This window comes from Populus nigra, chromosome 16, assembly GCF_951802175.1.
Source record: "Populus nigra chromosome 16, ddPopNigr1.1, whole genome shotgun sequence".
In the NCBI taxonomy this organism is placed as follows: domain Eukaryota; kingdom Viridiplantae; phylum Streptophyta; class Magnoliopsida; order Malpighiales; family Salicaceae; genus Populus; species Populus nigra.
The window spans coordinates 13,826,537-13,897,135 of record NC_084867.1 but is presented as its reverse complement, the minus strand read 5'-3'; the positions used below and the strand labels follow the sequence as shown (position 1 = coordinate 13,897,135).

At 32.0% G+C, this 70,599-nt stretch overlaps 7 protein-coding genes across 12 annotated transcripts; 2 read left to right on the top strand and 5 right to left on the bottom strand.

Annotated features, from left to right (window-relative positions):
• Positions 1-6,652: 6,652 nt before the first annotated feature.
• On the top strand, positions 6,653-8,870 carry LOC133675592 (dihydrodipicolinate reductase-like protein CRR1, chloroplastic). Of its 2 annotated transcripts, XM_062097018.1 has the most exons (10): positions 6,694-6,899; positions 6,985-7,107; positions 7,211-7,285; positions 7,376-7,441; positions 7,532-7,627; positions 7,776-7,892; positions 7,965-8,057; positions 8,181-8,282; positions 8,361-8,447; positions 8,629-8,870. In XM_062097018.1, exons 1-10 carry the CDS (start codon positions 6,789-6,791, stop codon positions 8,659-8,661), a joined length of 903 nt encoding a protein of 300 aa, XP_061953002.1. In that variant the 5' UTR covers positions 6,694-6,788; the 3' UTR covers positions 8,662-8,870. The 2 variants fall into 2 exon arrangements, with proteins under 2 accessions (XP_061953001.1, XP_061953002.1); XM_062097017.1 differs by having other exon boundaries at positions 6,653-6,899; positions 7,776-8,057.
• A 1,330-nt stretch (positions 8,871-10,200) lies between these two features.
• LOC133675457 (uncharacterized) lies at positions 10,201-13,344 on the bottom strand. The gene is made up of 4 exons (XM_062096829.1): positions 13,186-13,344; positions 11,969-12,216; positions 10,814-11,027; positions 10,201-10,643 (listed from the first exon to the last, which is right to left on the bottom strand). Exons 1-4 carry the CDS (start codon positions 13,321-13,323, stop codon positions 10,521-10,523), a joined length of 723 nt encoding a protein of 240 aa, XP_061952813.1. The 5' UTR covers positions 13,324-13,344; the 3' UTR covers positions 10,201-10,520.
• Positions 13,345-28,376: 15,032 nt separating this feature from the next.
• LOC133675425 (uncharacterized) lies at positions 28,377-31,638 on the bottom strand. The gene is made up of 4 exons (XM_062096794.1): positions 31,211-31,638; positions 31,042-31,127; positions 29,731-30,876; positions 28,377-29,606 (listed from the first exon to the last, which is right to left on the bottom strand). Exons 1-4 carry the CDS (start codon positions 31,455-31,457, stop codon positions 28,887-28,889), a joined length of 2,199 nt encoding a protein of 732 aa, XP_061952778.1. The 5' UTR covers positions 31,458-31,638; the 3' UTR covers positions 28,377-28,886.
• A 7,144-nt stretch (positions 31,639-38,782) lies between these two features.
• LOC133675439 (uncharacterized) lies at positions 38,783-42,608 on the bottom strand. Its single transcript, XM_062096808.1, has 7 exons — positions 42,316-42,608; positions 42,184-42,215; positions 41,601-41,698; positions 41,415-41,497; positions 40,065-40,142; positions 39,878-39,979; positions 38,783-39,307 (listed from the first exon to the last, which is right to left on the bottom strand). The coding sequence occupies exons 1-7, from the start codon at positions 42,409-42,411 to the stop codon at positions 39,014-39,016; spliced, it is 783 nt and encodes a 260-aa protein (XP_061952792.1). The 5' UTR covers positions 42,412-42,608; the 3' UTR covers positions 38,783-39,013.
• A 1,234-nt stretch (positions 42,609-43,842) lies between these two features.
• LOC133675060 (probable fructokinase-7) lies at positions 43,843-47,353 on the bottom strand. Of its 4 annotated transcripts, none has more exons than XM_062096334.1 (7): positions 47,016-47,352; positions 46,351-46,559; positions 45,853-46,065; positions 45,540-45,737; positions 45,249-45,389; positions 44,459-44,575; positions 43,843-44,160 (listed from the first exon to the last, which is right to left on the bottom strand). In XM_062096334.1, the coding sequence occupies exons 2-7, from the start codon at positions 46,531-46,533 to the stop codon at positions 44,026-44,028; spliced, it is 987 nt and encodes a 328-aa protein (XP_061952318.1). In that variant the 5' UTR covers positions 46,534-46,559; positions 47,016-47,352; the 3' UTR covers positions 43,843-44,025. The 4 variants fall into 4 exon arrangements, with proteins under 4 accessions (XP_061952318.1, XP_061952317.1, XP_061952316.1 ...); XM_062096333.1 differs by having other exon boundaries at positions 47,136-47,352; XM_062096332.1 differs by having other exon boundaries at positions 46,351-47,352.
• A 6,828-nt stretch (positions 47,354-54,181) lies between these two features.
• On the bottom strand, positions 54,182-58,523 carry LOC133675380 (MADS-box transcription factor 6-like). Its single transcript, XM_062096726.1, has 6 exons — positions 58,339-58,523; positions 56,227-56,305; positions 55,916-55,977; positions 55,426-55,525; positions 54,741-54,782; positions 54,182-54,256 (listed from the first exon to the last, which is right to left on the bottom strand). The coding sequence occupies exons 1-6, from the start codon at positions 58,521-58,523 to the stop codon at positions 54,182-54,184; spliced, it is 543 nt and encodes a 180-aa protein (XP_061952710.1).
• A 3,398-nt stretch (positions 58,524-61,921) lies between these two features.
• Positions 61,922-69,923, top strand: LOC133676277 (phosphoglucomutase, chloroplastic-like). 2 transcript variants are annotated; one of them, XR_009835562.1, is made up of 22 exons: positions 61,922-62,402; positions 62,508-62,573; positions 62,760-62,804; positions 62,917-63,009; positions 63,098-63,150; positions 63,645-63,696; positions 63,804-63,872; positions 64,240-64,308; positions 65,097-65,219; positions 65,295-65,347; positions 65,740-65,818; positions 65,899-65,963; positions 66,046-66,113; positions 67,520-67,638; positions 67,717-67,791; positions 67,911-68,026; positions 68,678-68,819; positions 68,954-69,035; positions 69,121-69,167; positions 69,275-69,302; positions 69,441-69,546; positions 69,636-69,923. XR_009835562.1 is itself a non-coding variant. In XM_062097929.1 (22 exons), the coding sequence occupies exons 1-22, from the start codon at positions 62,163-62,165 to the stop codon at positions 69,701-69,703; spliced, it is 1,908 nt and encodes a 635-aa protein (XP_061953913.1). In that variant the 5' UTR covers positions 61,924-62,162; the 3' UTR covers positions 69,704-69,923. The 2 variants fall into 2 exon arrangements, 1 of the variants encoding a protein (XP_061953913.1); XM_062097929.1 differs by having other exon boundaries at positions 61,924-62,402; positions 69,275-69,352.
• The last annotated feature ends 676 nt before the right edge of the window (positions 69,924-70,599 follow it).

Genomic DNA, 70,599 nt, shown 5'->3' with positions numbered 1-70,599 from the left:
TGACCAGCAATAATGGGATTATAAAATGTCTTATGTGCTATCTTTTCAATAACAAAAGCCTCTTTAATTAGTATGAAGGTGTAATGATTAAATTAGTGAGATTAATTAACATCATTGTGTAAGTTTAGGGTTTCGAACAATTGGGTTATACGGCATGCTTGATTAGGGACAGGATGCCGACCAATTGACATATAAAAATAGGGTTATTGGGAAATGCTTTTGCTTGCTTCTGGTTTCATGGAATTTTCTGTGGGACTATATGGTCAAAATTAAGCAGCATGTGATAATGTAAAGGGGACACTTTTCTGTACTTTACACTACAAAAAATAAAAATGGTGACAAAATGTGGTTAGAAATATTACGTTCTGGCCAAATAATTTCAGCCAGTACTTCCCCTTTTCATTTAGGCAGCAAGACTTCCAGCCCCTTGTATTGGAATCTCCAACAGAGGAGTTACGAGGAACAATCAAAGCATATCCGATATTCTTTCTTCAATGCACCAAATTGGACTCATCATATTTAAATGAGAATTTTGTTCGATTAATTAAAATTATTCTTTTACCAAATAATGTTATTTCAACTCTTTAAAACTCACATGGGTGATGTTAGTCTCTTAAAAATATTTTTCTAAAATGGGATTCTAAAATCTTGGTCGTTGGATTGGTTATGAAATTCATCTGTAAAATATATTTATTAGGATGGTGATTTTGATAACCTATTTTGTGTATAATATCTAGTCTAATTACTGTTGTAAATAAAATTTTAACCAAAGAAAAAATCATAAAACATGAGAAAATATAATATATGATGAGTCAAGTTTTTATTATGATTTTTATTTTAAATATCATTTTAAATTAAATGAGTTTGGCAAATATATCTAATCTAAAACACTTGAACTTGACAGTCAACCAAATCCAGGGCACGTGAACTTGGCATTTAGCCAAGTCCAAAACAATGTAGATTTAAAAAATATGTCAGATCCAAAGTACATGAACATGACAGTCACAAAGTTTAAAGTGTTTAAACTTGACAGTCAGCCAAGTCCACAGTAATACGAGTCTGATAAAAATGTTAAACCCAAGATGCCTAAATTTAACGGATAACCAAGTCTAAAGTGTGTAGATTTGATAGTCAATCAGATCTAAAGTAACGTGGATCTGACAAACATGTCAGAACTAAGATATTTGGACTTGGTAGTTAGCCAAGTTCAAGATACGTGGACTTGACAGTCAGTCAAATTCAAAGTAGCGTGGATTTGACAAATATATCAAATTCAAGATACCTGGACTTGGTAATTAGTCAAGTCCAACGTACATGAACTTGACAGTCAATTAAGTCCAAGGTACTTGGACTTGGCAGTCAGCCAAGTTTAGAACAACATGAGTCTAGCAAACATGTTAAACCTGAAGTACCTCGACTTGACGAACAGTCAAGTCCAACACGCCTAGACTTGGTGACCAGGCAAGTCCAAAGTAACATTGTCTGACATGTTTACCATACTCAAAGTGTCTAGACTTGGCGGATAACCAAGTTCAAAGTAACATGGATCTAGTAAATATGACAGACTTAAGGTGCCTAGACTTGGCAGACAGCCGAGTTCAAAGTGCATGACTTTGCAGTTTGCCAAATTCAAAGTAATGTGGATCTGATACACATGTCAAACTCAATGTGCCTGGATTTGGTGGACAGTCAAATCCAATGTGCGACATTACCAATTCTAAGATTTTATACATGATTCTAAATGATTATCTATAATATAAATGTTAAAGACATGATAAACCGTCATATCTCTCCATTTAGAATAATTGTACACATTAAGGTAATGATTTCTCTGTGCTTATAAGTGTGTATAATGTCTCTTAAGGGACTCTCATACTTGTTGTCTCATTAATGATATGTAAGAGTTTTTTTGCCTCCTATTAATGTCGTCGAGAGTAGAGGAATTTCCGGCTTTTTTTTTCATGGAAACGACAAGGTTCAGAGGATATAAATATCATTCGGACCATCCAGATAAAAGATACACAAACTCTCCTCTTTCTAAAACAAATATACAAAGACTTCATAACATTAACAAATTTAAAACTCAAGAACAAATATCTTTGTCTTTGGAATTTAAGGCTCTTTGAAGTTATTTATTGCTTTAAGTCATTTAACATCTTTCTCATAAAGATACTGATTTTATTATTGGAGGGTCTTTAAATTCACTCAATTGAGACTGTTTTTTACATGTATTCAAGACTTTTATAGTTAACTTGGAGTTCTTTGGATTATAAAGAAATTCAAATACTTTAACATATTGATTAACCAATGTTCCAAATATCAAATAACTTTTTATTTATATATTTTGAATTTTGGAATATTATCAATATAACAAGCTAATGCCTTTCTCAATGACATGTAGAACACATCAAGGAGCATAATATGTCATGTTGTGTTCAAGGAGCATAATATGTCATGTTATATATGATATGAGAGGATTTAAATCCATTTTAGATATTTAATTTATGATGATAAACACCATCCCTCACTCAAAATCAATTAGTAGCAGCTTTTCTTGTTGATGATCTTGATAAAAAAAAAATTTCTGATTCTTTTTCTTCATGCATTTCCTTTTTTTATCTATTTGTCTTTAATTTTATTGGATTTTTCATGTTTAATTCCTTATGGAAATTGTCATCGATATAAGCTTAAATACGACAAATCTTCCTTGCTCTCTCTCCGTTTTGTTTTCGGATTAATCTAGCTTAAATACGATAAATCTTCCTTGCTCTTTCTCTCTCGATCTGTTTTGTTTTTGGATTAATTCTAAACATTTGACACGTGAAGGAGTTGATATGTATTAAAATTATAAATAACTTAAAATATTTAAAAATTATTATCATATTTAACAAGTATTGATAGCATACATAAATCAAATGTTAAACATTCGGGGGTAACATTCTCTTGAAGTGGCTGGTTAACGTTGTTGCCATTTGTATAATAAGTTATTTGATCTCGAGGACTTTTAATGAACTGGCTAGATTCTTTGATTTTCTCCTTAAAACGACTGTTAAATACTAATTGGAAGAAATCAATTTACCATCACAATAGATAGTTTATACACACAAGGGGACAAATTATGTGTTAACATGCAAATTAACCTCATTTTTACGCAATCAATTAGCTATAGGTAGTTTATTCAAAAATTGAAATGATAAATAGGTGATATTTCGAGTTGTTTAAACTATAAATTTAATTTTAATTTCAACGAATACAAATTAAAAAGCTTTTTTTCTTATAAATTCAGATTGAAATACTTGTGACAAGAAAGGTATTTTTTTTTTTTTTGTACTTGCGTGTTGCTTATCTCTAATTAGTAATTACATTTCTTTCACAATTCATTTTATTTATAAAAGGAAAAATTAAATATTTTAATTTTTTTATACTTTTGGAATATTTTCAGATTAGGTTTCGCACACCATAACTAAATCATTCTTCAAATTATCAATTTTTTACTCTTTCTAAATAAACAACTAAAATATCAATTCATAATTGTTTCCCACAATCTTTTTAACTTTTCCATTTTTCGATCTTCTCTATCTACTAGAACATCATCCAATCCTTACTTAAAATACAAGATTTTGCCTTTTTTTATAGCTTGGGAAGGACATTGAAAATTGTAGCAACACCATATATATATATATATGCTTGTTTTTTGTTTCTTACTTGTTTCATACATGTAGAATCACATGCACACACCATCTCTAACAAGCAACATACAAAGCATTGTCTTGGAAGTCAAAAAATCTGCCTACTTTGAAAATGGCTTCCCATTTGTCCACAGACATATATGTTCTGGTCCAGTCAGTGGATGCTGGGTCTACTTACATTGCCAAATTTTCAAAGTTTTTACGATCTCTTCTTGATTCTTCCATCTTGCAATGCCAATATCATTTTCACACTACCATTTGATTATGAATGGACTAAATATATTAGTCAAAAAACCTCCATCAGAGGGTGGTAAGAGGTCCTTGTATTAGTTAGATGATTCATTAGCCAAATTTTAATTAATTTGGAAAACGAAAATCCAACCACCAATTTAAGAACGAAAGAAAGGGATGGCGAAATAAGGAGATATATATATAGTAAGAAATTTGAAGAAACTGATAGGTGAACTGACAGCCGAACCTCAAAACTCATGTAAAATATTGTACCATGAAATGTTATTGGCGACTTAATTTCTGATTAATTAAGCAATCTCCTGCATAGCTAGTTGCAATGCAAATGATTTAGATAGTTACTTGAATGCATATACAAGACAATTCTACTGGTTCGTCTTTCATTTCAATTATTTTAAAGCAATTCAAAGAAAACTTATTTAACTTGGGATAATAATATCAAGAGATTTCAAATTTTATGCTATGGGTAAGTAGTGCCCTCTAGCTAGTTACTCAATGTGTTTTTTTAATTAATATGGATGTCAAGATCAGTTTGCACGTACCTTGATTAATCTCACGGGCTCTGAAATTAACGACCATGTAAGCCTCTAGTGACTATTATATTAGCAACTACAGGGCTTGAATTTGAGACCACAAGAGGAACAAATATCTTGATCTCAAACTTTTATCACTGGACTACCTACTATATAGTTGTTTTTATTAATTATTATTATTATTATTATTATTATTATTATTATTATTACAAATATTAATTTAATGTTTTTTTTTCAAAAAAAATATTTTAAAAAGTTGATTACACTGCAAAAACAATTACACCCTTAAACACATCTAAGACAACATTTTTGGTTCATCTTTCAATTATCTTATATATAACAACATATATATGAGACGATCTCAATGTAATGAAATTGATTTAAGAGTAAGGTTATTATAAGGTTGGGCTAATGTCATCAAGGTAACTCAAAATTAAACTTAATCTTGTGTATATATTAAAAAAAAAAAAAGGAAAATTGATCCAATAATATCTTGAATGATTAACGTTCAACGTGTTTGCCTTGGTTTACCATTTAATCTTCAATGGTCAATGGAAATCCCCGTTGCCAACCTGTCATGGTTAAGAAATACTTTAAAAGACATGATGAAAATATTCTTCCCCGCGGACAAGGATTTGTCTTTTTTATTAGTCCCTCTTTTGTTTTTTTGTGTTTTTATAGACCCAAATTAATGAATAATTAAAACATATTTATTAAAAAAAACAAGACTCAAAGATGAACTAAAATGAAAAGGACAACAAAAAGATATGATTTTTCTAAAGTTGAAGCTAAACATACACTTTGATCTCTAACTTTTTAAATTACAAACTTGTGTCCCTAACAATTTATGAAATTCAATTTTGATTTCAAACTTCAATTTTTTTTATTTTTTGGTTCTTGATTTAAGAGAGGAGAGAGAAAATAATCAGATTACGATAATAAAAAAAAAGTCTCAAGTAAAATCGATTTCATCCACAAAAACTAGTGGTTTTAGTGTTAATGAAATCTTTTTTATGAGAAAATTTTATACAAGGTGATCCCTCTCCCCTCTTAAACTTATCTAAAATGATAAATCTAAATTTGAAAAGAATTTTTGTTTTTGGTTGATTGTGAGTTTTGAAACTAATTTTTTAGTTGTTAGAGGCTAAGGTGTTTAGAGTTTTTTTTTTCAAGTTAAAATATGGTTGAAAATAAGCTTTTTTTGGTTTGAAACAAACCAGCCTGATTTTCTAGCAACCTCTGGTCGCTGAAATCTCGATGGTGCAAGTAACTCATTGCCTACTATTTTTTTCAAAGCATCAAGGAGAGTCAACTCATTATCTACTATTAGAAATCAAATTTTAAATGATAATATAAAAAATACTAATCCTTAAAAAATTAAATTTTATAAATTAAAAAAGCATATAATATATTTAGCTCAAAATCAATTTGATACCTCATTTTAGAATAAAACCTTTCTTTGTTAGAAATTACTATTATCAAAATCAAGTTATTATATATTGAAAATGATTATATACAACGTTATATATAGTGTTATATTCTAAAAATAATAAAATAATAAAATTATGGTGGTATCAAGTCGTGTCGGATATGGCGTCATCATTGGAGGTGGGATCAGTTCCTCTACTTTCTACTCTAAATAGTTGGATTTGATGTCAGTGGGTTATCATTAGCTCTATCTGATCACCATACACGTGGCCCCCCATCTCATCACCATACCAATATATTCAACGAGCCTTTGGATCTGCAGACTTCTTCTTGGTCTTTTGACGCGATGAATTGATGAAACAAGCCATGTTCCAAGCTGGATGAACAGCTATGCCTCGTTTGGCTCCATCATTGACATTTGAAGCAAGTCAAGCCCACTAATAACGAAGCCAGTCTTGGCATCACTACTACTAGCCATTTATTTATTCTCCTTTAGAACAATTTATTAGCAGTCGAGTATCATTCTTTCATAATGATGTCATTGCATTCAATAATTGAAGCATCATTCTTTGAGCACCACTTGGTAAAACTATTTGCAGATTGTGATCATTTTAAAAAAAAAAAACTCAAGATTAATGTTGTAGAATTGTCACCACTTTGTCGTTGATATTGAAGGGAAACGAAATGCCAAATAGCTTTGCCTCTCATGAGCCCTGTAGCAGCATATGCTGACATGCAAAAGTCACCATCATAGAATACCGTCCAAACAAGCCCTATCAAATGACACAAACATTATCCAAGGAAAAAAAGTGTGGCGCGCGAATAGGCTTATCAACATGGAGCATTGAACAAAATCAGCTGAGACAGAGGACTAGAGCTTGGAATCACCATGGCAGCCCTAAGCTGCCATTTTCATTTCACAGTTCATAAAGTTTCTAAGAATGTGATAACCAGGCCGTTTATCTCCTGCTCAATGCAACCTTCTCAGAGTAATATTAAGGTAACATTTAATCACCCTCCTATTGAACTCAAGTGGAAAAACAAGTACAATACTTTCTCTCTGTCTCTCTGGTGGGTAATTCTAGGTAGTTATAAATGGAGCAGCAAAGGAAATAGGAAGGGCAGCAGTAATTGCAGTAACTAAGGCAAGAGGAATGGAGGTGGCAGGTGCTGTAGATTCCCATTTTGTTGGAGAAGATATTGGAAAGGTTTCCAACTCTTTTTCTCCTTTTGAATCATGATTGTATGTCCCTTGCTCTATAATTTACCTTATGTTCAACCATTAATCCTTTCTTTTCTTGGCCAAAGTAGCTTTGTGACATGGAAGAGCCTCTTGAAATACCAATAATAAATGATCTTACTATGGTATTAGGTTCCATATCTCAGGTAATTCTATGATTAAACTAATTAACTAGCCTCCTCTTCCAACCAAAAAAAGTTCATCGATTGAGCAATTTCTGATATCTTGGCATGCAGTCAAAAGAAACAGGTGTAGTAGTGGATTTTACTGATCCTTCCACAGTTTATGACAATGTGAAGCAGGTTCTTTCCATCTTGAAATTTATTTTTACATCTTCATCATCAATTACTACTAATCATAGGCTTTTTTTCCAATTTGGTGATTCTCATTAGGCAACAGCATTTGGCATGAGAAGTGTGGTGTATGTTCCTCGGATTAAACTCGACTCGGTTGGAGCATTATCTGCATTCTGTGACAAAGCCAGCATGGTGAGCACAGGGTGAGCTAGATACATACAATTACAGTTCAGATTTGGTGATTCCTAGGATTTACAGAAGCTTCGGCAATCCATCTTAGAGCAGCATGTTTTCTGAAATTTTTTGTTGAGATTATTTCATACAGAGAAAATGACTGCAGGGTTGTCTGATTGCACCAACTCTGTCCATTGGTTCTATACTCCTTCAGCAAGCTGCCATTACGGCTTCCTTTCATTACAACAACGCAGAAATTGTTGAATCAAAAGCAAATCCAATAGTAAGTGATAGGAAAAATGTTAAGAAGAGTAATTCAATCAAGCAATGTTTTTTTAATGTCTTTGGTTCACAGGATTTTCCGTCAATGGATGCTATTCAGATTTCAAAGAACCTATCTAACCTGGGTCAGATTTACAACAGAGAAGATATATCTACTGATGTTGTGGTAAGGTTTTCTTTCTTGCTTAATAACCATGATGGAGATCAATCAAGAAGGTTTAAAAACTTTAAAACTTTATAGTTTGAAGAATTGATGAGATGACACATTTTATAATTTTCATCCTGCAAGGCAAGAGGCCAAGTTATAGGAGAGGATGGTGTTAGGGTACATAGCATGGTCCTACCAGGGCTACCCTCTAGTACAACTGTTTACTTCTCTGGCCCAGGAGAGGTATGTTTTCTGCTTCACTATTCCCATTTTCTGTAACCTGTAAAGGACCAATCCAACAATTGTTGCTGATGGCCTCAGGTTTACTCTATCAAACATGATATCACTGATGTGCAATCCCTCATGCCTGGCCTGCTCTTGGCTATCAGAAAGGTCATCCGACTTAAGGTAAACCGATTCCAAAAGTATTCATCCCTTTCTTTCGAGAAATTATGACACAAACTTGATCCGCATAGACTACAACAATTTGGCTGAATGGCTCTGCAAACGCCATTGTTATAACTTTGTTTTTTTGCTTCACTCCTTTTCAAAGTTCAGCCATTAATACATGTCTTTGTTATCATGGCAGAATCTAGTGTATGGGTTGGAGAAATTTTTGTGAGCAGCCAAACATCCTTCTCAGGCTTCTGCATGGAACCTAATATTTTTACAGTTTAGACAAAAAAAAAAAAAACCGTGTCATCCTGTGGACAAATGTTACAGAAAGGGAGGGAGAAGAAGATTTTGTTACTTGTTACTTTGTGATGAGCATATCCAATTATTTTCATTCACTTTGAAATTTATGTGATTCAGTAGACTAATTTCATGAGATTTCATGGTTTTGAGCTTCTGATTTTTGAGATATAACATGAGGGAGGCTTGTTTAAGGTTCCATATAACTAGTTCAATCAAAGGTAGGGATGCCTAGAAAATTTGATGGGTTTCATGCTTGATCTCTATTTGGTTGCTGAGTAATTCCAGAACAAACTGAACAGTTTAAGCTTCAATTAGATTAACAAAAATAAGATTTGCCCTTAAACGAACAACGGCTTTTACAGCATTTCATGTGATCATATCCAGTTGGGGTCGGTTGAATTTGCCTTTAAACTGCAACTTCACACTGTAACTAGAGGATTCATGAAAATTTTACTTCTACGAAGCTAATTTATGTTCTTGCAAGAACCAAAATTTCATGTTAATAATCTAATTCACTAGGGGTGATTGGCCACCTCCGAATTACGAAGATGTAATCGCCAGGAAAGTTAAAGGGAAATTCGCTCACTGTTTTTAACCTCAACGGAAAATCCTCCTCCCCGTTGGTCCATTCTGGAGATGCTGCAAACTATACTGCTGGGATTGATCCTGAACTTGCAGCCTGGTGCTTTCCTGGAACTGTAGGCTCTTACATAACCGAAAGAGTAGTGGTCATGTGCGCTTGTTCCTACCACAATTGGCTTCGTGGAAGGGTCAGTGGGAGTTATAATGCCCGTGTCCATTGACGTATCTGTACCCTTTCCCTATTCTCTTTCTCTAATCAGCCCCGAGGACTACTCTCAGCTACTGTACCACATGAGATCCACACGGTACCTTGAAATGTTAAAGTACTAAACTGGTTTGCATCAGGAACTCTATGGATATCTCTGAATAAAGCTTGCATATTTATTGTGATAAATTAATCTGTTTGGATACAAGTTTCCTAAGCTATGAAATGTGTTGCATGGTGATGGTATTCTCACTCATTTTCTTGTTTAAAGGAATTATTCAAGAGAAATTTTAGCTATCATGTTCTGCAGAAGAAAAGGGAAAACATAATTCCTTTATAACAGATCATATATGGGATATTGAGATTGGCGCAACTGGCTAAGTGACCTTCATCCATAAGTTTGAGCTTAAAAGAACCTCACTTCCCTTGATTTGCAGAGGAAATCCAGCAAATATGCTGTTAACGTCTATCACTGTAGTTCAGGCAATGCTTCAAATTTCCGGTTTTAGCAAGGCAACCATCAATCTGTCAATAACTAAGCTGGGGCCATTTTTGATGCATGGACAAAATATTCAAATCACATTCCAGCATCAACAAATCGGCAACAGAATGCCTTGCAGAAAAAAGGCGAGCAACAGACCAAACTGCATTTTACGACACCATTGTTAACCAGTAGCATAAAGAAAGAACAATGGAATCCAGATCTCTTAGATAAATGATCTTGGCATTACAAGAGGTACACCAAGGCTGGCTCATTTTGCATGTTGAGTTGCCTCCACAATACAAAAATTGGGTTCGTCTGAGAAGGATAACAAATTACAACAAGATATGCCAAAATTTAAAATATAATCCCAAGATGAACCCAAGAATAATCGAAAATTACAAGGAGAAGTTGGGATTCCATTTTAACACATAGAAAAATATAAGAAAGCATAACTGGAGGAACCTAAAGTGAAAAGCTTACAGAGCTTGCTTGATATAAAAATGATCATACAGCTTCAAGCAAAACATACATCTGAACGAAAAATGTATTTCACACCCTTAGTAACGTTCCGAGCTTCATGCAGCATACACTTGTCCCCATGAATATGTAGGAGAGCCATCCCTTCAACAGGAGCCACCTACAGAGTTCAGATGGGTATCACAAGATGCACAATGGATTAGATAGAACTTAAACTCATCCATAAGGGTAAGAAAAACAAAAAAGATTGTTGAACAAGGAGGAAATACAAATGAAAGGAAGGGAAAAAATAAAAAACAGATTTTGAAATGTAAAATAGAAGGGATTTACATCTGCCACGACACTATTCCTTGGTCCATAGAAGACAGTCTCTCCTCCAACTAGAGGCTCTGAGGAAGAATCCTTCTGGCTGTTCGGATCAGTTTTAGTTTTGGCTTTAGGTGCACCGCTTAAATATATTAAAAGAGTATAATGAGTGCGCTTCCCATCACCCAGATTAACACTTTCATCAATATGTCGTCCAAAGCGCTGACCAGCCTTGTACCTGAAAAGGTCAATAACCCGTTGAATTCCAATTAAGCATGAAATCCTAAACTATACAGGACGCACAAAGACTTGGTCTTTACTTCTTATAATAAAGCAAATGACAGTACAGTAAAAGAATGCAGGTGATACAGATGTTTCTATGCTAAAACTCAACTGAACAGCAACTCAACTCCACTAATCTTTAATTCTAAACTAGCCGGATCTTCCCTAAGCCAGCCAGATCTTCCTAAGATAATTAAGTTATTACAGTTTTATGGATTGCTTGCAACTCATTGACAAGTCTCACACCTAGAGTAATACTTCCATATACAAATTCATAGCTCGAAGATGTTTTATAAAATAGCTAGTTATGCACAATTAGTTAAATTCACTAAAAGAACTGGATTTTTTTATGGTGCTTTCCTATTCAAATGAACAGTAAAGAGCCTTAATATATTTTCTTAATCGTTTGATAATAAATCCATGCCTTAGGTTTGTCGATTGGCAAGCGTGGAGGCCAGAGGTCTCAGGTTTGAGAGTTGATACGCAATTATTTTCACAAGTGTGACAGATGATCTGTCATCTGTCACATTTTTTTTTCAAAAAAATATGGGGCTTAATAAAAAAAAATAATAAAAGGCCAGGCACAAGGGCTTGGCCTCAGGCCTGCACGTGGCTGACCTTCTAAGGGTGGCTAGGCGCTAGGCCTAGCCCTGCTATTTCTTCTTTTTTTTCGTTCTTTTTTTCACTTTTTTCCTGTTTTTTTCTTTGGTTTTTTTTTACATAATTTACAATGTTCACTTGCTCTACAGTTTTGACATAGTTTTAAATACTACTAGAAATTTTCATATTAATTTTAATATTTTTTTTTCAATTATTATGTATCTGATCTAATAATAATAATAATAATAATCTGCATAAAAATTGAGAAAAAATGCTGGGCAATAAAATTCAACAAACCTATAGAATCTGATATTTGGATTCAAGCCGACAGCAACCTTCCCCCGAATTTTAACGTCAGAAAACAATTTGCTTAGTCCTGACTCCCATACCACATTTGCAAGAACAGGATCATTGACAGAAAGTCTATCATTATCTCTATAAGCTTCACCATGTGTTGGACCCAGACTCCCTTGGTGAGCAAAACCAATAGATTCTGCAGCTTTAACAAATGCTTTTGATTCAGCAGAAGAGAAGAAATCTTGCACCTGAACATATCACACGAATTAAAACTATTTCAATCATAAAATTGAAAAAGAAAAGCAGTAAAAGAAAAAACCGCTTCTACAAGCATTTGCATATGGTCAGCCTAGCTGAAATGGGAATCAGTCTTTCTTGTTTTGTTGTTATATAGTACTACCCTTCATGTCTAACTAAAGATGAAGAAAAAAGAGTATTACAACATAAGTCAAGGTCACACGTCCCACTATCAGAAATTCAAAAATTTCCTCACTTCAGACGGCTGAACATAGAGTTGTTATTTTTAGGACACACTGCATGTCTTTAGTCCGGCCATTTTCTTCAGCCAGAGACTGCATTTGCTTATGGTTTTTTCCTCTTTTTAAGAACATTTCATTACATAACACATTCGCATGACAGACTCTTACCTCATAATCCCAATTCACATCAAACTTGATCATCTAGATACCCCATATAAATTACTTTTGATTGCATAACACCCTGCAAACGAATGGGAAACCTTCCCTCTCTAGGAAACTATGGATACATTATAAAATTCTTTGACCTCAGCTTATGAAACTAACATCATATCTAAGCTCTAAAACATTCCATAAAAACAGGTCCAGACTACTATTATTATTAACCACATAACCATTCAACAATCTTTAATCCCACACAACTCATCTCACAAAATGAAGAAAAGTTCTCAATTCTCAAACCAGATTACTGTTTAAACAATTCAACACTGTCAAAACTCAAAGATTTAAACTTTATCTAAGCCCCCTCATACCCAATCTATTTCAATTTCACCCCTTTATACTCAATTCCCCACAACAACTACAAGAACCCATGTCAAAAATATACTCAAGGACATAACTTTGAACAAGAACTCATTCAAACACTTCAAAAACCAAAGCGGGCATGATTGTAAATTTGCAATTGCTAAATCTTGACCGTAAATATGAGAAATTTGTCCAGATGAAAAAGCGAAGACTTACAGTAAATAGATCGGTGTCTTTGAGACGAGTAATTTGGAGATTCTTTTTGGGTTTAATGAGAGGCCACTTTTCTGCTGCTTTTCTATCTCCCATCTTTCTCCTCTTCGCAATTCTGCCTGCCTTTTCTGCTTCAGCCATTGATGGCCAGCTCTTAACTCGTGATACTTTGGGCTAATTATATAGTTTTCAGGCTAAAATTAATAAAAATGGGCCTCTATTAGGTCAGCTCACTTTGAACATACAATCAACAAGCCCACAATAATTCTATTTCTTTTGCTTTTTTTGACAACTTCTCTGAATAATTCAATTTCTTTTAGTCCCTGGCTAGCATATTGCACTCCACTGCGGGGAAGATAAAAAAAATTAAATGTCAAAAAGATTAGGCAGTGGAAGATTTTTTTGAAATTGTTATTAATTCTACGCAACAAGTCAAACGTCTTAACTCGAGTAAATTTTAAATTAAATTATATATGAATTATCTAAATATCACTCAGTCAATTTACTTAGTTAAAAAAAAACAACCCTAAACTGGTAAAAATATTATTTGTTTTTAGAGAAAAATTTTAAAATAATATTTTTTTAATACGAAGATAGTGATATATTGAATCAATTAAGACAAATAATAGAAGAGTTAAAAAAATCATTAAAAAAAATAAAAAAAAAAATTGACGCGAATGAAAATAAAATATCATTCGATGAGGTTAAAATCTGAAAATATAATGGCATGGGTTGATTTTTTTGCCATAATTATCGACATCACTTGGAGAACTTATTCTGTATATTTATTTTTTTTCTATAGATTTATTTAACATTTTCAACGTGATGCCTGATGGTGTCGTTATCATGGGTAAAATATCATGCAAAATAATAAATAAGTCCAGCTTGACAGATTTTTTAATTTAATCAACTAACTTATCTATATAAATTAACATCTTGACATGGTTTGCATAATACTATAGCATTATAATTAAATCTATGACTTATAGTTGTGTCCAACGGTTTTTTACATAAAACAAAATTAAAAAATTCAACATCATAACCCAAAGTATATATTTTAACATAGTTTTTGTGTGGAGTAAGATGATGCATTAAAAAATATTAATTTGATATATTTTTAAATACACTTAGACAGAATTTGAAATACAAAAAACAAGTGGTGGTGAGAGTTCTTAACCATGATTTATACCAAAATTATTGTTTCGAGTGTTGTGAAGTTCCAGAATCATCTTTATCAAAAGCTTACGAAAACACTGAGGAGAAAATTTAGATTCATTCTTTTTAAAGTCTTGAAACAAATAAGAAATATGAAAAGGTCTTGAAGTTTTTTTTTTTAAAAAAAAGATGAAGATATAGGATGTCAATTAGAATATAATTATTTGTTTACTCACACTACGCCACACGTTTTTTGTGTGTTAAAAATGATTTTTTTAGATAGCACGGAAAAAAAATTACAACTCAAGTCATTAACTGATCTAAATTAAATAAATTAATTTTATTTTAATCAAATGATAATAAATAAGTAATAATAGTAAATGAACCAAGTTAACAAAAAATAACAATAACTTGGGAAAAGACAAGAGCATTGATATTATATATATAAAGACAAATGATGTAATTCAGTGGTAAAAAATAAACAAATAAAAACTAGTTTAAGTCAATCAAAGTTAGTATGATAAACTTGTAACTTGGAGAATAAGAGGAGAGTTAACTAAAGTTAACTCGTCAAATTAATTTGCAGCTCATGTTATGAGATTGAGATAATCTTATAAAAAAATAAAAATAAATAAAAAAGATGAAAAGAAGGCAAGTTAAAAAAAAATAAAAAACAATGTTAATTCGGGTTAATTTTTCAAACTTATAACCCGAGATATTAGATCGGAAGCATCCTATCTGAAAAAATAACAAAGCCCGATTCCCAATCAAATTAGATGTTGATGGATTAACTTGGAAAAAGAATTTCAAATACACAAAAGGATTTATAACAAAAAACGATATGATCAAAATTAAAATACAAAATGAGTTTTATTTTTTATTGAATGGTGAAATTAAAATAAAGAATTTATTGAACAACATGATAAAAAAAAAGAATGAGAATCAAAATTGAAATTAATAATAAAAATAATTTTTTGATTGAAGGGTGAAATAGAAAATAAAAATCAATTCAAAAAAAAAAAGAAAGAAAGATGAAATTGCAAAACATAATATATGGCAAATTGAGATTGAGGGATGTAATTAAAAATATATAAAACTTCTACAAAAGTGTCAAGAGCAAAAATTAAAAATCAAAAGAATAAAGATTGAAATTGAAATACTAACAATAAAGAGAGTTAGACTGTAATTTTTGAAAATAAAAAAAATACTCATCGAAACCAAACCGGACAATCATTGCCGACACATGCTACACCAACACAATGACATTTCCAACACTATAATGAAAGGGTATTTTTTAAAGCTAAGAGGTGCCGTGTGTGTCTTTTGAAAAACACGGGCTCCTCCCACGCACTCGAAAGTGCATGCAACTCTATTTTTTTGTTTTAATTTTTATATTTGTTCAAATATCAAATCATTTCTTAAGTTGACATGATAATTAAAACAAAAATTGCAATCTTATTTAATTCATAGCAAGAATGTATGGATGGAAATGGTTCAAGCAATATTAAAAGTATTCTCTTAGCGATGACATTAGAAGAAAAAAATCATTCCCGATTAATTTGAAAACATGTTTATTTTATAGCACCTAACGTTTTTTTCTCTTTCTTTTTTAATTTTGATTTTGTACTGGAAGTCCATTTTAATTGAAAGTATCTGAGTTACAAAAAACCTGTTTCTTCAATCAATTGAAAGTATTCTAAAAAATATGTTTTTCTTTTCTTTTTTCCTCATGAATTCAGTCTTTTTTTTTTCTCTATTGGTTAACTAGCCGCCTTTAAATTAGTTAAGTCAATTAAATTATATCAGAATAATTTTTATATAATTTAATTTTAATTTTAAATTAAACAAAATATTAGATTAAAATGTTTTGTTGTTATTAATTTTATTTTTTTTCTTAATTTTATTATCAAATTTTTATTATTGATTGAACGAGTTTCCTTTAATCATATCATATCAACCATATCAACTCACCATCTCTCAAATATTTTAATTTTAAATATTTGGGGGAGTCCGAAACCAAGATAGGACCAATAAACAACAACAGGTGCCATGTTCCCCACCATCTCCACCCACAAAAATGGGAAGCCTACCTTCTGCCACAACTAATCATGTCATTCACCCATTTCTTTTGTCAATTTGATCCAATCAAATCTCTCCCTCCAAGATTCATAATTACCAACGGTAATAAAAGGGAAGAGTAAGGTTAATCTTTTCAGTATAATCTTTTTTTAATGAAATCTCGTACAATGAACTATTTAGGTCAAACCTAGCCCTAGTCGGCAGAATAACCATGAAAAGTCTATAATTCAGAGTTTGATTTGTATCCACTTTTAAATAAAATTAGAATAAAGATATTAACTTATTTGACCCGGCTTGGTTGATTTATGATCAGTTAAAGCAAGCGGTTAAAACATGATTCAAACTCATTTAGCTTTATTTTTTTTAAAAGAACAAGATAATGTTGTTTTGATAAAATAACTTTTTTTTAGATTAATCTGAAATGACATGAGTGTTTGATATTGTGTTATATAGTGCTTTTTAAAAGTATTTTTTAATTAAAAATATATATTTTTATATTAACACATCAAAATTATTAAAAAATATATAAAAAATATTAATTTAATGATTAATATTTTTTAATATTAATTTGATGACCTTGAAGACATGGTCATAAGGGATCTAACAAAAGATGATGGTACGTTGCCCAAAGAATTGTAACATGCAGGAGACTTTGTTTCTCCCCATAGATAAAATAGCAATAGCCACTAGCCAGTTATCATCAAGAAGACAAGCAAATATATATGGAATTATGGCGAAACAAGGAGCTATTCTACAAAATCAGGGTACAAGATGACTGTAGAGATGGAGGCTATGAATTATATGGGGATAAGCTAGATGGGAATTGGAGCCAGCCATGGAAGCTGAAAGTTCCCCACAGATGAACTCCATTTATATATATATATATATGGATCGGGCATGATAATTCGTCAAAATATTTATCAAAATATTTTTTATTCAGAAATATATTAAAATGATATTTTTTTAATTTTTTAAAAATTATTATTAATATCAGTTCATCAAAATAATCTAAAAATAATAAAAAAAATTCAATTTTTTTCAAAACATTTTATAAATATAAAAACAAACAGAATCTAAATAAAAATACCCTATCACGGGTATCTCAAGTGTAACGTAGATGCTGCCATCTTATAACATGAACAAGCTACAAAGATTGTATTTATTATAGTCGATGGATTTTGATTAGCTAGGTTCTGATAAAATTATCAAAGTCATCAATTAACTTGAATTTTTAACAAAATAATAATAGATTCCGGTCGGCAAGCCGGGTCTATCCTCGTTTCATTACAGTGACGGAATTATCCATAATCATGAGTTGAAATTTCCATTTCTCTCTCTTTTTTGTCCATTTACTTGTCTTTTTTAATCCTCATTTACTGATCAACAACAATTTGGACCAACGCATCACACAAGAGACTGCCACTCAAATTTTGATTATTATTTTTTTTTGCATGATTTAGGCATGTAGGCCATTAGCCCATCTAACCCTATCTCTTCTCCTCAATAATGGCTTCCGTATATACTGAAGACTTGACATGTCCATAAATATGCATCAAGACAACACTGCCATGCCCTACTCTTTTCCTCAAGTCCTGAATTATGTCTAGCTATTTAGCCCCCGGCAGACGCTCCTCTCCTCTCTGACCAAAACACATGTTCTATGGAGATAGAAAGGTCCCTGCAGTCAATTATGGGGGTGCACATGATTAGCATGTAAGACTTCACTGTTTTTAGAAACAGACTAGTTAAATGCCCGCGCGATGCTGCGGGTCAATTATTTTTTACATTTTAATAAAAATCAAGATCTAAAAATGTTAGGTTTTTTTGTAAAGTTATACCCAAGCGTCTTAAGTTTGGTTGAAACGCTTGACCCAAAAGTAATGTTTATAATATTAATAATAACATTAAACTTGGGTTAACCCTTAGCATAAAAGTGTCTGGACTGCAACGCCAGACCCAATACCATTGGACGTGGGTCTGGTTGCAAGGTCGTGTCATAAAAGTGTGATAATTAAATAGATTAGTTAAAAAGAAAAAAAACAAAGAAAAAAAACTAACATGAAGAAAAAAACTAATAAAGAAAAAGAGAAAAAATATGAATTAACTGGGTTAACCTTTCAAATCAGGTTAACCCGTCATACCTTGAATTCGCATCGTGAAAGTTTGATAATTAAAAAGAAAAAAACAAATTAATGGGTTAACCTAGAATTAACTGGGCTAACTTGTCAAACCAAGTTAGCCTGTCAAATCCAGAATCCGTATCATGAAAGTTTGATAACTAAATAGAAAAAAAATTAACATTAACAATTTAAATTAAACAAAAAAAATTAATTAAAAAACAAAAGGCATTAGCCTTTTCACTGTGGACTGCACTGTGCAGTCCACAGTCAAAGGCATAAAAACAACAAAAAAAACAAAAAGAAAAACTAAAGGCATCAGTCGAGAACTACTTAGAAAAAAATTTAATATTAATAAACTAAATTAATTAAAAAGAAAAAATAAAGAAAAAAAATCTCTAAGAAGAAAAAAAACTAAATAGAAAGAAATTTAACATTAACAAACTAAACTAAACGAAAAAAATTAAAAAGAAAAAAAAGCAAAAAAAAAATTTCAGGTTAACTCGTCAAATTAGGTTAACCCGTTAAACCCGGGATTCGTGTCATGAATGTCTGGTAACTAAATAAAAAAAAGTGAAAATTAACAAACTGAACCAAACAAAAAAAATTAATTAAAAAGAAAAAAAATCCGGGTTAACTCGTCAAACTATGTTAACCCGTTAAACCCAGGATTTGTGTCATGAAAGTCTGATAACTAAATAAAAAAAATTAACATTAACAAACTAAATTAAACAAAAACAATTTATGAAAATAAAAAAACAAAAAAAATTGGCGGTCAACCCATAATTAACTGGGTTCACCTGTGAAACCAAGTTAACCCGTGAAACTCGGGATATGTGTCATGAAAGTTTGATAATTAAATAGAAAAAAATTAGCATTAACAAACTAAACTAAACGAAAAAAATTAATTAAAAAGCAAAATAAAAGCAAAAAAATTTTTCTGGGTTAACTTGTTAAACCAGGTTAACCCGTTAAATCCGGAAAACGTGTCATGAAAGTCTGATAACTAAATAAAAAAATTTAATATTAATAAACAAAATTAAATTAAACAAAAAATTTTGTTAAAAGAAAAAAATAAAGAAAGAAGCAAAAAAATAATCCACATTAAAACACTAATCCCTTTTAGTATATGTTACAATTAATTAAAAAGAAAAAAAGCAAAAAAAAATTTCGGGTTAACTCGAGAAACCCGGGATCCGTGTCATGAAAATCTGATAACTAAATAAAAAATTTAACATTAACAAAAAAAATTCATTAAAAGAAAAAAACACAAAGAAAAAAGCAAAAAAAAAAACCCATAAAGGCTAGAAAACGAAAAAAAAAAGAAGAAGAAGAAGACAGCTCAACGTTTCACTGTGGACTTGCACAGTGAAACACTGAGCAGTTTTAGTTTATTGTCAATTAACAAATTAAACTAAACGAAAAAAATTAATTAAAAAGCAAAAAATTTCGGGTTAACTCGCCAAACCAGGTTAACTCGTTAAACCCGGGATCCGTGTCATGAAAGTTTGATAACTAAATAAAAAAATTAACATTAACAAACTAAATTAAATAAAAAAAATTATTAAAAGAAAAAAACAAAAAAAAATTGACGGCCCGTGAAACCTGAAATATGTGTCATGAAAGTCTAATAATTAAATAGAAAGAAATTAATATTAACAAACTAAAGTAAATGAAAAAAATTAATTAAAAAGAAAAAAAAGCAAAAAAAAAAAATTCTTAGTTAACTCGTCAAACCATGTTAACCTATTAAACCCGGGATCCATGTCATGAAAGTCTGATAACTGAATAAAAAAAATTTAACATTAACAAAATAAAAAAAATTATTAAAAAAAACAAAAAAAGCAAAAAAAAAAACCTAAAAGTGTAAAAAAAAATGAAAAAAAACAGCTCATCTTTTTCTAAATAGAAAGAAATTTAACATTAACAAACTAAAGTAAACGAAAAAAATTAATTAAAAAAAAACAAAAAAAAATTCTAGGTTAACTCGTCAAACCATATTAACCTATTAAACCCGAGATCCGTGTCATGAAAGTCTGATAACTGAATAAAAAAAATTTAACATTAAAAAAAAAAAATTATTAAAAGAAAAAAAACCCTAAAAGTGTAAAAAAAAAACAAAAAAACCGTCATGAAAGTCTAATAACTAAATAGAAAGAAATTTAACATTAACAAACTAAAGTAAATGAAAAAAATTAATTAAAAAGAAAAAAAGCAAAAAAAAAATTTCTGGGTTAACTCGTCAAACCATGTTAACCTGTTAAACCCGGGATCCGTGTCATGAAAGTCTGATAACTGAATAAAAAAAAATTAACATTAACAAAATAAAAAAATTATTAAAACAAAAAAAAAACCCAAAAAAAAAGCAAAAAAAAACCCTAAAAGTGTAAAAAAAAAATGAAAAAAAACCCAGCTCATCTTTTTCTAAATAGAAAGAGATTTAATATTAACAAACTAAAGTAAACGAAAAAAATTAATTAAAAGGAAAAAAAACAAAAAATAATTCTAGGTTAACTCGTCAAACCATGTTAACCTATTAAACCCAAGATCCGTGTCATGAAAATCTGATAACTGAATAAAAAAATTTAACATTAACAAAAAAAATTATTAAAATAAAAAAAAAACCCTAAAAGTGTAAAAAAAACAGCTCGTCTTTTACTGTGGACTGCACTGTGCAGTCCATAGTAAAAGACTAAGCCCTTTTAGTTATATCTTAATAGAAAAAATCTAGATACTCGATGCAAAATAAAGGTGGTTTTTTTTTCAATATAAAAAAATGCTGAAAAAAAGAAGAAGACTGAAGTTACTAGTTGAATTGATAGTTTAAATAATATAATTAGAAAAATATAACAACAACTAAAAATATAATAACAAAAAATAGTTAAAAGAATCCTATTGGAGCCAACTTGGATTATAAAACAACTCAATAATAAAAAGTAAAATTAAAAAAAAAAAACTCTAGCTAGTTAAATTATGATAACTCGAAAACTTTAGGACTATAAATATAATAATGAGATAATCTTACAAAGAAAAGGCACAAGAAAAAAACTTAAACATTAATTTCTAATAAATCAAATGAGAACATTTTAACTCCATAAAATAAAAAGAGAAAAGAGAAAGCACAATCTCTAGGAAATAAAATATTAAATGATGAGAATCAAGAAAAAAAATAATTTAAAAAGGAAAGAAAAACTCGATCCAAGCCCGCATAGGTCAACATGCAAAATCCCTGACCTAGCAGTGATACCAGTGTACATGTTCGAAAGCAAATTGAATAATATCATGAAGCTCAGCCATAAAAAAAACATAATGTTGAAAGATAAAAATAAAAAAAATATTTTAAAAAATCAATGAGAAAAATATAAGTCAATTCGGGTTAACCCACAAACCCCTTGGCCATGAAAATCATGAAATCCTTGAACCAAATTCAACTAAGAAGCTCAATTCACAACCAATTTAATTTCAAAAGATAAAATCGTGAAGAAAATATCAATTTGAAAAGCTTGTGAAATGGAAACGGATAAAAAAAAATAGAGATCAAATTTGATAAGAAAAAAACTCATGGAAGATAAATATGTAAAAAAAAATGATCGGGATAACCCAATAGAAAAGAAATGAAAAAAAAAGTAAGATGAAAAGTTTTAAATAAATTAAATGTTAAAGGATGAAATTGAAATAATTTAATTTAAAAACAAAAATCTTAAAAAAATCAATTCATGTTAACCTTTAAAACTGTAACTCTAGTCCTCAACTCGAGATTGACCCCATAATAACAACAACAAAAAAATCTTAGTTAACTTGAGTTAATTCGTAAACCCTGTGATAATGGACACAACATCGAGATAACTCAATAAAAAAAGTAAAAAAAATAGGAAGACCAATTTTAAATAAATCAAATGTTGAATTATAAAATTAAAATAAATTAATTTAGAAAATGACCTAAAAAAATCAACCCACGTTAATCTTTAAAACTATTAACTCTGGTCATGAATTCGAGACTAATTTCATAAAATGCAAACCATAATAAATAATAAAAGCAAATCTCTTAAGAATAAGGGTAAAAAAAAACATTAGCTTTTAAAAAGAAAAGAAAAACAAGCAAACTCTTAAACCTGGTTAATCTCTAAAACTAACAACCCGTTAAAATATTTGAATCGGAATCAATCAAGAAGTTTTATTCTCAATCAATTTATTTTTGAAGGATGAAATGGTGAAAAAAAATCAATTTAAAAAACTTGCAAAAGAAAAAAAAAGATAGCAATAAAAAGAGTGAAGATATTTTTTTTAAATAAAAAAAAACCTTGAAGGATGAAATAGTGGAGAAAAAACATAAAAAATAATCACAAAAAAATAAATAGCAATCAAAAGAATGAGGATCAATTTTGAAAAATAAAAAAAATAAAAGGGGTGAAATTGGAAAACAATTATAACTTTATAGGTTATTAAAAATAAAAGAAATATTAATAAAAATAATATGGACCAAATATGAAAGATTAAAAAATAAAAGGGGATGAAATTAAAAAATATTTATAATTTAATGGCTTGTTAAAAAAAAATAATCAAAAGCAAAGGACTAGATGTGAAGGGGAAATAAATTCTAGAGATTGGTCTAACTTTTTAAAGAGTTGGCATGAAATTCGAGGGTGGGGAGAGAAAAAAAAAGGAACTGATGGCATCAAACCTAATGTGCATTATAGGCACATGTCGCTCCATTACATTGGGGGTGCCGAGACCTTTTAAACACTGCCTTAGAAGGCATTGTTTGGTGGCTGGCAAACCCTTGTGTGCCAACCGAACGATGCGAGGGTCATCCCACATGCCAACATGTTTTTTTTAATTATATTTAATAAATATAATTTACAACAATGGTTATGAGCTAAAAAATTTAGATATTCATAGTCTAATCATTGAGTTTCGAGTTTCTATTATTATTTATTAATCAATAAAAAATAAAATAGTTAATATATATTCAAAGCGTGTATATATATATATTAAATGATAAAAATTATTCATATATACGTGTGTGTGTGTGTGTGTTTTTTTTTTTATGTCAATATCAAGGTATGCATATATCATATTATATTAAGAAAATCTAAATATATCCATCAGGTCCAAATAACACTTATTCATTCAAGTTGGGTCGATATCTACTAGATTCATATTAAATTGTCATCTCTACTCCTAATACCTAATTCAAAGATTTTTTTTTTCAAAAGAGGTTTCATTATTATACTATTTCAATTAATAATAATTTGTATCTAGAGTTACGGTAATTTCTCCTTCACCTTTAGTTTTTTATATATATACTATAGATGAATTTATGTACAATGTTATTAAATTTAATCCAATTCAGTTCATCAATCCACCTCAACCCTAACCAAATATCAAATAAAAAATTAATATGAAACTGACCATTTTTACTTCAACTTAATGTATTAATGTATGACCCAATCAAAATACTGTTGGAATTTTTAAAAATAATTTTTTTCTAACTCACATTAATTTGACTTTTAAAAAAAATTAAATGACATGGTTGTAATTGATGCATGTCAACTTGGGCCTTAGATCGAGACGTGTTTAACTACGAAGTTAGGATATCAATTTTATTTTCTATTTATCTCCCCCCCTTTACACACACACACACAATGATACATAATAAAATAGATCTTTTATATAATAATGTGTATGGTTTGATAAAGCTCATGTTATACTTCTATCCAACATAAATTTGTGGAAAGTCTTATGTTACCATTATCATATCCTACTCACTCAAATATATGATATAGTGTATAGAGCATAGACACACACACAAATATATATATATATATATATATATATATATATATATATATATATATATATATAGGTTCATAGATATATATTATAGTGATTTGGGCCTAGAAGATGGACCACTTTGAATTTGAAAAGGGGTGGGTTCTCTCCCTCTTCTTTTTCTATGTAGAATCTCAGAGATTCTCTATATAGATTTTAGAGTTAGTGGTGAAGTCGTCAGGAATATGATGAAGGGGAATCTGCCAAGTTTTGCGCAAAAACTGAATCTGAAGATCATGCCATGACCTCATCCCTTGTACACTATTTTATTGCGTGAGGGGAAAGAACGGTAATATTTTGCAGCAATTTAAATAATAATAATAATTTAATTAAGTTTATCTCTGCATCATCTTCATGTCAGCGGTTAAAATTTATCATATATATATATATATATATATATATATATATATATATAGAGAGAGAGAGAGAGAGAGAGAGAGACTAGGCGTGGATAAATTAAATTAATTACTATACTGATACTTAACTATTTAATAATTAAACTAACACTTAACTTCTACTTATCAACCAAAACGATTTTGTTTTAAAATTTGTAAGTTAAGATAATATATTTTTTAAAACCTTTTAAAAAAGCAATCCAAATGTTAATTGGGTTATTAGCCTGAGTTAGAGGCAAGTCAATTAAATCCCGTGTTAACCTATCAAGATAAATCAAGTTTAATAATTTTATATAATTATATTGATTAACTGCAATAGCAAATTTTGTTGCGCTTAATGAAAATTTATATAGAGCCAGTTTATTATTCCGATCCATTATAGTAACAAATGAAACCTTAATCAATTATCACGCAGCTTGAACAATTACATGGAAAACCATTCATACATTCAATTTAAAATATAAGGTTTGCTAGTCTATAAGAAAATTAAAAACATACATTTCAAAAAAATTTGTTTTTTAATTTGTTCAAAATTTAATGAATTTTGAGATGCACAATGAAGGATGATTCTGCTCCACTTTAAATTAAATCCCATCTCATCATTTTTAAGATCCTAGAGCTAAAATTCCAAGTTATAAATGTTGGGTTCTCACTCGAGGATATATTAACAAAAATTCATTAAGAAGTTAATATAATTAAAAAAACTTTTTTTTATTAAAAAGTTATTGCTCTAAAAGATAAATAATGATCCTCATCGAGGAAAAAAAAGGTAGAAATTAGTATAATTTTATTTGTTTGCAGTATTTGGCAGGAACTTTAGTTGTCCTCGGCAATCAAAGCAATGAATATTCCACCGTGGGAAATTATAAATCTCCCATCTAATCAATGGAGGAATACTACACAGAACTTTGAAGTTACGAATCCTTTTATTTCACACTGTAAAATCAATTGCAGGTTTCCCATAGCAAAGGAGACATATAAAGCCTTTGTCACCATCAGCATTATTGGCCTCATTGAATAGACGTGGACATCAATGGATCCCTTCCCTGAAAACAGTGCCCAATAGGCACGAAAATTTCAGAGACTTAGGTCACATACCTTGAAGAAGAAAGCAATGGGTGCTGCTATAGCCTATAAGCAAACAAAAAATGATCTACAAGACACAAGCCTGCTGTAAACAGCTCCAACATTATTTAAGAGACAATTGGTCAACCATAACAGTTTATCATCGATTACCCTCTCTCTCTCTCTCTCTCTCTCTCTCTCTCTCAGATCCCATCATCATTACTGATTGAAAACCATAATTATACAGCTTCGTATGATAGCAGCCCACATGCAAATTCAATTTGAATTTTTTAAAACATCTATGCACACGCGAATATGTATATGTATGTGTTTGAATTTTCAGGCTTCAATATCTATGTTCGCCACTTGTGATTGCTCTCCTGCGAAGCATGGAGATGGATACAGGATATTGATAAGACATAATATAAATACGATGATATGGTCAGTTTAAAAAATTCAGGATATGTTTGGCTTTTTTTTTTATATATAATACAAGAAGTTATTGCAAAGGTAAATAAAAAATTAAGTATTGAGAACTAATAGAATGAATTGTGTGCAAAAATAGATGAAAGAATAATTAGAATTCACGTTTTTTTTTATATTTCTTTCTTTATTACTATAAATAAAATTTGGGTATTTAAAAAATAATTTATATAAAAAATTTTCACTTCAAATAACTCTTAGATAAAAATGTGATTGTATCATCAAATATTATAATATTATGCTAACCTCATTGCTTTAAAAACTTAGATATTAAAAATAATTAATTAAAAAATGTTGAAGTCAGGTTATGTATAGTTAAAAAAAATTAACTCATAAAACTTAAAACTACGTTTGAGTCTTCTTTTTTTTTTAAAAAAAAATTATAAATTTAACATAAAAAATATCCCTTATCCTCCATATGTATCTTAACAATATCCTCCACATATCCTGTCATATTCCTCCCATATCTAAAATTAAATTTATTATTTAATTATGTTTTTTTTTACCGTATCTCCACAAATTTTATATGTATCGTGCCATATCTAGCATGTATCCGAATCTAATTCATGCCTGACAAAGATATATAAACGTTTTTGGAGTATTTGTGCTTCCTAATTGCCCTCCTACATATTATTATCATTATTATATGTTTAATATATATGAAAGGAAATGTTAAAAAATTAATTTCAATTATCACGTAAAGAGTTCAAGATTTACTGCTGAAATAAAAAATAATAATTGAAAGGAAAATGATGACGGCCAGTGAGTGTGATCAGTAGCGATTCTGCATCATGGGAAAGGAGACTTGGTTGTTGCCTTGTTGGTAGGAAGTGACACCCAATACAGTCAACCAGCCATCACTGCCTGATCTGATCTGACCTGACCTGACCTGACCTGACCTTCTCTTCCTGGGATAAAAGAAAACCCTTGAAGTATAAAATACCATGGGAAAATACCAGTTGGGGTCTCTGCCTCGAGGCCTGTCACAGCTCCCGCGTTGGTGATGACTGGGGATATATTTCAACAAAAACTTTATAGATTTATCACGTAAATGATTTATTCAAGTTTTAAATTATCTACATAGATGAGGAGGCTAGAATATAATTGATATCTGGATCCACTTTATCAACCAATCAAATAATTTTAATTCACATAAATGTAATAATTTCTTAGTACCATGTAGTGTTCTTGATGATATATGGCAACATCGCAATGCATATTTCTTCAATTCTAAGCATGGCTAAACTTGAAAGCCTGTAGGTACATAGGATTTGATTCAAGTCTCACCCATAACAAGACATGCTCACTCAAATTATTGAATTTAGTTTGAACTTTTCAATTGAAGTTTTTCCTAATTATATATAAAAAAACTAGAAAAAATAAAATTTATGACTATTCATACCATTGAAGTTGAACAATCATATTTTAGTTTCGCTATATAATGAAACAAATTGCATTACATTATCGTACAAAAATATAAAATTTATTATAGAAATAATTAATGAGTCTCATATATATATATATATATTTAAATACAATTTACAATGTAGTTAATATATAGCAATCACAACTTTAAAGAGGCTTTAAAGTTCACGCACACGTAAATATGAATGTCTCGGGTCCATGCAAGACCATCTTTTTAAGTGATTGCTTTTTTCACTTTTCTGCACTTTTACAAACTCAAACTTCCATGAAATCCGATCCAAATCTATCTTAAAAAGTGAATACAGTTACACTAAATGTTTTTATGGTGCTATTTCATGGATCTATTTTAAAGAGAAAGATAAATTGATGATGAAAAAAAATCTGATATTCATAAAAAATAATATTTTTTATTTTTCCCTCTCTTTTAAAAATAAATACGAATAGTTACAAAGATAGCATCATAAAATTTCTTTTACCCCCACCACATAATTTAGTTAACAACATGGGCAAAATTTGCCTTGCTCGTTATAAACAGGGCTCGAGTCAAACACCAAAGGGTTGCTGGTTTTCAATTTCAGTGGACTGTGGACTTATCTCCAAAAAGATAGTAAAAACAAAAGGAGGGTAAAAAGGCAAGAAGCAATAGATCACTAAGAGTGAAAGAAACTTAATAATCATGCACATCATGATGATCCATCAGACGACAATCTGAATTAATACAGAGCTGACTACAAAAACCGTAACTGGATATATCACTAAGATTAAAAAGAACGACAACAAATAAAGAAAAAAAAGGTGATACACTATTCACTATATATACTTTTACAAAGCTAGATGGAGGGGGGGGGGGGGGGGGGAGAGAGAGAGAGGGGAATGGATTCCTCTGTCAATAGTTGTTTTCTTTTAAGACTCAATGAGATAGCAAGTGTGTTGTTGTCGGAGAAAGAGTTTATATCTCCACGTGTAGACCCCAAACCTCTTCTTTACAAGTCCCAATCTTGAGTTTGGACACCCCACATTATCACCCCTTAACACATAGCATCTCCTCACGTGAATAACCCATGTGATCCTTCTGCTCTCTTGTCTCTCTTCCATGACTAGAGCAACCCCGACTGCTCTAGTCAAATGTATACGTTATGGTTATGCCGCCACTTCAATGTCTATAAAAAATCCAAGCCGTTTCATGGATTAATGTTTCCACAATCTCTTTCTCTATTTCCATCACGATCCCTTCTCCTTCTTCTCCAAATGCAATCTCACTTTGCTCCTTCATCAACTGGGGCAGGTCTTTGTCTATTAACCCATCAATGTCTTCGAGGTCATGACAGTCAGCGCAAGGGAAGCTCCTAAGCTTTGTACATAACATGTGAACCAAATGCGACCCATTCATGTGACTAAGGAGAAAATTCCGAGTACATAAGCCAAATCTAGTACTACTAACGTTGATGTATGGACGTAAGATGTCGACCAAAATTTCGTCAACAAGATTGAACAATAATTTTCGATTGCATCGACGGTCCATGGCTTGACGAGCTTGGCAGGTGGTAGTAGAGACTGGTGTGGTAAAATGTTCCAGGTAGTAAAAAGTTGAAGGGTCCAGAGGATGAGAAGGAGAAAACCACCTAGTAAAAGACACTGGGGTATCTTTGTCTATGCCAGTACGTTTTAGTATTCTACTAATGTACTCATATTCTTCTTGTGCGGCTCCATCTCCGGTGGTGATGATATTGGTGGCGACACCGTTATGAGACCTATCATCATTGTTGTTTTCTCGGGCATCGAGCCTACGCGTCGCTTGTGGTTGTTTGTACGACTGGCTCGAACAACTAGATAACTGTGAGCACCATTTCGATTCTTGAGCAGCATTTGATACCTATAACGCATGCAAGGAAAGAGAAAAAAATTATTTTCATTTCATTTCTTCAAAAATAAGCAAAATATGAATAACATTATGACTAATCTGGGAAAAGAATGAAGGGAAAGTAGTCACGCTGTACCTGTTTTTGAGGGATTTTTGTAGCAGGAGGAGTAGGGTCTTTCTTGACAGGAAGGAGAGTTAGGAGAGAGATGTTAAGGTCATTTGATAATGGGGTTTTCTTGCATTTCTTGTCAGGAATAGTGGTTTCTCTAGCTGATGTTGAACTGACAAATGGCTCTTCTTGCTTGGTTCTGATAATATGTGATGTTTTTAGAGGTTTCTTGACGAATCTTGGTGGTGGTGGACCAAATTTTTCTTCAGTCACTTTGTTGCACTTCTTGAAAGGTCTCTGCTGGTGCTGGTGTTGATCCTGCAGGACCTTAGGCAAATCTGGCTTTGTTGAAGGTTTGGTATTTTGTGACAGAAGTGATGGGGTTTTTTGAGAATTAGAAATATTATTGTGGTCCTTGCAAGGTAGAGTTGTGATTGGCTTGTTTTTGGGTTCTAAGAATTTCAGTCTTGGTGAGAAAGAAGTTGTGTTCACAGAATGCTTGCCTGGACTATTACCTGAAGCACCAACCGTTTTGGTGGTACTTGGAGCTTTGGAGAGAGTTTTCTTGGACTTGTATTGGCTAACAAGCTCAAGCTCTTGATCTCTTCTTCTTGTTTGCTCTCTATTCATTACTGTGTTTGTAATATCCAAGCCAGCTTTCCTGCTTACACTTTCTTTAACTTGCTTCACAATTTGCCTTGCAAAGTGGCCTGGACTTCTATTCTCATCTTCAACTTTCAGCTCTTTTCTTTTCAAAGATGAGAAACGAGGGAGAACTAAGTCTTCACCTGCATTTTCTTTGTTGATTTGAAGTGACAAACGGTGTTCTACATCTGATCTTCTAGCTGATGATATTCTTGGTGTCTCAGGCAAAGAACGAGTGCCTGAAAAATCATGGTCCAGAGTACAACTTCGGGGGCTACTTCTTTTGCTATGGTGAGGTGGTTGTTGAGGTCTGCAATGGTGGTACTGAAAATGGGATTTTGGTGGAAGGTTTGGTGTGCCTAGAGTTGATGAAGAAGAGTGGCTTGGTGAGTAGGTAAGATGATCAGGAAGAAGATCAAGACCCATAAGTCTAGCTACCAAATTTGGTGTCTTGGTCCCCGGTGAAGAGCTGATTTCTGATGAAGATGAATCATTTGGAACTCGTTTTGTTTTGATTTGAATGCCCATCTGGATCAATTTTTTCAAAAAGAAAAGCACAAGATCATCACTAGCTTCACTAAATCAAGAATCTTAGAAAAAGAAAATGGTGATGAAAAGCCCTAAAGAACGAAAGTCTTTGAAAAAGAAATACGAGAGCTAGCTATAGCTAGATGACATAGTACTAAAACTTACAGGGATATAAAAATTTTCATCTTTTGATGATGGCAATGAAGGCTCCTCCTCTTCCAATTCCAAGCTATTCCTTGGTGCTTCAAAACCTAAATTAAAAAAAACCCCATTACTCAAAGTTTCTACAAAAAAAAGAAAAGAAAAGGAGACAGGGAAAAGTAGAAGGAGCTACCTTTAGGGATAGGAGGATCCTCAAGAGGAAGGAAAGAGTTGGGCTGAAGTAAATTAGAAGACTGTTGTTCATGGTTTAAAGGAAACTGAAACTGATGATGGAAATCAAACAACTGGAAAACAGCGCACATGCAACCAGTAGGTAAATTAGCGCTATCTTTCTCTCCTTCTCTTCCACCTTCACCACCACCACCACCACCTTTCTTGGAGGTTTTTCCACCACCCCAGTAATACCATTCCTTTCCCATGTCTAGTAAAAGTTTCTATATTTTGCCTTCGCTTTGAATTTACACAAGAAACAGAGATACTGTTTGGCAAAAAATAAAAAGAAAATGAGGGTGATGGTGATGGTAACAAGAATTAGCAGTAGGAGTTATAGATGAGAGAGAGAGGGAGAGAGAGGGAGGAGCTTGAACAGGTTGGAGGAAGCAAATTGATGAAGAAGCGGAAAGACCGGATCCATGAAGCATATAAATCAAGTCCAACAACAATAGTTGATTTTAGGTTAATTGTATGTTTAGTCCCTCTACATTTGACATTTGTTTACTATGGTCCTTTCACCTCCTTTTTCTACTTCATGATCATTGAGAAATAAGAATATAATGTTGGTGTCTCCATTATATATGGTGTTTGTTTTTCTCTCCCTCAACTAGTTTAAGAAACAAGAAATAATTCTGAAGGCTATAATGTTAGGAACTTTATAGAATGTGTTATTTCTATAGTTGAATTTATTTTTTAAAACGTTTTTCAAATTGTTTTTATTTAAGAAAACATGAAATTAATACATTTTGATATATTGATATAAAAATAAAAAATTAATTTAAAGTATTTTAATTAAAAAACACTCCACATCAAACATTTCACGTATACAAGGTGATATGACAAGAAGATTATATATAATATTTTTTATCTTGTTGTTTCTATGAAATTAAAGAGACCAGGAAAGTAAAATAAAATATATGTTTTACAATTATACAAGATTTTACCTAGACACACTAATAAAGACTTGAGTATACAATTTCTTAATCACATGTATAAAAAATATTTGTTTGTGTATTTAAAGTTTAAATGTTCGTGTTCTGAAAATCTTTGAACTAATCATATAGAGTGATGGTATTTTTTTTAGTCTGGTTTTTCATGTCAAGACACGCTTTTAAAACAAATGGGAAAAGAGCATAGTTACTCATACAAGGACCATAATGCTAATAGTTGTAAAGTACAGGGATGAACGTGACGAAATATAGGACAACCCTTTTTGATTTGATTTTTGACTGAGGGCAACAATATGGTGGGTTCGTGGGTTTCGAAATGTGTGTGTGTATTTTTTTTTTCTGACTAGTTTATCTCCTTTCTTAACACTCGGTCCCATGTTTTAACAGACCAACTCTGCCTTCTCTCTCTCCCTCTCTCCCTCTCGCTTTCTCCCCTTGGGAATTGAGTTTTGTTAAAGGATGACGATATGACCACGCACCTCTCTCTCTCTCTCTCCCAGTCTCCATCTCTCTATCTCTCACTATCTCTTTCTGTCTCTGAGGAGCTCTGTTTACAATGTGATTCCCATTACAGTAACCCCTGAGGTTTTAAATACTCCATGCAAGGCGGTTTCTTGGGGATCTGCAAAATGACTCTTCAGTTTCATATAATGACGTTTTATCTTGCAATTGATTTTATTTTGAAAACAAAAGCAGTAACGAATATTTACTTATACCTAATCCAGTATACTACTTGTACATTTAAAACTGATTTTTAAAAACATTATTTTAAAACTAACTTAATTAAACTCGAATGTTGTTAGTTCAACTCAAATTTTTTTTTTTTTTAATATTTGTATTTAAAATGATAAAGGACAATGTTTCATGATGGATCTAAAATGACATGCCAATCCACCTACAAATCCTTATCCACACATTACTATGCCTACGATTACACGTGCAACGAGCCTCGTAAAATACAACGTACGTGCCAATTAGTTTGCAAGTTAAACGGAACCCTAAGATGTTTTTGTCAAATTGTAGTTATTACTTATGTGTTGAAAATCTGGAGGAAAATCATGGTAAGAAGTAAACTTTGTGGATGGCATTTGTAATTTTGGAATTGTTTCAAGAGTCTGGCTACAATAATAACCATAGTTAGGCACTTAGGCTAGATCATTTCAATCCTTTTTCTTAACTTGGGAGGGCTAAGGGGAGCCTGATCTTGGCCCAACTCTGCTGTTTCTTCAAAAAAATTAATGATCTGAGATTAATTAATTATGCTCTAGGTGTGTGGATTGGCAAGAATTTAGGATCAAACAACATTCCTACCACCTAGTTTAGTACTAACTACTCACTACAAGCTTTGAAACTTCTGCCTAGCTGGAGTTCCATTACCCCTGTACTCTCGTCAACAGTGCAGCATAGGCATGCCTTGTGAACTATGCTGTCCCAGAAAGACAGGGATCATTTTGCACATTTTTGTGTGTAAGTCACCGCAATTAGGTTCAACATAGTACAAGACATTCTTCACTAAAAGTTACACAGTTGTAAAGAAAAACATTGAGGGATAAGAATGATTAAATGTATGCACAAATGATAGGATTAAACCTCCATCTACGATGTTGTTGATTATAACTTCAAAACAATGCGTTTGAGCACGTAGTGGGGGACCAAGATTGATACACAATTTGCCCATCATGTGAATTGGAAGGCTGTTTCCTAGACATAATGGCCATGCCATTGATCAGGGCCCTCTCTCTATATAGGAACTGTTCGATAATATCCTACTTCACTGAGATTAGGGTTTGTCCATTTGCAGCTTACAGACCCTAGCTAGCTCAATCCAAAAGGCTACACAGGACCACAAAACTATATGCCTTCAAATTATTTATATTCTTTCCCTGATGTGTCACTACTGCTCACTAGCTTGATATTGTACATGTCCTGGCTAGCAAGGGAAATCAATTACAACTAATATATCCTTTATATTGAAGGGGTGAGAAAGAATCAATGAAACAGGAGATTTCTATTTTGACGAAAAATGCCAACAAATAATTGCTTTTGCTTTCTAGACAAGCGCCTCCAGCTAGAGGACAATTTTTCCAATTTGTTTCTTGCTTGTATGTATATTTGTTGAGCTGCAACCATGGATTTGTTCCTTATACCTAACAAGAAACAAGAAATAAAATAAAATGTTATGATGATAGGTTGCTAGCTGTGTTTTTGGAGACGCTCAAATTCATTTGAATTATTCTCTTCCCTCCAACCAAGAGGCCTCATTGAACCACAAACAAGTTTTGGATTGATTAATTAATGTACAATTGACATATCATTATTGTTAATTTTAGGTGTTTAATTGATAAACTTCTCACATGTAATTCAAAAGAGATGATAATTTACCTAGGTTAGTTAACAAAATCATTTAGCATCTTCAAAATAAATAAAAACTATATATTAATACATCTTATAATAAGAAAGTTATTTATTTAAATAGCATAGCGTTTAGTTATTGTAAATTTGTAATAATATATAAAAAACATAGATAGTAGAGATAGAAATGATACGTCTTCATGTGCCTCATGTTTTTACCCCTTTTATATCTATTTTTTTTTTTATCTTGGAATATTAAGCCAACGCAACCTTAATTTAGCTAGTAATAAAAAATTCAAAAGAAACGAGAACTGTTGCCTTCATGTAATCTAAGGTCCGATGAACTTCTTGACAAGCCAAATTCATAAATATAAAGGAAGTTTTACTTGGAGCCGTGGTATAAAGGATCAACAATAGGCAAAGATGACACATTGTTTTTGAAATTAAGACTTTCACATTGATGACAAATAATTATTACTCGAGAACGTAGCCAAATCATGTCATGTCAAGCACTAAGATTTGCTATTCCACAATTAAATGCAAGAACAGAAGCATTTACATACAAACAGTTGCAGAGTGCTTTACCGAAAAAATAAAAAAAACTCTAACAGTACTGTGAGGACCATAACCTCAATGAGGCCAATGTTCAATGTATTTATTTTACCTCGTTTATTTGACAGAAAGTGAGTGATTAATACAGGTAGGCAAGTCATCCATGTTGGACTGGTGGTGTGGATTTCTGCCCTCTTGCAGAATTACGTGTTAGTGGCGGAAATTAGGCTGCCAGCAGAGATTTTGAATCGAAAACACGACGGCCCTAGCCGCTGTCACTTCTTGATCCACCATTTATTGTCTACGTAATTCCAATACATCTCTGCAGAGTTTTAGTCCTTAAATGGTCTAATGCTCTAAGTATTTAGAGACCCACTACTATTTCTTGTTCACGGGACCAGTTTTTTGAATAGAAGGGAAGAGAATGGCTTGTGAAACTAGCCTTTATTTTGGAGGGTTAATACCTAGGGCAAACCTTAGTTTTTGAAAACATAAACAACAGATGATGGCTTTTGGCTTTTAATCATTTAATCATTTAATCAATATACACAGAGCAGAAGAATTCAATAACTTTGTTATTAGGAGTCAGATGGCAGAGCAAGTTTGGTGTAATTAATTAGATGTAGGCTTAAATGCCAAACCAGAAATCACCTGCCTTTATGGGTACTACATTATATATTGAAATTCAAATTTCACGCAGCTTCCTCCAACTCTTACTACTACTTGTCAGTAAGAGGATGTTTATTTACGCGGCTGCGGCTGTAACTCTCATGCATCCATGTCTGATGTTCAAGTGAATTAATTTATCCCAGTAATATTTACTTAAAAAGTGAATAATGCCTTTGAAGTGAGTAGTGCCCAAGTGAATTAATACTGTTCATGTGAATAGTGCTAATCACTTGACAATGAAAAAAAATTATATTTTTTTTATGTGTTTTATTCAAAAAATTAAAAGGAAATTGCTTGATAACATAATAAAAAATTCAGTTTTTGTTGTTGCGCGCTTAAGAAACCATAGAAAATATAGTCTTTGTTTGGTAGATTTTGTAAGTGATGAAATTGCACATAGTTTAATGGAATAATAAAAAATATTTGATATCAATATTATTTATTTCATGATGTAATAATAGTAGTTAAATCTACAATATTTAAATTAAAAACCATTAATATTAATATATATATATATATATATTAATTATTTTATAACCTCAATTTGAAAAGCATTCTTTTAACTGAACACATTAAACTACTTTTTGTTCAAGCTTAATTTCAATAACAGTTTTAACTAAATATATATTTTTCCAAATCAACCTCAACTAAAAATACTTTTTATAAAATAATTTTTTTCAAACCACAACCACAACAACTACCACAATATCAAGCACATATTATACAAAGAGCACACGTTTTCCTGCGGGTCCATATTTTTTAGTTTTTTAGTGTAAAAAAATATTTAGATGATGTAAGTACAAATAAATGACTTGGGTTATAATCCTAATCAAATTTAATAAGTTAGTTTTAATTAGAAGAATTTATTTTATTTTTTAATTTTAAATAAATGAAGAGAATTTTTTTTAGAAAAATAACCACAAGAATTTGGAAAAAAAACCTCAAGAAGTACATATATGGCAAGTACAAAAAACCTCAGGAATTTTTATAAATAAAAATCTTAGAAAAAAATTAACTCATTCAAATTATTTTTATTAAAATTATTATTTGTATTTTTTTTACTGTTAACCCCGCCAAATTTAGTTGACTGAGAATAGAATCAGGTTAACCGACTCAATATCTATTAAACTCAACAACTCTAAATTTCAAGTTTTTCAAATCATCCCAGCTACGAGGAAGGGCAAGTTGAATAACTATAGTTGGGCACCTTCCCTAGGCCATAACACCGGCAATCATTTGGACCGGCATTTCTAGGCAGCTCAGCTCCAGCCACAAGGTTAACTGGGTGGTCAAAGGAGCATAAAATAAAACGACAAATTCAATAAAACCATTGATTTGAATAAGCAGCAGCATCACCCTTATTTTTCCATGCCAGCATTGTGGTGGTAACGCCCAAGATTATAATTTTCATGAAATTGCACTTCGAAAGTTTGAATTTGAAACAGTGTGAATTTCTTCTAGATGAACAGTCATTCGTACTATGAAGGATTAAAAGCGGCATGGCAGATTTGCAGATTAGGACACCAACCACTCAGACCATATAAAGATGAGTAGATCAATCAAGTCAAGTCATGTTCTGTTGTACGAACACATATATGCTATTAGTATCAATCCCACCCACAGTAGAAGCAGATGAAGAAGCTGGTGTTATTATTATGCACATATGGTTACCTCATCCCCAGTACAGTTTGGTAGGTGGTTCAACAAGACCACCCCTAATTTCCGGTGGATTTTTTCTCTGACTGAATTTATATACTGAAAATTTACTTATTTATCTATAATTGCCTGCAATTAAAAGTGATATGTGGTAACATGATGCAAATCAAGAGCACTCTTGTGACATCAAAACCAGCCTCACTGGTCGACCCAAGAGCTGGCCTCCGCGGAGTTTTATAACAAAAAAATAGAAAAGGAGATTCACCAGTGTGATCCCATAAAAAAAAAACAGATTTTCTAGTTAAAACCTTTTTGATTTTTTTTTCCTTTTCGAAGACAACATAGTTTTGATTTTTTAAAATTTTTTATTAGATTAACTCAGGTTAATCTTGATCTTGGTTAACTAAACCATCCTGTAATCCAGGCGTTGTATCAAGTCGATACTCCTATTGGATTTATTAACTGTGCTGTCTGAGGGCAATTCGGAACTAATATATATATATATATATATATATATAGACACACACATACACAATGATAAGTTGAAAGACTTGTATTTGGAGCATGTGAATTCAATAATGCTTTCTCAGAATGCATGATGAAAGCGAAGAAGCAAATGAGTGGTTCAAGAAGAGAACAGGTTCTGGAATCTTAAAACGGGCAATAAGAAACAGATAATGCCAACTGCCAAGTGCTGGATGGAAGAGGAAAAGGAAGGATTTGGAAACGCTGCATTCTGTGTCAAACAACTGCATGATTACATAGAGGACACTAGAAAAAGGTCAAGTTTTAGAATGAAGGATTTTTATTACTGACTGCAGAGGTGATGAGATTTCAACTGTTCAATTCAAAGCCCACCTCTTCTTTCCTGTGTTCTTGACAGTAAAATGTAAATTTTTAGTTGGTAGTCTCAGAAGGGTAAAAAATGAAATGATGAGGAATGCTGAAAAGAAGAAAGAAAATTTAACCATGCTGTTCTTGGTTGAAGAACTCCATTTGTAACCCGAGCAAAGCAGGCCAAGGAAGTCGGATCAAAAAGCACTTCCAACATCTAGCAACATAAGAAGGGAAAGGAAGAGTGTAGAGATTTCAGCTTACAGCTATGGCCAGTTGAAAAGTGAGAACGAGGAAAAATGCTTGTTTTACATGGGAAAACAATATTGAAGGACCCTATTTGAGACACAAGTGAAGCCATGGTGGCAAGACAGATCAAATAACACTTCTATATCAACAGATTATGGACAGGTGAGAGAATACATGGGCAGAAAATATTAACCTACATGCCAAAGGAAAAGGAGAGTCTAGAGTTTCAGTTCACAGCTTTGGCCAGTTGAAAAGCGAGGAATAAGAAATATTCTTGAACCATACTTCCTTGAAGGATGAATTGATGGCAAGGGTTAAGTAGCAATGTGAAGTTCACAAAGTCAGATTTAATTATCTATATCAACAAGCTATATCCAATTTAATAAATACAGTGAGAAAAATCAACCAGCATATATGGAATAAAGAATATTCTCGGTAGAGCAAAGTAGAAGTGCTTGTCTCACAGTTTCCGTGTAGGAGGAGAACTTGAAATCTTGATTCTAACTTCTACCATCTACATCAAATCCTGCCCCTGTCCAGCCAGGTTGGGCAGGTCCTCTACCCTTGGGAACAGCCCCAATTCCCCTTCCCCTTCCTTCGAAATGGACCTTTTTCTTTCCTCTTCCTAATCCCTCAACATTAGGCTGTTGATTTTTCCCATTTGTGACTTGGACGTTTCCTCCATTTGCTTGGTTATGTGCACTTTCAGCGACTCCAGCATCAGGAGCTGTTGAAAGTGGAATTGAGGCATCTTGAGCGGGGCTGTTTGATGCAGGTCCCATTGGTTTTGCATCCTGTGGATGACCACAAGTGCAAACTTTCAACAATTTCTCTACTGAAATGCAATGTGTATATCAGTATATGCCTATACTAGCACACAGTGGAATAGCTTGATGCAATGCACACGAGAAATGCAGCCAAATCATGACAGTACATGAAACATTCTAAAACATTAGCCTCCTTAAGGGCAGTCACTTTCAGAACACACCAGGTGTTATAAAATAAAATTTTCATTTTAGTGCAGTCCAAAACAATTTCAAAGCCTAAAATATGTCTCAATTGAGTTCCTGTGCATATGTCCAAATACAAATTTCCAAATCACCAGTATCGGATGCTGTTTCTTAGCCTGTTTATTGTCATCTTCTACACTAAGAAAATAGCAATAACCTTCCACTGCCTCATTTGGCTAAGTAAGTTACACGCACATAAGCAGTGCCTTTTTACACATGCACAATGCACTCCTAAAGAAAGTGCAGTGGTTGACCCATGACCATGAAAAATCCATGTGACTGTAGGCCATGAGAGTGTTGTCCAAGCAACTCACTACATGTATCCATAGACAAATAGATAAAAAGAGTGCTTACATGAGGAGGAGAAGACATAGATGCTCTACTCGGGTTTAAGGCTTCCAGACGTCTTTTTAATTCTTCAAGTCTAGAAAACTGAGAGTGACTGCTTTCTTGAACCTGCTCAAAATATTAAATTGAATTGAGAAAACCCAACAAACGTTAAGGAGTAGCAAAATTCACATCATTTAGAGAAGATCCTTACGAGCTGATTTAAGTCTTCGCACAACTTCTGCTTAATTTCTTCCTCTTCCTTCACAACTTTTGTTGCTGCTTCCAAGGCCTAGAGACAGCCAATAACATCCACATCATATCAAATGAAAAAGGAAATTCAATTTATCAACAACATTAATGTATCAACAACAAAATATCTAACAAACTCCCATGGTGTGCAGAAAGCAAATCATGAGCCAAATAGTACATTTCCATCTCAGGGCAATCAATGATTCCAAAATCAACAGAAACTAGTGCTTAAAGAGCACCTCTTCATTTAGCAAAACAGAAATGACCTTTTGATTTAATCAATTTATCAACAACATTAATGCATTAACAACAAAATATCTAACAAACTCCCATTGTGTGAAGCAAGAAAATCATGAGCCAAATACATTTCCATCTCAGGGCAATCAACAATTCCAAAATCAACAGAAACTAGTGCTTAAAGAGCACCTCTTCATTTAGCAAAACAGAAATGACCTTTGATCTATTCAATTTATCAACAACATTAATGCATTAACAACAAAATATCTAACAAACTGCCATTGTGTGCAGCAAGAAAATCATGAGCCAAATAGTACATTTCCATCTCAGGGCAATCAATAACATCCAATGATCCCAAAAGCAACAGAAACTAGTGCTTAAAGAGCACCTCTTCATTTAGCAAAACAGAAATGACCTTTGATTTTTTTCCTTTTCTATGGCTTTTTTCAAGGAGTTCAGTGGATGTTTGAAGGGGCTGAAGGCAGAAGGTGTTTTCATTTTCTTCTTTTGCTGTACTTATATTGGAAGGTACCTTATTCTTTTTTTGTAATATCTAATTTCCACATCAAATTAATATTCATCTGTCCGAGAAAAACAAAAACAAAACAAAAAAGATTTTGTGCATGCGTGGTTGCGGTGTCTTCACCCACAACCAAAAAGCGTTGATATGTATAGCCCTATCATTGTTCAACATCGAGTTCCTAGCTAAAAACTTTACCCCATTTTATCAGTCGTGTTCAAGATAATATGGACATGCTAGACCAGTTCTAATCTTACAGTTTCCTCTACTTTAATGTATAGGTTTCTTAGTTCCAAATAATTGAGGCTAAATTTGGTTGAGAAAGGTAATGCAATGAAAGAAGAAAATATGCAGAACACAGTGTAATGCAACTGAAGAAGGAACCAGTTGTCACTTTCTTCTTCCATCACCCAACATTACATTCTACCAAACACCTCAACAATCCATTTTTGGCATCCGGAAATCATGCTATCCACTTTGTACTGAATCATTCAAATGCAACTATTATTATTATCAATAAAAACTACTGAGTTCTCGCCATGAAAAGCAGCAAACCTTCCGTGCTTCTTCTTCCTTCAACTTAGCAACACGAATTCTTTCTGTTGACATTTCTATCTTCTTCCTCAGATGTTCAAGCGCTTAATTTCATCCACACACCACCATCCACAAAACCAACATCAAAGTCAGCAAAATTACTATAAACAAGAGTAAAAACGACTATATGGAAACATACATACCAACCTGCTTTCTTAGGTCCAGCCGTTAGTTTCATCTCCAACGTAAGATTCCCTAGCTCTCGCTCTACATCACGAATCTTCGAATAATTTTCCTCAATATATCTAACACAAAAATAACCAAACAAATTCATAAATAAAATTCTAATAACTAACTTTTCTTTTTGCAAAATTCTTAAAAGAATTAAATTCTATTAAACTTAGTGAATAACAACTAATTTTCTCGAATCCAATCATCAAAACAGGCTTCACCAAATTAAATTTTTTTCTTCTAATCCTTTTCTTTCTCAGAAATAGATTAAAAAATAAAAAGTACCAAAAAAATTCATAAATAAAATTCTAATAACTTACTCTTTTTTTTTTTTTTTCAAATTTCATAAAATAAATAAATTCTACTACACTTAGTGAACAACAACAGCAACTAATTTTCTCGAATCCGATAATCAAAACAGACTACATCAAATAATTTTTTTTCCTAATTTTTTCTCAGAAACAGATTAAAACACTAAATAAACACATTAAGGTCACTACATTTTCTCATTATCAAAAGATAATTACAGATCTAAATAAACGAGAAATGTAAAACTTACTTCCTTAATTGAAGTTGCTCTTCTTCGATTATCTATCATTAAAAAATAAATAAAAAATCAGAATTATTCACATTCGAATATTCGATAGATAAATTCTAATAATTATCAAAAGATAGAGGAAAGGAGAGATACCTTCTCTGTGTAGGCAATGACCGGAGCTTCTCGAGGAAGACCGTCAGGTCCGATCTCCGGTTTAAACATCGTCGACGGATTAGTAGAAGACGACATTTCTTTCTTTCTGTTTCTCTTTGGGAAGTAATGTGTGATTTCTCACCAAAAAATTCGAGTAATTATCAATTAAACAAACTCTGAAACAGAAAAAAAAAATCACTGATTTATTTCTGCTATTTGCCTTTTTTTAATTATTTAGGGAGAGTGTTTCGGTGGCCGATATTCCGGGTTGGAAATCGGTTTGAAACTATGCCGTGGGAGTCTCCGTCCCCAAGTTGTTAGAAACATTCCAAGGGCAAAATTTAATTTTGGTCCTCAGATCTAGAATGTTACACTTCTAGTACTTTAAAATTTTAATTTTTTGTTGTCGTTAAAATAGTATTCTAAATCACTAATTTCATCGCACGAAAAATTATAAATTGTCAAATGATGGAAGGTTAGTGATATATTCAACATTTTTTTTTTATTTTTTGTCCATGTGGCATTTGTGTATTCGTTAAAATTGAAAAAAATGTTTAATGTATATTTAATATTTGATTTTGATAATAAAGTATTACTTAAATTTTACTAAAACTATAGCAAGAATATACAATTAGGTTATATAGAAAACTTTGTTTTCTAGGGTTTCATTGACTTTCTTTGATAATAAAGTATTCTTGTTTTTTTTTTTGTATTTTTCTCCCCCTGCCCTTTTCATTTATCTACTGGGGTGTTAGAATTTGATTTAAAAATCCATTCTTTGTTAGAATTTATATTAGGTTTTTGTTATAAGAAGGTGGTTTTTATATTTTTCTTTTATATTTTTTTAGTTTGTATTCAACTATTGATTCTTGTGGATGTTAAAAAAACAAATCTTGAAAATCTTGAACTATAAGGTTTGAAGTGGAAAATTGGTGAATTTACGAGGGTGAAAATGTACTTGACAGAATTTAATTATGTGTAATGCCTAATCTAAATTGCTTATAGGATGGAGAGTTGTGTAACGTGAACCACATCAATCGTGAGTCACACTGGACCTCCTTGACTTTGTGCCATGCATTTGATAGGCACGTGAGATAGGAGAAAGCGATGCAGCAATTTTTGGGAATTTATGTGGAATCACGATCAGATCTGAGGATATTTAAAGTAATTGATGATTTTTAGAGTGTTTTTTTATTTAAAATTATATTAAGATAATATATATTTTTTTAAAAAAATTATTTTTAATATCAATACTTCTACTTCTACATATTCTTAATATACTTCTACTTCTACATATTCTTAATATACGTATTCTTAATATCTTGATCACTTTTGGTTGTTTGGCCATCGCCATGCTCGAAGATTCATTCCATCTTCCGAATGTCTTAAGCCATAGATTGTTCAGATGGAACAATTATAACAAACACGGGTAGAAAAGAAAGCTGTCACGCTTGTGATCTAGAGGCCATAGCTGCTGTGTGCAAATCAACTCGAGCACGGGACAGAGTTGCAGTTCATCTGATCATGTTGAGACAAGATTTGAGGTCATTGATTTTATTAAATAACCTAATCTATTACAACCTTTTGGGTTCATGGGCGTGGAAGAGAAATACAGCAAGCAAAATCCCTAGGTGCTATGCAACGAATTCGAACGGCTACAACTTAATACAAGAGAGAACGTCAAGGACTGATTTATGTCTAAGCTTTTCATCATGCAGGGACTTTCCCTAAGAGTTCAAGGACAGCATCTTTCGTGGGTAGTGCAGGGATAGCACCTCTCTCTGTTACTGTCACAGCACCGCAGGCATTTGCAAATAGAAGAGCTTCTCTTAATAGCTTCTCATCCTGCATGAAAGGAGGGAAGGGGACAGTTAGGGGTTAAGGTTGAATTAGGAGTTCTTACATTGACATTATATTTTGGGAAATATTAATACTGCTGAAGTGCAAGCTTATTTGCACAGTTCCATTACAAATGGTGTCTAGACTCCTAACGTAAGATTCTGTTCTGTTTTGCAGCAAAGGAACATTCTGATCACAAGGTTTTATGAAATCCACTTGAAGTTATATTGATGGAAAGATTTCAAAATAAACAATGGGAGAAAAGGTTCTAAACCATTCTGATTTTGTATGCAGCTACACGTACCTCAAATAGATTTAGGTTAGAAGCCAGGTTGCTCAACATCCCACCAACAAAAGCATCCCCCGCACCAGTTGTGTCAACGGGTTTCACCTTAACACCAGGAACCCGGCCTGTGAATTCCTGCATTGGTTTTTAGTTGATTGTCAATTCTAGAACCCACATCGGAATATCAAATCATATCATATCTGAAAGCAACCACCTACTAGCAGTGCTGCAGTCACAATTCATTTTTCGGAGTTTCAAAAGGTTTAACTGACTATCAAGCACCTAAACCACCTAGACCTATAAGTAATTTTGCATTAGATACACCTACATATCGAAAGGTTCCCCAGATTCATTCAGATCATTCACTTTGTATGGTTCCGACTTCAGTACTTGCATACTGTCATTATTGAAGAAATTCAGCAAAAAAATATTTATCTGCAAATCATCTGGTGGGACATCGATGACTAGTGTTTCTTATAAGATTATAACAGAGATTGGAAGAGAACATCAGTTATTAATATGATTCAAATATTATCCAAACACGATAACCAAGACTAATAGCTTGTTTCTTTTCACCAAATGGCTTGTTACTTCACGTCCTTAGCTAACATGAAATAACATCACCAAAAATAAAAACAAAGAGGATGAGTAGTTTAACAGATAGCCTCTCCTAAAAAAAACTAAAGGGACATTTTTGGAGTTTGCCTGGTATAGAATTCAGGGTAGATTAGAATCTAGATCCTGTGTTTAATTTGACCATTGATGTTTGACATGAAGATTATTAGGCAATAATAATCAGTAAGGTTACCTTTGTGTAATATCGACAACCCTTTGACCCTTCAGTTACAATCAAAAGCTTCAGATTGGGATGAAAAAGCTTGTCCAAGACCACTTTATCATCATTAGGATCATCACATCCAGTTAAGAATGTTATTTCTTCCTCACTTATCTACAATTCCATATAATTAACACAATGAGTTCCAAATATATTTTAATGAAATGCTTGCAATTGTTTCGCTTCCAAATAACAAATTTGAGCTAGTATTTTTTGCTCATGCAACGATATATAAATTCCATAGTTTTTCAACTTCAACCACACCTTAATAACATCAGCTTGATCCCATATACTCATTATGCCTTCCCGAGCAGCCTCTGCTGATGGCCATAATGCCAATCTCAAATTTGGATCATAAGAAAGGATGCTGCCAGACTTTTTGGCAATTCTCATTGCTGCAAATTGACTTGACCTGCAAGGTTCTGAAATCAAACTAATTGATCCATAATGAAAGATCCTGGCCTGCAATCAATACAATTTTAAGAGTTTGAAATTTTTCAAATGAAAATTTGCAAGAATTTGAAAATCTTGTGCAATATGCTCCATCTTCTTACTAAAACCAAAAGAGAAAATAGACCTGCTCAAGGAGGTTTATGTCTAATTCTGATTCTCGAAGAAGCATGTCTGCACTTGGATGACGGAAAAACAAGAATTCACGTTCACCATCATCTTTGAGCGTAACAAATGCCAGAGCAGTCCTTGCAGTAGAATCAAATCGCACGCCGGAATTATCCACGTTGTTTTGTTTCAAAATGTCAGATAGCATATACCCAAATTCATCATCACCAAGCTGCAATAAAAGGTCAGAAAAGTTGAATTAAGACCATGCCTAGATAAAAAGTAAGGATTCATGGACACCAAAATTGTTCACGACATAAAAAAAAAACAGGGGGCTGAGATCCTGCAATAGACAGTTTAGTGCGGAAGTACAAAATACCATTTGGCCAAAAGTTTAGGCTTCATTTACTCGATGCAGAAAACACCAAATGAAGACAAACTACCCAAGTATTATGCACGGGCTACAACAGCAAGCCATGACACAAACAAGTAATCAAAAAACCATATTCAAATGCACCTTGCCCATAAAAGCTGATGAACCACCTAGTCTTGATATACCAACAGCCACATTAGCAGGAGCACCACCAGGAGCCTTCTTGAAAGCAGGTGCTTCAGCTAGTGAAACCCCAGCAACTGTCGGTACAAAGTCGATCAATATTTCCCCAAAACAAACAACTAGCGAGTCGTTCGCTCCTTTCATATTCGATGCATGATCATTAGAATCACCTACACATTTCCAATTGCTTGATATCAGAACAATCCACATATAAATAAATGCAATAACACTCGCCAAATTGGAGCCAATAGTAACACCATAACTCCCTATGCTATTCCCATGGATAGAAATTCTCTTTAAATCAGATTCAAATTGAAATAATTCTAACTGGCTGTAATTTAACACAAAGTTGCAATCTTGATTAGATCACAAATCAATACTCATTGATAAATTAAAAAATTCAATCCTATCATTTTCAGAGGTGGCCCCTGTAAAGCACTATAAGATAGTATATACCAACTTCATTGAACAAGATAAAAAAAGAAGATCTTTCTACAAGACTAAAAACACAGAGAACAAACTAAAGAGGCGTAAAGAAAGATCTATTAAAGATAAAACAAGAAACCCAACATCAAGAATCATACACACAAAGATTAAAAAAAAAAGGGGAGAGAAAAACACAAAACCTGCTCAAGCCCAGATAAAAAATCATTGAAAAGAACACGAAAAAAAAGAAACAAGAAACACAGTATTGATCAACCAAGAAAGCAACAACTTTTAAGAGAAATGAAACAAACGAGACTTGCATGGAACGTGATCCTCAGCCATTTAACAAGCGTTAAAACCAAGAGTCAAGAAAAAGATGGAAAGAAGGAGGAGGAGGAGGTTTTGTGTAGTGTGGTTGGGTGGCTTATAAAGAAGAGGAGTCGAGGAGAAATGAGTCGGAGGTGGTTGTTTTGCTGTAAACGTCCACCCTCGGTGAAGGATCGTTCAAAGGGCCAAGTTGACAATGAGAGCCCAGGCGTGTTTCTTTTTGCGGTGAAAATATACTTTTAAAAAGTTTTATTTTTAAATCTTTTTATTGTTATGATATTTTAATATTAAAAATAATTTTATAAAAAAATATTAAAAATTAAATTCATATATTTCCAAGTATAAATGTTTTGAAAAAAAATCTTCACCTCAATCTTAAATACCATGTTAATGATAAAAAGATATTTTTTAAAAAAATCCAATATTCCTTGCTAAATCTAAAAATAAAAACAATTTTTATTATATTTTCAAATACAATTTTAATGATGAAAAGATTTATTTATCTATTTTAAAACTTGATTTTTGTTAAATCTAAAAATAGATCCAAGTTTATTTAATTAATTTGCTGATTAATTTGGATTCTTGATGGAGATAGGTTAAGTTAATTGATTTTCTATTTTTTTTTATTAATTTGAATTAGTTTACATACATGTAAGCTGACTCAACAAATTTTATAATAGTGATTTGAAATATTTTAAAAATAAATATACCTTAATGCTTTAGTCATATAATTATTCAGGAACATATAAAAATAAAATAAATATATAAATGAATAGAGTACGTAGATTTGTAAACTTACACACTCGTGAAGGATCGTTCAACGGGGCATGTTGACGGAGAGAGCAGCACACCAATTAATGAATGATGAAAAGATAACTTTCATTCTTTTTATTTTTATTTTAAAACCTAACTGGGCTTAATACAGGACAAGATCTGAGTTCATTAAAAAAAAAAGTAATATTATTTTGATAAAGTAATTTGTTTTTATAACTTAATCCATTAGGAAAAGAATTAATTTAAATATAATATAGGACAAGATCTATAATTTTTTTTTATCAAGTTTTACCCTAATCCATTAGGACGTGAATTAACTTAATGTTTTTTATTGGGACATGAAAAGTCAATTTTTTTCATTAATATATACCAATTTAGATTATGGATTAGCTAGTTCAACCCATTAAACTAATCATGAGAGTGCTTTAATCATATAATTATTTAGTAACATATGTATATGTATTTAAATGAATAGATTACATTGTTTTTGTTGATCAGAATACTTTTATCTGCCTAATCTCATTATCTTAATTACACTTATTTGGATCAAGTGGCAGAAATAAATTAATAAATTATTATCATTTGTACCATATATTAAATTATATTTACTCAATTTGAATTTAAATTTAAACAACATAATAAAACATCATATAAAAATTTTTTTATATATATATATATTTGTTTACACGGATACATCCCAAATTTCATGTTTTTAATAAGTGCACTGCACTGTAGGGGTGTAAAAGCCCGTTTATTTTTGTTTTTAAAAATATTTTAAAAAAATTAATTTTTATTTGTTTTAAATTAAATTTTTTATATTTTTTGGTTATTTTTATATGTTGATATCAAAAAATAATTTTTAAAAAATAAAAATATATATTATTTTAATATACTTTCAAAAAAAATAAAACACTTTAAAAAACTAGCAATTCCTATTACATTCCCCAGCACCTCCTGGATTAAAAAAACAAAAAAACAATCCAATGTTATCTCTTTCACCCAACAAGCTCTCTCAATCTTAGGCTCTAAATCATCGGGCTTTGAATCTAATTGCTAATCTGGGTCGGGTTGGTCAAGAATATCAATGTAGGCATGATGAAGCATGTGTAGATTCTGATGAAGTGAACCTTCATGACATCGTGAATGACCACATCAATGAAAATAAATTGGATTACAGCAGCATAATTTGCTGGAAAGTATCATCAAGATGCATGCTATTCTAATTTTAAAACATATATTGGGTAAATTTGTTGAAAAGACAGTTATGGTGCGTGCAAGCTGATTCAAATATCCACGTAAATCCAAAAAAAAAAAAACATCACATTAACTAAAAAGGAGATTTAAAAAAAGAGTTGAAGATTTGAGAAACTGGATGTTGATCTGAATTTTTAACTGGAAACGACATATCATCCATTCTTTTATATATATATATATATTATTTTATTTTCCGATCAAGACTGATTTATGTATTGGATGGACCACATGTTAAAATTTAGAAACTAAAGAAACGCGTCGTTTTTGTTGGCGCACAAAGGTTGCAGCCGTCCGCCAATGGTTTTAAAAATACATGGGTGGCACTAGCAGTGTTTTTTTGTATGAACAAGTTTCCTCCAAGGAAATTCTTATCTCAGGAGATATAGCTAAATAGTAATTATGCATCAATATTTATTTTTTAGGATATATCTATTAAAAATGGGATCTCATATTTCCTCTATCCCTTGATTATGGTTCTCGTGGTAACATTTGGTTTTTATTTCGTAACCAAATAATATAAATATAAACATATTTAATTATGAAAACGAAAATAAAAACCTATTTTTATGAATTTACCCTCTCATGCTTGCATAAAATAAGCTTGGTAACCCTGAAAGGTGTAGATTAACTGGTCAGATTTTAGGTTTGCTCCCTAGAGATCATCATATATTCGAGTTTCACAAATCTCAGGATCACTGGAGGTTTACATGGTCGTTAACTTCATACCCCGTAAGATTAATGCTCATAAACTGACTCCAATATCCACGTTAAAAAATAAATAAAAATAAACCTTGGCATGATTTTTTTTAATTAAAATGGATAAACGTGGGTGTTCCAACTTGAAAAAACTTGGTGATTTGAAGTGGCCTAATCGAGGGATGGTAAGAATTAAAGCTTCTCAATGCATCCAAAAAAAAAATAAATATAAAAAATCAGAATTGATTTAAAGAAACCATTAAAATGTAGGGTAACTAATATTTTTGTCAGTGATGTAAGACAACCGTCTAGCAAGTGTCAAGCAAGTGTCGATGATGGAAGCAGAAGTTAGAAAGACATTAACAATCACAAAAGATATAGAATTTTATTGATTAAAAAGAGTTTAAAATTTTAAATTTGCAGTTTTATTTTCTAAAAAATAAGTTAAATAGTATCGGTCCTTTTGAGGTATACGAGACCTTTACATAGATCAGAAGGTCGTATTTCTACTAAAAAAACAAACAACACAAAATTCAAAATAAAATAATAAATCTAAAAAAAATTAGAAAAAATAGCAAAATTACCCTAAATAACAACTTCTTAATCTAATTTCAAGAGATCAAACGATTTGATAGGCAAAATCCTTCATCACAAGAAAACTACCTATAAAATTAGTTTATTTGAAAAAATTTACAGTTGATTCAAAATATTCTATTATCATCGTTTTAAATCACTACCTTGATTTAATTTAACTAAACTTTCTTTTAAATCTAGATATATCATATTGATTTATAAAAATATTTATTAGATCATCTATATAATTTGATTGTGAAAAAATCACCATTTAACCATAGCAAATCATCATTTAAATGTTCAAAACTTTTGATTTTCACAACTCCGACTGCATGAGCCAAGGACCTATCCCTACCGAGGTAATCGAGACAATTGTTTCAACATATATGCTGCTGTCCTCGCCTTTCTCTGGATGGTCCGAGTGGCGAGGGGTGACTCTTTTAGCAACAAGGACGTGGTAGCATGCAGTTTGTTTGTACGTTATTGTATAAAAAACTATTAATTTTTATATACAAATTAATTAATAAAAGGTTATTTCATCATCACCATCGTCAACAAATTTACTTATCGACGAAGTTAGCCAGACTATTCCATGATTCTTCGAAGATGATCAATTAATAATGAAGAACCCTAAGGGTTAGAAGCGAGCCAATTAAGATCCAAATAGATGCTAACAAAAAGTGAAGTTGCAAGGATAAAATAAAGATGATCATTTACTCTTTTCACTTACACACAATTATCAAGAAAAAAAATAACTATATAGACGTATAGCCTGCAATGATGGAGAATAGGGTTTGGTTTTTTTTTTTTTAATCATAATTTATATATGAAGGGATGCATTGAACAACGACGTCTATATAATTGATTATTCCACATCTCAAGCTGTACACCACACTTTTGTGGTTGTGTGGATTAATTTATTATCTAGCCAATACTTCAAAGTGTAATACAAGCCAACAAATCAAAAAAAAAAAATGATAATCTTGAGGTCTCCTTGAATAATTATAAGGGGTATAACTTAATTAATCAGGTTTTAAATTTGTTTCTTAAAAATTATCAGTTTGAATCTCACAAACCTCAAGATTACTGGTGATTTACATAATTATTAATTTCAAGGTCCGTTAAATTAATCAAAGTACATGCAAGTTGACTCAAATATCCACATTAATAAAAATAAAATAAAATACAAGCCAACAACAATGTCAAGAGATTTTAATGACTAAATTATTGAGCATGCAATTGCATTTATCATCATCATCATCATTTTATAACTTATAAATAAAAAAACCCCAAAATGAATCTGATAACCACAATTTTAGTTTTGTATTGATTAGTCAAGCAAGCTTGAGATTTGATGTTCAAGCTTAAAGTAATCTATGGTTGGAATCACCCTTTCATTTGCTAAAAAGCTCTAGAATCAATCACAGTGGAAGTGGAGGCATAGTATTTTTGTCTCCTTCACCAGTTGCACATTGAAAACACTCCTAATTTTTTATGTATCTTCGATCCTAGGCCAATATGAGCTCAAGATCGATGAACCTAAAATAGAAATCATCTCCCTCTTTTCTCCTCTTATTATACTTGTTGCCTTGACTCAAGCTTCCTTTAATGTTGAGATATTTCATGTTACTTTTAATCTTGCTAGGATAAACCATGAGATAAGCGCCCAATGTTTTGTGCTGATGTAGAAGATGCGTTCTTAAAATTAGATAAAGTAAAGAATTATTCTCGATAAAGATTTATTCTCGATTAACATAAACCGACTCAAAATACTCTTTATTACAAAACAAATTAAAAATTAGAACCATTTAGTTTAATGTCAGCCTTCCACGTCAATTCTTTGGACTTTGACAAATTGTAAAATGTGAGAAAGGAGAAGAAAAAAGGTAGATATATTCATTTTTCCCCCCTCACATATTCATCCATCTAATCACCATAGTAGTTGGGACTTCTTCTGATAAAATAAACAAATATTCATCTTTCTCTATATACTTAAAGTGGGATTTTGATGATGGAAGAATTAAAAAGATCACACCTTGAAAAGACGAGAAGAGAGACAGGGACAATAGTTGCAATTGAAATTAGCATATGCGCTAGCTGATGGTCCGACCTTAGGATTCTTGTTGAGAATCAACATTCTTAATAAACTTTGTCTACACTCATATTAGGTTTTTAAAAAAAAAATATTTTAAAACTGATATTATTTAAGTCAGTAAAAAACTCAATGAGTTCTTTTAAAAAACAATATTATTTTAATTTTTTTAAAAAATTAATTGACATAGGAACTCGCATGATCGAGTTTTATGCTAAATCAACCATTTTAATAACTATGGAAAGAACTTGATTTTACTCTCTTATTTTGGTGAGACTCGTTGAAAAGTATTGAAAGATCAAATAAATATTGAGGGTTCCAAGTTAGGAAAAAGATAAAGCAATCTTGTCTAATTTGGAGTCATTAATCCATTCTGCTGGCAATAAAATTATGCTCAAGACACCATCCCGCAACCAATAATAGAGTAAGAGGAATCCAATTTGAATATGGTTGCTCTACAAGTCATTTTAAAGATGTTTTGACTTAGAACACGAAGCAAGATTCTCAGTTGTTCTCATGTCTTCAACAAGACTCAACGAAACAATGAGAGCTAGCTTTTATATATAGACAACCGTGTTGCATGTTCTTCATTCCAATAAAGAATTTCAAAAAATCTATGTGATTTTCTTCATATTGCATGTCAACATGTTGAGTGTTATGTTAGGATGGATATGCACTTGTAGATGATACTAGATAGCTGATTTGTTGCCGTGGTTCGGGAAGGAAATTTTTTTGAAATATAACAAAAAATAATCTGAGCTAATTTAAATTAATGTGATAAATTTATAATCCGGATTATGAAGTCAAGTTATTCTCATAAAAAAAATTAAAAAAAAATTAGAGATTAATCTTTAATAAATCTAATGTTGAAATTGAAAAAGAAAATTTATCTTAAAAAAGTATTAAAAAAATTAATAGCAATATAGATTAATATTTTTTATTTGTGTTCCAGATCATAGATCACTAGATGAAAAAATTAACGGCAATATAGGTTAACATGTCATTCCTTGGGCACTACATATTCATGTTCATCACACATCAACAATTTCGGAACACTCTTGGAACCCAATATTTCATCAGACACACTTGTACGTGTTGAAGAATTTATACTTCATGGGAACCATTTTGGAGTAGGGTACTTATTCTTGCCTCGAATACTAGTCCTGGAATCAAAGCCTTGTTCCTGGGAAACAAATTGTTGGTGCCTGTTTGACAAGAAACAGTTTTGTATGGAAAAAAAAGTTTTAGGTTAAGTGAAGAAAAAGTTTGTTCTAGTACTCACCATCATGCTTGAGTTTCCTGTACACTTAAATTTCATTGACAATCAAGATTTACTTACTAAATCTATATATAAGCATGGTTATTTCAGATCCATTAAAGTAAAAAAGGAAGGAGAAAGAAAGCATACCGATCCATTTGTAAACTGGGTTGAGGTTCAACGTAGTTGAATTTGGAAGGGTGCATCATAATCTGCCTATTTCCATCTCCCTTGCTAGGATCTCCTACACCATGAATAGCTGGAAGACGCTGAACTTCCTCCAGCTGAAATATTTTCCACCATGATCAGCAACTTAAGCAGCTTAATCCCTCTCCTTCTTTTGAAGAAACCAAACAGCTTCCATGCATTTCCATCATACACAAGTACATTATTTATGAATGGTGTGAATTCAAGAAAAAAAATACCTTAATCCAGAGCTGTTGGTTTTTTTCTTTAAGATCTTGTTCCTGCATGCCAGTACATGGAATTAATTTTGAAGTCTACATCCGAGAAATTCTTTCACTTATTCTAGAGTGCATGTATGCAAATGTAGATATTCTTTGAGTCTCTGGAATTATCCCTACACTAATATAAATAAATGAGTTGCATTAGACTTTTTTTTTTATGAGAGTAATATATGATATGAATGAGATATGAGTTACACCATGCTTGCATTTCTACCTTTCACTGCTAATTTTTTTCTAACACATATTAACCATAAATCTGATATTTTGGAAAATAAAATTGATTAGATTGCAACAATGATTCAGTTAACTTCATATTAACCAGGTCAGGTATTAACTACATTAAACATTTTCTTCAGTTTGATTGGGATAGTACTCTCCGAAATAATCATGGAGGGTAAAAAATATGCAAAGACTATTAAAGCTGCCATAGATTTATGTAGCAATTGGTGGCAGCAAATTAAGCTGGGTGGTAATGCAGTCTTACCCTTTTGCGTAACTCTTCCACCCTATCAAATAACAGTTGCGTCTGCATTGATGAGAAGAAATTAAACATTGTTATGATTATCTGTATCAATTTTACCATCTTTCTTTATTATTATAAAGAATAGATCCAAGAGACAAAACCTCAGAAAGGGGATAAAGAGAGTAAACTATAGGTAGAAGACTAGGTATGCGTTTGATAACGCAACATTAATAGTTCTGATGTTTCTGTAGCTACCCCACCATCAGCATGAAGTGTATTTTGTTACATAATACTAACAAGTGGGCAATGCGACAAAATTTTACAATGGTCTGTATATAGAAATTGAGTCCAGCTCCGCTCCCTGAAGACTGAGAAAATTTGAACAAGAGGTTGGATTTATCAGAAACATGTCTTTAAAAGACTTGGTTCTAGCGAAAGGATAGAATGAGAATCAAATCTAAAGCCTGTAAGCATTTAGGCTGGTCATGGACTCCAAATCAGTGCTAGTGGCTAGTAGTATAATTAAAGAGAATTGAAATGGGAAGTTCATTCTAAAACATCTGATTGTCTAATGCCAAAAATTAATGGATCAAATCCTGAAGCTAGCAGCTTGCACTTGAAACATTAGCTTTTAGTATTGATAAGAAATTCTACAAAATCCTTGAATTTAACCATAATATGTGTGTGTGTGTGTGTGTGTGTGTACCTTCCTTTGCCTAGCTTCTGAAAGAGTTTTGTCCAGCTGTTTCTCAATCTTCTTCAACTCTTTCACCGTAAGTGGTTCAAGTTCTTCTCCAAGAAAATTCCTTGAGAAGAAACATGCATGTATCAGACTCTAATTTGCTAGCATGTTAAAAAATAAAATGGTATAATTTACAACCTCGATATAATATCCTTTGGACCATGAAAATTTATTAATTAATCAAAATATTATTTAATTAAGGTATTATTTACACGTTAAATTTAAATCGAAACCAAATAAAAATATTATTTAATGGATCGAGGTTGAAGATGACCTCAAGTTCAATCAAAACCCTCAATAGTCATAGGAAAGAGAAATTTACTTCCCCACTCCCCCTAGAAACAAGGTTAATTAGCTCTGCCATTGCTGATTCTTAGTTGCATTTTAATTTTAAATTAAGGTTTAATTTTTTCAAAAAAAATAATTAAAGAGATTAATTAAAAATTGAGATAACCTTTGAGAGCGCTGAAGACTCTCACATCTTGCCCTTAACCTTGAGACCTCTTGGTATAAGGTCTGCAATTGACCAACAAAAAGAGAACAAATTAATGCATTTAAAATAAGAAATTAATGAACCCTTCTTATTAATTATCTAGCACATGATGAACTTAAAAATTGTAAAAATAAAAATATATTAGAAATCAGTCAGGAGGGCTAATAATTTTATGAACAAGGAAATTCATTCAAATGGGAATCAAACTATATTTATCAGGAAACTAGAAATATCGATTTAGTTTAAGAACTTAAGATAACTAAAAACAAAACCTGTGACCCTTCCTCAGGAATATTGGCGCCTTCTGTGCTGTAGCAACATTGCTGGTACCGCTGGAGGGTCTTGTTAATGCTGATTAAAAGAAAGAAATAATAAATTAAATTATAATAATAAAAATGACATCTAAAAAAAATAAAAAGAATCACCCGCAAATCCTCTTCCATTTCTTTTCTTCTCTGGGGTTTTTACGACATCATTATGCTAAATTGATACTAAAATGCCAATGACTTCTATTTTTCAGCTTAATTAAATAGAGAGGCATTAATTTTTCCCCCCTCATCAAGGACTTTCATTTAATTTTTTTATAGAAAAAAACTTACAGCCAACTATATAACAAGTTAATTAATTAACACAAGGCATATATGATCACAAGATTCAACACAATCAAGAACAACACTAGGGTATTTATAAGATTCTTTACTCTATTCCAAATTGATTGTACATTGTATTACTATGGTGACAATCATTTATTTTTAATGAATAAGATTAAAAAAATATCATGAAGGTGAAAAAATATACAAGATTAATATGTAAGTATATATAACGATTAATGGTCATAAACACCAAAAAAGGGAACTGTAATGCCCGATATTATTCTCTCTTTTTTCTTTTTTTTGTACTTCAATAAAAAAAATTCCTTCTGTTAAATTTTTAATTTGGTTAATTAAACATTTTTATTTTTTATCTCAGTCAATTATAAATATATATTATATAAATTAAAAAAAATAATTATAAAATAAAGAGGGTGAGATGGGTTATGTTAATTATTAATAAAATTGAAAAAAAAAGTTAATACTAATGAATCGTGTAATGAGAAAAAAATATTGACTTAGTTGAGATAAATATTTAATTTTGAAAAATTATATTAATTGGCTCAAATTGAAAGTACACATGCTCAATTTACTGAATCAATAATAAAAGAGTTTTTTTTCTCTCAAATGATTAAAAACACAGTGAAATTAATATGTTTTGTCAAAAGAATAAGGACTAAATTTGAAATATCAATAACCAAATTGATCAAGTTATAATTTTTACGGTAGAAAAGAGAGAGAGAGAAAAAGATTCATCAACATCAACCAAACTGCTATTAATATCAAACTAGACTATTATCGGTGACACGCAGAACAAAGGATATTATGATATTTTCAACAACACTATTAACATGTATTTTTGAACACATGGATACACTACGAGTGCACCCACTTTTTGTTTTTTATATTTAGCCAAATTTAGAATTGTCCTTGAATATGTTCTAGAGGGAATTTGAAGAACAATTAATCATCTAAAGCTTTTTCCATGTTACTCTTGTAGGCATCACTTGTTGTTAATAGAGGAGAAACAAAGCACTGTTCAAACACACAAAGCAAATATCACATCAAAATGCAGAAGTATAGGAGAAAATCAAAGCAAATGCATGGCTAAAACTAGGATGATGGTGATCTGTTCTTAGCCAGGCTATATAGAAAATCTCACTTTCTACCAATCCCATAAGAGTGATAAAGGTCATGACATGATCACATTAAAGCCTTCTTGGTTCACCTGAACAAGGATTTGGTGCACCGCTAGCTAGAGAGCACAATATATATTGGCTTGATTCTTGAACAAAGATCAAGCACATCATAAATGAAGAAAAGTACCATGATTTGACTCTTTAATGAACTGTTCGTTTTGAATCCACCTGGACATGTCTAAGAGGAGTAAAAAAGACAGATAAAAACCCTAGATATCCCCCCATAAATTAAACTGTCAGTCTGAGTTGACCCAAAGATCTGTGGAGGGATTATTAAAAAAAAAAAAAACACCAATCGTGTCAAGAATCCATTGGGAATTAAGTACACTCCTAAAAAACCGCAATTCAAGAATTAAATGAAAAAAAAGGAGGTAGGAGAAGAAGAAGAAGCTCGTCTCATTTTCTTACTTCCTTTCTCCCAAATAATTAATGGTGCTTAAATTTGGTAAACGAATTTATGGAAAAGACGTTGAATATTTGAAGCAAGAATGGCTAGGACGTACGAGAGAAGGAGACACACACGCCCACATATATAGATTAATGCAAGAAGGAAAAGGAAAGAGAGAATGAAGAGGGTGGTAATTAATTAGCTTACTCAGTGCTGCTACAAAACTCAAAAAGCTTGCCACGGCTAGAGAAGATGATAAGAGCAACCTCAGCATCACAAAGAAGAGAGAGTTCATAAGCTTTTTTGAGCAAACCATTTCTTCTTTTGGAGAAAGTTACTTGACGACTGATCTTGTTTTCAATCCTCTCCAGGACCACCTTTCCTCTCCCCATGTTTGCCCTCTTGAAGAAAAAAACCTAACAACACAAGAAACAAAGTCGAGAATGAAAGGACGACTCTCTCTTGATGATCTTTCTCTTTTACTATATCTCTAAATACATCACTGCCTAGCTAGTACTAAACAAGTTCAGACTATTACTACCTATACGCGTGTATATATAAACACATACATTGGGGGCATAAAAATTAAATATTGGGAGTGAAAAGAAGGAAAAAAAAGCTTTCTGTAAATGGGCTGTTTCGCCATAAGTGGAAAAACAAGAAAAAATACCGAGTTTTGTTTTACTTTTACCTCTCTGTGTAACAAAATATATAGGATGAAGACATCATGGTGTGTGGGTGATTGGAAACCTCAACGTATGGAAATATTAAATTTGTCATAATATTTGTCTGAGTTGTCAGTTTCATTTCCTTCTTATAGAATATAAATGGAGACAAAAAGTTAAACTAAGATTATTAATTGTTAGGTTGATCATTGTTTTGGTACACATTAAATTCGTCTTTGAAATAATTTTAGTTTTTTCTATTAAAAAAAAATCTAAACGCTACCTTATAACTATTTATTTTATTGAATTTAAATAAAATAATGAAAAAATGGAATAATAATAATAATAATAATAATTAACCCTAGTTTTTACCAGCAAGCTAGACTAGTTGAAAGAAACCTAGCTAGTCTTCTTCTCTGTCTCTCATGCTCTTGTAAATAGTGTGCTTTTTTAACTGTTTTTTAAGGGTGTACTATTTTTATTTTTATTTTTATTTTGTGTGTGTGGAGAAGGGTTGTCGGGTCTTTTTATGACAACTGTAGAAAATGAAATATGAAGGATACGTGTCCAGCTGTGTATGGTGGTGCGTCTATGATTAACAAGGATTGTAGGTATGCGTGTCTTGTCCCAATTGGTATGGAGGCTATATTACATTATACAGGAGTTGGGTAAACTTTATTTTTACCCCCCTTTATATGTTTCACTATTTCAATAGTTTAAGATTTTCTGATTTTACCCTTCAAGTCTCCAAGTTCCAAAATTACACGAAGCTGTTAAGAATTATCTTTTTTTTTTTAATATATTTATTAATAAAATTATTATGTGTTATAAAAAATAATAATGTAAGAATAGAGATGATTTGACGTTTTTTGTTAGCTCACATAGAATAGAATTGTCATCCATGATGATGTGATTTTTTTTTTTACTAAATTACTTTTCAAACAATCTTAAAAACATTATCAACTTATTTTTACCCTTTTAGGCACTGTGCCTATGACCTTAACGATGTGAATGCAACAGGAGACCCATTATGACCTTTTTACCTTATTTAAAATAATAAAATAAAACTATGACAGCTAGAAAATAGTAAATAAAAATATTTCTCATACAAAAATTTTAAACTCATTCTTACTATAAAAAAAAACACCTAAATAGAATCACTAAAACATATATATAAACTTATCTCTCAACCCAAAAACACATAAAGAAATAGCTTGAGAATACCAACTCAAATCGGGTGAAATTTTCTTCTCGATCTACATCTATTTTTTCATATAATATTGAGATTTAAAACAATTATCATTAAATTTTTTTAATCAAATGAAATTTGTTAACACTAAGTTTTTCTTTTTTTATAGTCGAAATCGATATCAAATATAATTTTCTATCTTTTTAGATAAAATTCAACAACTTCCTCTCTCCTCTACTATTTCTAATATATAAGACTGAAAAATTAAATAAAATAATAATTTTTTTTACTAAAAGCAGATTTTGAAAATGTATAGGGACCAAAAATGTACAAATGAGAAAATAGAAGGATTAAAATTAACTTTTTTTGTAAACTTTAAAACCACCACCCATTTTCCATATTGTTAACATCTTTTTATATAAAAGATTAATGCAATTAAATGTAGTCTCAACAACATGAGTTTAATACTATATATGATCATAATTTAATAACTAGCAATACTCGGAAAGTTTTTTTTCCTTGAAGGATGCACTTCCAATTGGGCATGCTCCACCGTGGTCGAGATGGGAACTCGAGGGCTTTTTCAAGAACGGTGAGAATGCTATCATTTTATATTTGCCTCCTGTGCTTAGACTCGTACATGTGGCATTTTTGTTTTAATTTAATATGGATATTCAGATAAATTTACGATTAATATATTCATTCGTATATTATTTTAAAATTACGACCACGACTAGAAAGGACAAAACCCTGTTTCCTTTTTGTCTAGTGGGATTTGGACTCTATCGAAACAAAGAAAAAAAAATTGAATTCAATAGAATATACCTTAAATATCTAGTTTGTATAAAAAATTTAAGGTATTATATAAAAGAAGCTAAACTCCACAGAAAAACTATTGTAGATATGCCTTGGATTACTGAAGATTATAATAGTAAAATCACTATTTTGTCCTTAATTGAAAAATTAAATAAGCTTGCTTTAAGGGGTAGAATGGTTTTTGCACGATGTTAATTTGATATTCTTTATTTATTCAGGGGCAACAATGTTTTTTTTTTTTTCATAATAATGCAATTATTGTATTGACATTAAAAGTTAAAAGTCAGAACTTTTGATTAAGGAGCCTTGTAGTAATTGCATTTTACAATGAATAATTTAATTACTTTATTACCCTTAACATTTAATTTTTTAGACTTCGTTTCAGGGTTTTAGTTGTAATTTCATAATTTCAAGTAATTACATCTAATATAACCAAAGAATAAAAAACAACACACATAGAGAGACAGGGGAATTTGCATTGAATAAATATAGTCTTAGTTTAATATTAATAAAATAAAATGCACTTGGTTAGTATAAAAAAAATAGATGGTTGGATAAATTGAGACAAATAAATAAAATAATATTTATTTGAAATAGTTTTGGGATTAATTTATAGAGAGAAAATATAGATATAAAAAAACAAAAAGATATTTGAATGGGTAGACAAAAACAAATAAATAACAATCTAAAATGAATTTTTATTCTTATAAAATAAGAAAAATAAGAGAACATGCTTCTTTTGTCTTACTTTTTCTATATGTTCTTTCTCGAAAAAATACTATATCATAAAAATTATTGGAGACAACTCGGATAGTAAATCAAACTTGAATAATTATATTTTCTCTTTATAAACCTGCAGGATATTGTTTAAAAGAGTATTATCATGTTAAACAAGGGTTAGACCCACTTTGTGCAAATGGGATTAACACGAGACCTCACTCTTCCAAAAATCAACAAAACAAAAACTCATGTTTAATCATAATACAGGCAAAATAAATGAGGCATGACAATGACAAGAAAAAAAGAAGAAAAAAAAAGAGAAGAAATAATTTTTTTGAAAAATGAAAAAAAGAGAAAATAAAAACAAGGGGAGGGAAAAAAAAGAAGGAAGTTCACATGATATGCTGTGTGTGTACTGTGTAGTGGCAGCCTCAGGACTAGGAAGGGAGTAAAGATAAGTCTTTTAAAAGTACGGGCAGTAGTCATGGATTTCTTCAACCCTTCTTCTTCTTTTTGACTCGCATCCCAAAATCTCTCCCTGCAGTGATCACTGCATAGTAACATTTACAAGAGAAGAATACATTGAGGGAAAGGAATAAAAACTTCCATTTTCTTTTATTATCAATCCAGAAGCAATAAAAATGGCTTCTTGTTGTTGTCTGAGGCTTGAAAATGTGATCTTTTCATCAACTTTTAGAAAACTGGGGCAAACTAGTGCAAATGGCAGTGTCCTCGTCTCTTCTCCTATCTCTTCTTTCTCTCTCTTATCATCATCTTCTGCTTTATTTTCTCCAATCTTAAAAACTTCACATTCGCTTAGCTCTTCTCTTTCTGTGAAAGCTTCCTCTTCTACTGCCATTGCTGAACCTGAAGGCATCAAGGTTTTTTTTTTGTTTTTTTTTTCCTGTAATTTCTGCAGAGACAAGTATGTATGTTTTATATGGAAATAATAACAAATGGGGATTTGATTTTTTGTGTTTTTGCAGATTAATTCAGTGCCGACAAAGCCAATTGAGGGTCAGAAGACAGGGACAAGTGGTCTGCGAAAGAAGGTAATTTTCTGCTTCTTTTGGATGTTTGGATGCCGAGAAAGTTTAGGAAAGTGAATTAAATTTCTGGGTTTTATGTGTTTCGATGAATAAAAATCAAGTATTTGGTGCAAGTTGATAGTTTTTTTTTTTTGATGATAATGATGGGAACAGGTGATTTATTCTGGTTTCAAATTTGTGTTCTTATAGGTTAAGGTTTTCACTGAGGAAAACTACCTTGCAAATTGGATTCAGGTTTGATTGTTTCCTTTTCATGTTTTGTGGCCTTGAGTTCTGTGTTATGTTATGGTTTAGGGGGCATTTGATAAGGTTTTTTTGATAATGCTTGAGTTTTCTGTATGTGTAGGCATTGTTTAATTCATTGCCACCAGAGGATTACAAGAATGGAGTACTGGTCTTGGGAGGGGACGGTCGTTACTTCAATCGAGAAGCTTCACAGGTGATTGCTGTTACTTAATCAACCTTTTACGTGTTTAATTCTGTGATTCCTTCTCTCATTACTGGAGTTGTTTGGATTTAAAATGCAGACAATCATCAAAATTGCTGCAGGGAATGGTGTTGGCAAAATCCTGGTCAGCAAGTAAGTACAGTGATCGATCCTTTTGTTGTCATATGGAGGAAATGCTAATGTGCAAAGGAAGATCGATGTAATAGATGAGTGCTGAATGCTAAGACTAATTGTTTGAGACCATTTCTTGCGAACTGTGATAGCTGCTTCTGACTGATAGAACCAAACATTGAGTTGATTAGAAATTGGTTTTTTCAGTTAATTTAACTCCAAAAACCTAGAAAGTTTAACTGAGAAACGTTGGCAGTCATTTGGGCAGTTTTAATAGTCAAAAGTAAGGTTTGGACATCAATAAAATTGATTTTTAAGTTTGCAAACTTCATTTTCTCCTCAGAAGTCTCTTTTATAAGACGGTTTGCTTGAGAATCATTTTGGAAAACTTTAAAGAATTGCATATTTTCCCATCTTGTGTTATTTATGTGTGATCCCTTTTGAAATGTTGAATGCCAAAATCATTTGTATGCAATTTGGGTATGTTTTATGGTGCTAATGTTCCACCATTCCAGGGAAGGTATTATGTCCACGCCAGCTGTTTCTGCTGTGATCCGAAAGAGGAAGGCAAGGACATACTTCTCATCTATACTTTGAGCAAGATTCAGTAACTAATTTCAAATCTTTAATAAAATTGCCCCCTTTCCTGCTTAACCAAACAAATATTTCTGCAGGCCAACGGTGGATTTATAATGAGTGCAAGTCATAATCCTGGAGGGCCTGAATATGATTGGGGTATCAAGGTGAATTGTTAACGCTCACCTCATACTCCTGTTTAACTACAGTTTCATCTCAACAGTCAACTCTAAACCCGAGTCCTACCCTTTTTATAAGCTGTATAAAAACATGAAGCATGATGGGCTGATATGCATACTGCAGTTTGCTACCATACTACTGGCAGTTGTCAGTTCTTTTTCTTTTTGCATTTATCATACCTGTTGATGATTTAAACCATCCTGAAATGTTCTGGTTAGCAATTTAGTACCTGGTTAAAAGATATTTTTTTTCCCATCACAAATTAGTGGGTAGTTGAATGAACTGACACTGTTGAGTTACCTTCAAGTAAGCCAGTTGATGTGAATTCTTTTATTTTTTCTTTGCATTTACCAGTTTAATTACAACAGTGGGCAACCTGCACCTGAATCCATCACTGACAAGATATATGGGAACACCCTTTCTGTAAGTATTTGGCTGTTTATGTATGAAAAAAAGTTTTTGTTTGTTTACTTGCAATTCTTTTCGTTCTGTCATTCTTCTTTCTTCAGTATGGTCATGTTCTTCTAGTTTTCATGTCCTCTTTGAAGAGTTAGACTGTAATCATGTTCTTCTAGTTTTCATGTCCTCTTTGAAGAGTTAGACTGTAATCTTTGCATATTTGTACCCTTGTACACTAGTTTCTTATGCAATTGTTAAGAATGTTCTCTGCTGTACTATATGATTCTATGTGGAGTAAATGCTATAGATGAAATATTTATTTTCTTCCTAAAGTAGACACTGACATTGGCAATTCTGAGCACTACCACTTGTGAGTGGTTTTTTCTTCGAGTGAGTGAAAAATCCGAATTTTTAAAGTTATAAACCTGTACCAATGCTCAACCTTTGTGAAGTTTTTGTGATTTCTTCTCTAGGTCAGTTAAGCTACATAAAACTGAAAGCACAAGCATGGCAGTAGGTTGGCTGGTGTATGCTAGTTACTTTATAAGCATTTTTACATACTTTTCTTATTCATCTATTATTCACTTCTTATGTGGGTTAATAACCATCTTTTCTTGTTTGCTAAAAAATGCAATATACTTATAATCTCCATAAGTAAAGATTTTGGGTTGCCACTTGACATCATCTAACGTCCATAATTATTTGAATGGCTTGCTTGATTTTTTTTTTGGGAGAATTGCTTGCTTGATTATTTAACTTCCTATAATTTGGTAGTTCCTGCATGAATCTGAAATTTTGTAAATGCTGTGCAGATATCTGAGATTAAGATTGCGGACATTCCTGATGTCGACCTTTCTAGCCTCGGAGTCACAAAATATGGAAACTTCAGTGTTGAAGTAGTAGACCCAGTTTCGGATTATTTGGAGCTAATGGAGGTTAGAAACAAATTGTGCATATTTGGGTGCCCATTCGTTTGGGTTGTGTCAGTAATTGTATGGATTATTTTGCAGAATGTATTTGATCTTGAGCTCATCAAAAGTCTCCTTTCACGGTCAGATTTCAGGTACATTGGTTCTCTGCCAAGTGAAATTAATAGTTTCAAGCATGTTTGTTCATGCATATGATAAATGGAGAAGATTCTCTATTCCCTTTGGCTATCTTATGCTATTGATATTCCTCCAAGTGTTGACTTATGGATGGATTAATCTGCATTGAAATCCATATCTTATCTCAACTTGGCTCAACAAAGATTCCCCTGAACTGTTTGCGGTCATCTATGTAAAAGCCTGTTCCCTAGACCACTATCTGTGCGGCTGTTTTCACAGATATCGTTTTTCTTTCCTTCTAATATGAAAAGTTCATGGCTTGAATGTTGTGTTTTCCATCTTAATCATATATACTTTACATCATTTATTTTTCCTGTACAGAAGCATTTCCAATTGTTTTGTGTTTCAGGTTTGTATTCGATGCCATGCATGCTGTTACTGGTGCTTATGCAAAACCCATCTTTGTGGACAAGCTTGGGGCCAGTCCGGTATTTTCTGGATGACACATTTTGAAAATAGTTTTCAACTATAGTATAATTTCTGTAACAGATGTTAGTTCGGCATGTAGGATTCAATCTTAAATGGGGTACCTCTGGAGGATTTTGGTCACGGCCATCCAGATCCTAATCTTACGTAAGATGGCTAATAACTTCTAGACCATATAGTGAATTGCAATTATTTGATAGCAATTCAACTGTATCTTTTACTCAAACAGATATGCCAAGGATTTGGTCAACATCATGTATGGTGAGAATGGACCAGATTTTGGAGCTGCAAGTGATGGTATGTCACATGACTTTTGAAGAAACATAACCCCCCTCATTTTTCAAGTGTTTTATGTGTTATTAATTCCTTGAATCTATGCATGGATTCATTGGCAGTTTAGGCTGCACTGAGTAATTCCCTTTAGGTTTTGAGCTGAATTTTGCATTGAAAGTTTGGCGTTCCACTTTGTGGCATGGACTAAGTAAAGTTTCAATTGCAATGGACTTTAGGTTGTGGCCATAGTTTTTATTGATTGACAAGATATGGAATGATGAGCTTAGTGGTTTTACTGACAAATAAACTTTACCCTTTTATCAGGCTAGAAGTATTGACCATGTAAATAATGAGTATTTGAACTATCAAGAGCTATAAATTGAATTTAGTCTCAAACATTGATGGGAGATATAACTAAGTTTTTAATTCAAAGATGAATAGCTAATAGCATAAACTGAAATTGAATTTGGATCATTTTGGAGAAACACCAAGTTACAGAGCCACAAGTGTGTTTTTAATTAGTAAGTCCAACTGAATTACTCTAAGCTTGGTCTGTTATGCTTACGTATCAGGAGCACTTTGTCAGTAAATGTTGTTACCAATAGTGAAGTTACTCTATTTAATCAACCTGCAACATGCGTTTAGATCTGGATTATATATATTGTATGCATTGGTTGTTTTCACACTTTTTCACTGATATAGATGAGCCAATTTGAAATCAACCCTCAAGTTACATTGCTTAACACGATGATACCATACACAACAAGATCGTTTTGAGTCTCAAATTTGTTGTTGTTTCAGCAGTTTTCACTGCTGTATCCCTATAAAAACCAGTCAAATAGGAAGGAAGAAATTTTGTGAAGTTTTGGAAGGGCTGGTGCAAATCTTGAATGAAGTGATTTGGGTGGCAAACCATCTTATATAGCAGCTTGGGAAACATAAAACCTGAGAGGCCAACCTTGATAAGGATAGTTGAATTTAAATCAAGGTTTGATCTGCACTTTAGTTCACTGTAGGATGGATTTTGATTAAAATAAGCTAGGTTGATATGACCAACCAGTATTTGGTTTGCTTATTTTGCTGCTATATGCTAGAGCAAAAGAAGATTTATGTTAAAGCACTTTAAATCCTTAGAATGAACAGGAATACCATGATCTATAATTCCAGGGCATGAACTTTGTTTTAGTCCTTGAAGTTTTGATAAGAGTGTTTGACAAGAGCAGGGGCAGTTAGATTGAAAAAGGTGAAATGAAAATTTAGGCTGCCAGATGTCTTTCTAAAACGCTATGTGGCGTATTGCTTGTATCAGTTGAATGAGTAATTGGTATTTCTTATTGAATCATTTGGTTCTACTTTTAGCTCCGTGTGATGATTAATCATGATGTCATTAGTATCTCTTTTTCACAATTAGCTTCTCTTACCATTATCAGGAGATGGGGACAGAAACATGATCCTAGGTAGAGGGTTTTTTGTCACTCCTTCAGATTCGGTTGCTATCATTGCTGCCAATGCACAGGAAGCCATTCCATACTTTATGAGTGGCCCGAAGGTAGAAAATTCTGCAGGTTTTCCTCAACCTTTTGATGTCTAGAGAAACGAAAAATAAATGTCTTCTTCCAATCTTCAGGGTTTAGCTCGTTCCATGCCGACAAGTGGTGCTCTAGATCGTGTGGCTGAAAAATTGAATCTTCCATTTTTTGAGGTTATGAAAATCTTGGACAAAACTCTTAGTGTCATTAAAGGGGGAAAAGATAGAAGGTAGAATAGGGTTTGGGTTGACAGAGATGCCTGTCTTCTGACAATCTTTTTTCTTGTGTTCAGGTCCCTACTGGTTGGAAATTTTTTGGGAATCTTATGGATGCTGGAAAACTGTCAATTTGTGGTGAAGAAAGTTTTGGAACTGGTTCTGATCACATTCGTGAGAAGGATGGCATATGGTAACTATCTGAGATGCATCCGATGAACCTCCCACATATACTAGAATTAAGGCTCTTACCTGCCTATTAGTGCTAACAAAAAACAGCCATATAGTGGTCCAATTGGTAGGGGTAGAAGGCCTGCCATATAATTGTCCTTGCTTATTCCTTGTGAAAGAGTAGAGGGTCTGATGGAAGGAATGGAATGGCTGTTTTGCTGATGGAACTACAATCTAATTCAAGTGGTTTACAACTTTAGAGCTGAATTAGAATTTTAATAGTTGTTTAACATTATCTTTGTCGTTGGAATGTCTTGCTTTAAATTGATAGGTATTGACATAATCAAAACACAATATTTGTCTCATTGCATGTTTCAAATTTTCCAACACAAGTATATTGTTTGGATTTACTGTCTATTGTTGTGATTATTGCAAAACCTCATCAGATCCATTTTATGACCTAAGTATTTTGTGAATGTTTGGTGAACCTGATTCAGTGTCGCATCTGTTCCATAAAGTTCTATTGCACTGAATCATGTTCACATTTTCAATGCAGATGTTTGGTTTCTAAGAGTCCCTTTTTAGGAATTTTTTGGCTTGGTTTAACACATCTCACTTCTGTTATGAAAGGCAGCCAAATCCCATATAGAATAACAAATCTATCCAATTGCAGGGCTGTTTTAGCTTGGCTTTCAATTATTGCTTACAGAAACAAAGACAAGAAACCAGGGGAGAAGTTAGTATCTGTTGCTGATGTTGCGAAAGAGCATTGGGAAACCTTTGGAAGAAATTTCTTTTCTAGATATGACTATGAAGTAAACATCAGAAATTTTTTTTGTAGATGATAATATAGTTGATGCTTTGGATTTAGCTATGGGCTAAACTTCCTTTGTCTCGGTGGAGATGGGTACTGGGTACAATTCTTTAATTTGTGTAAATTCTTTTTCAGGAATGTGAATCTGAAGGTGCCAACAAAATGATCCAGAATCTTAGAGATATAGTCTCTAAAAGCAAACCAGGTGATAAGTATGGTAAGTTCGCATCTGATCTCCTCTTCATAATCACATTCTTCTATTTGACAATGTCTAAGCACTGTATTTACAATCTGCTTTACAGGAAATTACACCCTTCAGTTTGCTGATGACTTTACGTACACTGATCCTGTAAGTTAAACACTGCATGTTTATCATATTTGACTAGTATAATTTCACCAAGCATCTGTAGTTTAATATCACTGCCATGTTTAACTTATCTTCATGCGATCTTATAGGTGGATGGAAGTGTGGCATCAAAGCAAGGTGTCCGGTTTGTTTTCACTGATGGATCAAGGATTATATTCCGTTTATCTGTATGTTCAATTGATTATTTTTTCCTGCCAGAATTTGAAGCTACATAGGCTCCTGTTTTTCTTATAACTGGAATATCCACATCTGCAGGGAACTGGATCAGCAGGTGCAACTGTCAGAATCTACATCGAACAGTATGAACCAGATGTCTCTAAACATGAGATGGATGCCCAAGTAGCCCTAAAACCACTAATAGGTCAGTCACATTGTATTTTTCTTAAAAGAAAATGCAATTTCTTAGGTTTTACTTGCATATGTATTCTTGATATGTTTGGTTTGTTTTAGATCTGGCATTGTCTGTATCAAAGTTGAAAGACTTCACAGGAAGGGACAAGCCAACAGTCATCACATGAAGTTAACAGCAATTGGGAGTCTCACAAATCAAGTGGTATGCCAAGTTATGCTTAATGGCAGGTTGGGTTTTCCTTTCTTTTCTGGCTTTACTTGCCATACAGATTCTTTCTGCTCAATTTTGGTTGTACTTTAGCTAGCATGGTATTATGGTTCAATAAATATTTCCATGTAAAGTAAGTAAAAACATATCTATGCAAATAAAATCTCTTGCATTCACTACATGCCCTTGTTAATCTTCATCTCCCCCTTGTTGACTTGAAGTCATTGTGGATGGATAATAGTAAAAATGGTAAGACATAAATATTGGCTAGACGTTAACTGAAACCTCATGTTGAACGTGGTTAAGGTAACCTTCTTATCTGACCCCATTAGAAGACACCTACTCAAGCTCTATACGAGTTTCCTGTTGCTCCTGCCGTTCTTTACTGGATGTTAAATCCTCCAAATTAATGTCCTCGTGTTCTCTGCTCTATCTCAGCTATACAAAGATCCCACCCTCCAATTGAAGCATGGTTTGGAGCTGTCTGCCTGATTTTTCATATTTGATCGCTGTAGTTTTAAGTAAATCGTCCAAAAACATTATTGGAATTTTGGACCTTTTTAGGATGGAAATAGGAAAATAAATAACAGGAAAAGAGAACAAATGGAAAGTAGCAGACTGAAGAGGCTGAATAGAGAGAGCATTTGAGAGTGAGTATATTGGTACGACCTTTGTCATTTCATTTAGTTTCATCCACTGTTCCATGACAACAAAATGCAATGGTGCATCCATGATAAGACACTTACAAGTCACTTGCAGATATTGCCTTGAATTTGTAAACCAATTTACCCATATCTGATACGCAATTCTCTTTCAATATTGCTGTCCATATAATATTTTGGCCCAACAACTACC

Bases quoted from the DNA above. Each gene is read 5' to 3' on its own strand.
- LOC133675592 (XM_062097017.1), top strand. From the start codon at position 6,789: ATGGCAGCCCTAAGCTGCCATTTTCATTTCACAGTTCATAAAGTTTCT. The intron at 7,108-7,210 runs GTTTCCAACTCT...TGGCCAAAGTAG, and splicing joins TTGGAGAAGATATTGGAAAG to CTTTGTGACATGGAAGAGCC. The intron at 7,628-7,775 runs GTGAGCACAGGG...AAATGACTGCAG, and splicing joins TCTGTGACAAAGCCAGCATG to GGTTGTCTGATTGCACCAAC.
- LOC133675380 (XM_062096726.1), bottom strand. From the start codon at position 58,523: ATGGGGAGAGGAAAGGTGGTCCTGGAGAGGATTGAAAACAAGATCAGT. The intron at 56,306-58,338 runs GTAAGCTAATTA...TCTTTTAATCAG, and splicing joins GAGTTTTGTAGCAGCACTGA to CATTAACAAGACCCTCCAGC. The intron at 54,783-55,425 runs GTACACACACAC...TCATCAATGCAG, and splicing joins CAGAAGCTAGGCAAAGGAAG to ACGCAACTGTTATTTGATAG.
- LOC133675425 (XM_062096794.1), bottom strand. From the start codon at position 31,457: ATGGGAAAGGAATGGTATTACTGGGGTGGTGGAAAAACCTCCAAGAAA. The intron at 30,877-31,041 runs GTAAGTTTTAGT...AAATTGATCCAG, and splicing joins ATGAAAATTTTTATATCCCT to ATGGGCATTCAAATCAAAAC. The intron at 29,607-29,730 runs GTACAGCGTGAC...CATGCGTTATAG, and splicing joins CAAAAATCCCTCAAAAACAG to GTATCAAATGCTGCTCAAGA.
- LOC133675457 (XM_062096829.1), bottom strand. From the start codon at position 13,323: ATGGCTGAAGCAGAAAAGGCAGGCAGAATTGCGAAGAGGAGAAAGATG. The intron at 11,028-11,968 runs GTTTGTTGAATT...TGACCTTTTCAG, and splicing joins CCAAATATCAGATTCTATAG to GTACAAGGCTGGTCAGCGCT. The intron at 10,644-10,813 runs GTAAATCCCTTC...TGAACTCTGTAG, and splicing joins GGAATAGTGTCGTGGCAGAT to GTGGCTCCTGTTGAAGGGAT.
- LOC133676277 (XM_062097929.1), top strand. From the start codon at position 62,163: ATGGCTTCTTGTTGTTGTCTGAGGCTTGAAAATGTGATCTTTTCATCA. The intron at 65,819-65,898 runs GTATTTTCTGGA...TTCGGCATGTAG, and splicing joins ACAAGCTTGGGGCCAGTCCG to GATTCAATCTTAAATGGGGT. The intron at 69,547-69,635 runs GTCAGTCACATT...GGTTTGTTTTAG, and splicing joins AGCCCTAAAACCACTAATAG to ATCTGGCATTGTCTGTATCA.
- LOC133675439 (XM_062096808.1), bottom strand. From the start codon at position 42,411: ATGTCGTCTTCTACTAATCCGTCGACGATGTTTAAACCGGAGATCGGA. The intron at 41,699-42,183 runs GTAAGTTTTACA...TTTTTGTGTTAG, and splicing joins GAGCAACTTCAATTAAGGAA to ATATATTGAGGAAAATTATT. The intron at 40,143-41,414 runs GTTTGCTGCTTT...GGCTGTCTCTAG, and splicing joins AGGAAGAAGAAGCACGGAAG to GCCTTGGAAGCAGCAACAAA.
- LOC133675060 (XM_062096332.1), bottom strand. From the start codon at position 46,599: ATGTGGATTGTTCTGATATCAAGCAATTGGAAATGTGTAGGTGATTCT. The intron at 45,738-45,852 runs GTCTATTTTCTC...TATTGATTGCAG, and splicing joins ACATAAACCTCCTTGAGCAG to GCCAGGATCTTTCATTATGG. The intron at 45,390-45,539 runs GTGTGGTTGAAG...ATGGAATTGTAG, and splicing joins ATCAAGCTGATGTTATTAAG to ATAAGTGAGGAAGAAATAAC.